The 72,089-nt window shown below is 44.8% G+C and overlaps 1 protein-coding gene across 1 annotated transcript; it reads left to right on the top strand.

Annotated features, from left to right (window-relative positions):
- Window positions 1-37,455: 37,455 nt before the first annotated feature.
- LOC143775023 (uncharacterized) lies at window positions 37,456-39,723 on the top strand. The gene is made up of 3 exons (XM_077262839.1): window positions 37,456-37,937; window positions 38,031-38,190; window positions 38,302-39,723. The coding sequence occupies exons 1-3, from the start codon at window positions 37,823-37,825 to the stop codon at window positions 39,284-39,286; spliced, it is 1,260 nt and encodes a 419-aa protein (XP_077118954.1). The 5' UTR covers window positions 37,456-37,822; the 3' UTR covers window positions 39,287-39,723.
- The last annotated feature ends 32,366 nt before the right edge of the window (window positions 39,724-72,089 follow it).

Below are 72,089 nucleotides of genomic sequence, written 5' to 3'. Positions count from 1 at the left end.
TTGGATGATATTTTGATTTTTTCCGATGATTGGGAGTCTCATGTGAAGCAGGTCAGGATGGTATTCCAGATCCTTCGTGATAATGCTTTATTTGTGAAGGGGTCTAAGTGTCTATTTGGAGTTCAGGAGGTCTCTTTTTTGGGTTTTATTTTTTCTCCCTCGTCTATAGAAATGGATCCTGTTAAGGTCCAAGCCATTCATGACTGGATTCAACCCACATCGGTGAAGAGCCTTCAGAAATTTTTGGGCTTTGCTAATTTTTATCGCCGTTTCATTGCCAACTTTTCCAGTGTGGTTAAACCCCTGACCGATTTGACGACGAAAGGCGCTGATGTGACGAATTGGTCTTCTGCGGCTGTTGAGGCCTTTCAGGAGCTTAAACGCCGATTCACTTCTGCCCCTGTGTTGCTTCAGCCGGATGTTTCTCTTCCTTTTCAGGTTGAGGTTGACGCTTCTGAGATTGGGGCAGGGGCCGTTTTGTCTCAGAGGAATTCTGATGGTTCTTTGATGAAACCGTGTGCCTTTTTTTCCAGAAAGTTTTTGCCTGAGGAGCTCAATTATGACGTTGGCAATCGGGAGTTGTTGGCTATGAAGTGGGCATTTGAGGAGTGGCGACATTGGCTTGAGGGAGCCAAGCACCGCGTTGTGGTCTTGACCGATCATAAGAATCTGATTTACCTCGAGTCGGCCAAGCGGCTGAACCCTAGACAGGCTCGATGGTCCCTGTTTTTCTCCCGTTTTGATTTTGTGGTCTCGTATCTTCCGGGATCTAAGAATGTTAAGGCTGATGCCCTCTCTAGGAGTTTTTTGCCTGATTCTGATTCTCCTGGAGTCCTTGAGCCGGTTGGCATTCTTAAGGAAGGGGTAATTCTTTCTGCCATGTCCCCTGATTTACGGCGGGTGCTTCAGGAATTTCAGGCTGATAAACCTGACCGCTGTCCAGTGGGGAAGCTGTTTGTTCCTGATAGATGGACAAGTAAGGTAATTTCTGAGGTTCATTGTTCGGTGTTGGCTGGTCATCCTGGAATTTTTGGTACCAGAGATTTGGTTGCTAGGTCCTTTTTGTGGCCTTCCTTGTCGCGGGATGTGCGTTCTTTTGTGCAGTCCTGTGGGACTTGTGCCCGGGCCAAGCCTTGCTGTTCCCGCGCTAGTGGGTTGCTTTTGCCTTTGCCGGTCCCTGAGAGGCCCTGGACGCATATTTCCATGGATTTTATTTCGGATCTTCCTGTTTCCCAGAAGATGTCTGTTATCTGGGTGGTTTGTGACCTGTTCTCTAAAATGGTCCATTTGGTACCTTTGCCTAAATTGCCTTCCTCCTCTGATTTGGTTCCATTGTTTTTTCAGCATGTGGTTCGTTTGCATGGCATTCCGGAGAATATTGTGTCTGACAGAGGTTCCCAGTTTGTTTCTAGGTTTTGGCGGGCCTTTTGTGCTAGGATGGGCATTGATTTGCCTTTTTCTTCGGCGTTTCATCCTCAGACAAATGGCCAAACTGAGCGAACTAATCAGACCTTGGAAACCTATTTGAGATGCTTTGTGTCTGCTGATCAGGATAATTGGGTGGCGTTCTTGCCGTTGGCCGAGTTTGCCCTTAATAATCGGGCTAGTTTGGCTACTTTGGTTTCGCCTTTCTTTTGTAATTTTGGTTTTCATCCTCGTTTTTCTTCGGGGCAGGTTGAGCCTTCTGATTGTCCTGGTGTGGATTCTGTGATGGACAGGTTGCAGCAGATTTGGACTCATGTGGTAGACAATTTGACGTTGTCTCAGGAAAAGGCTCAACGTTTTGCTAACCGCCGTCGGTGTGTTGGTCCCCGGCTTCGGGTGGGGGATTTAGTCTGGTTACCTTCTCGTCATGTTCCTATGAAGGTTTCTTCCCCTAAGTTCAAGCCTCGGTTTATTGGTCCTTATAAGATTTCTGAGATTATCAATCCGGTATCTTTTCATTTGGCCCTTCCAGCCTCTTTTGCCATCCATAATGTTTTTCATAGATCTTTGTTGCGGAGATATGTGGTGCCCGTTGTTCCCTCTGTTGATCCTCCTGCCCCGGTGTTGGTTGAGGGGGAGTTGGAATATGAGGTTGAGAAAATTTTGGATTCTCGTTTTTCGAGGCGGAGGCTTCAGTATCTTGTCAAGTGGAAGGGTTATGGCCAGGAGGATAATTCTTGTGTTGTTGCCTCCGATGTTCATGCCACGGATTTGGTTTGTGCTTTTCACTTGGCTCGTCCTGATCGGCCTGGGGGCCCTGGTGAGGGTTCGGTGACCCCTCCTCAAGGGGGGGTACTGTTGTGAATTCCGCTCTTGGGCTCCCTCCGGTGGTTGTAAGTGGCACTTTTGTGAGTTCTGCTCTTGGGCTCCCTCCGGTGGTTTTAATTGGAACGGCTGCTCCTTGGATTTAGCAGTCAGCAGCTGCTTCCACTGATCGTCTATTCTGGCTCGGCTATTTAAGCCTGGCTCTATCCTTCAGCCAGTGCCAGTTGTCAATGGTTCCTGGTTGGATTCACATCTCTGCTTGGATTTCCCTGAGGTTCTGACCAGTTCAGCAAAGATAAGTCCTTGCTTTGTTCTTTTGCAGTCCACATTTTGTGGACTTTATCGTTCAGCACTTTCTATGTTTTTTCTAGTCCAGCTTGTCAGTATGGATTTATTCAGTTAAGCTGGAAGCTCTGGGAAGCAGATTTACCCTCCACACCTTTAGTCAGGTGTGGAGATTTTTGTAAACTCTATGGTGGATTTTTCTAGTTTTTTAATACTGACCGCACAGTATTCTGTCCTATTCTATCTATCTAGCTAGAGTGGCCTCCTTTGCTTCATCCTGGTTTCATTCTGCGTATGTCATTTCCCTCTCCACTCACAGTCAATATTTGTGGGGGGCTGTCTATCCTTTGGGGATTTTCTCTGAGGCAACATAGCTTTCCTGTTTCTATCTTTAGGGGTAGTTAGTCCTCCGGCTGTGACGAGGTGTCTAGGGAGTGACAGGAACATCCCACGGCTACTTCTAGTGTTGTGTTAAGCTCAGGAACTGCGGTCAGTACAGGTACCACCTCTTCCAGAGCTCGTCCCATGTTGCTCCTAAACCACCAGTTCATAACAGTGGGCTGTGCAATGTGCTACATGGGCTGTGCAATGTACTGCGTGGGCTGTGCTATATACTACATGGGCTGTGCAGTATACTACGTGGCCTGTGTTATACACTACGTGGGCTGTTATACACTACGTGGGCTGTGTTATACACTCCGTGGCCTGTGTTATATACTACGTGGCCTGTGTTATACACTACGTGGGCTGTGTTATATACTGCGTGTGTGGGCTGTTATATACTACATGAGCTGTGTTATATGCTACGTGGGCTGTTATAAACTACGTGGCTGTGTTATATGGTATGTGGGCTGTTATACACGCCGTGGGCTGTGTTATATACTACGTGGCAGTGCTATATACTCCATGGGCTGTGCTATATACTCCGTGGGCTGTGATATATACTATATAAATGTAGAACCATCCTTAGGGGGGCACGCTAGTGGGGGTGCACGCGTCACAGAAGCAAAGCGTCACGGAAGATAAGCGTCGTGATACCGCAGTTATTCCATGGCAGTTAGTCAGGGCAGGAGTCAGGTAACCCACACTCTGTTTTCCCTTCTCACCATGTGCTTTATTCCTATCCTCCTATGCTCCCTTGCAATCCACATTCACCGCCCAATCCCCCCTCCACCACGACTCATACACATCAGCTCCTCACTGCTTCCCTCTCCCATGTACAGCTCCCATGCACTTCTCACCTTCCTGAAAAACCTCAGCCCATCTTACCCAAACACACTGCACAAAAAAGCTACAAACATTTCAAAAAACTACTTGCTTTTTATCTTGTTACTCCTACTGATTTCGGGGGACATATCCCCCAACCCCGGTCCCCCATCCCCCAACCTCAACTGCTACCCTATCTCATATCAAAACCATACTAACCTTATTATTATTACTTGCACTCCCTCACCTCTCCCTTTCAATTGTGCCCTTTGGAATCCACGGTCTGTATGTAACAAGCTCCCTTTCCTGCACAACTACTTTCTGAACAACTCTCTCAATCTGTTGGCCCTCACTGAAACCTGGATCCAAGACTCTGACACTGTCTCCCCTGCTGCCATTTCCCATGGTGGCTTACAATTCTCCCATTCCCCAAGACCCACTAACAGACCTGGTGGTGGAGTCGGCATACTCTTGTCCCCCCAATGCACGTTCCAGGTTATACCCCCAGTTTCTTCACTTTCATTCCCTTCTTTTGAGGTCCACACCATCAGGCTCTTCCGTCCCCTCTCCCTCAGAGTAGCGGTCATATACCGGCCCCCAGGCTCACCTACCCACTTCCTGGACGACTTCTCAGCCTGGCTGCCGCACTTCATGTCCTCAGAATTACCAACCCTTATCCTTGGAGACTTCAACATTCCCATTAACAGCCCCACGTCCACATCTGCATCCCAGCTTCTATCACTAACCACTTCTCTCGGCCTCTCACAGCTCTCAACCTCTGAAACACACAAAGACGGTAACACCCTGGACCTGGTCTTTGTCCGGCTCTGTTCAATTCCCCACCTAGATAACTCACCACTTCCCCTCTCTGACCACAACATTCTCTCCTTCACACTCACAATTCCTCGCCCACCCCAGCACTCTCCTACCTACCACACATTCAGAAATCTACATGCTATTAATCCTCACACACTTTCAGACTCCTTACACTCATCACTGTCCCCAGTCTCCTCTTGTTCCTGTCCTGATCTGGCTGTACATTACTTCAATGACACTCTTAGAACCACCCTAGACCAAGTAGCTCCCCTCACCTTCAGAACCTCCAAACACAGAGTAAAACAGCCCTGGCTCACATCGCAAACCCGATTTCTCCAGCGATGCTCCAGGTGTGCTGAACGCTTATGGAGGAAAACTCGCACCCCAGAAGACTTCTTGCACTTCAAATTTATGTTAAGGACCTATAACTCTGCCCTTCATCTTGCCAAACAGACCTACTTCACCACCCTGATCTCCTCACTATCCAACAACCCCAAGAAACTTTTTGACACGTTTCACTCCCTCCTCAGGCCAAAAGCACAAGACCCTATCACAGACATTTGTGCTGATGACCTGGCCTCCCACTTTATAGAGAAAATAGATAACATCCGTCAGGAAATCCGCTCCCAGACACCAAGTGCAATGTCTCCCATTCCTCCCTGCATCTCCCCTGGCTCACTCTCCACATTCGATCCCATCACAGAAGAAGAAGTCTCCAAGCTCCTCTCCTCTTCTCGTCCGACTACATGCACCACCGACCCCATTCCCTCACACCTCCTCCAGTCTCTCTCTCCAGTCGTCACAACTCACCTAACTGCAATCTTTAATCTCTCCCTCTCCTCTGGCATTTTCCCCTCCTCCTTCAAACACTCTATCATTACTCCATTACTAAAAAACCCCACCCTTGACCCATCATGTGCAAACAACTACAGACCGGTCTCCAATCTACCCTTCATCTCAAAACTCCTGGAGTGCCTAGTCTACTCCCGCCTTACCCTTTACCTCTCCACTCATTCCCTCCTAGACCCTTCACAGTCCAGGTTCCGCCCCCTACATTCAACAGAAACTGCACTCATCAAGGTGACCAATGACCTTCTGACAGCAAAATGTAACGGTGACCACTCTCTGCTCATTCTCCTCGATCTTTCTGCAGCTTTCGACACTGTTGACCACCCTCTCCTACTCTCTAGGCTCCAGTCACTAGGCATTAAGGACACTGCTCTCTCCTGGTTCTCTTCCTATCTTTCTGACCGCTCCTTCAGTGTTCTGTTCTCCGGCTCCACTTCATCTCCTCTTCCTCTCACTGTCGGGGTACCTCAGGGCTCAGTCCTTGGCCCCCTTCTCTTCTCCCTCTACACGGCCCCAATTGGACAGACCATCAGCAGATTTGGCTTTCAGTACCATCTTTACGCTGATGACACACAACTATACACGTCAGCCCCTGACCTTACCCCCGCTGTACTACAGAACGCCACTGACTGTCTGTCTGCAGTCTCTAACATCATGTCCGCTCTCTATCTGAAGCTCAACCTCTCCAAAACTGAACTTCTTCTGCTCCCGCCTTCTACTAACCTCCCTAAATCTGACATTTCCCTCTCCGTGGGTGGCACCATAATAACACCTAGGCAGCAGGCACGCTGTCTGGGTGTCATGTTTGACTCTGATCTCTCCTTCACCTCCCACATACAATCTCTTGCCCGCTCGTGCCGCTTACACCTAAAGAACATCTCTAGAATCCGCCCTTTTCTCACCATGGAGACAACAAAAACTCTCACTGTCGCCCTAATCCACTCGCGCCTGGACTACTGTAACTCTCTTTTAATTGGCCTCCCCCTCACGCGACTTTCCCCTCTCCAGTCTATCCTTAATGCAGCAGCCAGGGTCGTCCATCTGGCTAATCGTTACTCGGACGTGTCCGCTCTTCGCCAGTCATTACACTGGCTGCCCATTCATTACAGGATACAATTCAAAGTACTTGTTCTCACCCACAAAGCTCTCCACAGTGCGGCACCCCCTTACATCTCCTCCCTCATTTCTGTCTATCGGCCTAGCCGACCGCTGCGCTCTGCAAACGACTTTCGACTAACCTCTGCACTAATCCGTACCTCCCACTCCCGACTCCAAGACTTCTCCCGTGCTGCGCCAATCCTCTGGAATGCTCTACCCCAAGATATTAGGACCATCCACAACTTGCATAGCTTTAGGCGCTCACTCAAAACTCATTTGTTCAGAGCGGCCTATCGCGTTCCCTAATCAGTCATTTTATGTTTGTGTGTGTGTGTAGCCCATTCACTATCTCATCTACCCCCCACCCCCTGAAGATGGCTGGACCATCATTGTAAATACATCATTGTAAATACACACCTGTACTTTGTATCTCCCCACCTCATTGTAGATTGTAAGCTCTCACGAGCAGGGTCGTCTTATTTTGCTTTATTGCTGTATTGTTAACATTGTTACCTATGACTGTTGTGTTTGAAACTGTTAAACTGTAAAGCGCTGCGGAATATGTTGGCGCTATATAAATAAAGATTATTATTATTATTATTATGTGGGCTGCGCTATATACTACGTGGCTGTGCAATATACTACGTGGCTGTGCAATATACTATGTGGCTGGGCAATTAACTACGTGGGCTGTTATATACTACATGGCCGGCCGCGAACAATCAGCGACAGGCGCAGTCCGAATCCTGTGTATTCAATGTATTATTCTAAAATCTTCATAAATAAACTACATACATATTCTAGAATACCCGATGCGTTAGAATCGGGCTACCATCTAGTAGATAGATAATTATATATTATGGGTTTTTTTATGTGTCCGTAAAAATATTATTTAACTGTGATTTTTTGATAAGCTGTCCAGAAAAAATAAAAAGTCAAGTTGGCAGCTCTGCACACGAACACTATACGCACATACAATAGTCTGCGCATGTTGTAGAATTAAATGTCCACTAGAGGGCAGCAGAGACCAGCTAAATAAAAATGGCTCCCTAGTGACACAGTGTAGAGTTATTAGCTGACAGCGGCTCTGGTATGCACTTAGGCGGGGAGGCGATAGTGCCAGTGTCACACATCATACACACGTATAGCCTCCTGTCTGTCTTACCTAAAAACAATTGTTTCTGAGGATAACATACACAATATGGAGAATGTGAGGTGATTTGTCACTGACAGAAGAAATGTGGGACTAGTTTTGCCCAAACATAGTACGGACAATTTATTGAGAGGTGAGCTTCTTCACACCCCGGGATGTACACTGTGTTCCAAATTATTATGCACATAGAGTTTAGGAGTGATAAGGTTAGAATTTTTTTGTTTGTCATTTAAACTCATTGATGGTGATGTGTGTCAGGTCTCTTTATATCACTGAAAGCAATTGCAGACACCTGTGCACATTAGTTTGGCAGGTGTGTCCAAATAAAGGCAAGACTACTTAAGAAGGCTGTTCCACATTATTAAGCAGCCTACATTTTTTGCCAAAATGGGAAAGAAAAAGGATGTGTCGGCTGCTGAGAAGCAACAAATTGTGGAGTATTTAGGTCAAGGCATGACTACAATCAACATTGCCAAGATACTTCATCGTGATCACCGCACAATCAAGAAGTATGTAGCTGATTCCCAGCACACACGTGTGCGTGCTGATAAGGAAAAATTGAGGACTCTTTCCAACAGGCAATTGCGTAAGGTTAAAAGAGCAGCTGCAAAAATGCCTTGTCATAGCAGCAGACAAGTTTTTGAAGCTGCTGGTGCCTCCAACGTCCCCTGAACAACAAGATGCAGGGTCCTTCAGAGGTTTGCAGCTGTGCGTAAGCCATTCTGTCGACCACCTCTATCCACTGCACACAAGCAGAAACAGCTCCAGTTGGCCAAACGATACATGAAGACTGACTTCCAAACTGTTTTGTTCACCGATGAGTGCCGTGCAATGCTCGATGGTCCAGATGGATGGAGTGGAGGATGGCTGGTTGATGGACACCCCATGAAAACACGGCTAAGGCGCCAACAAGGAGGAGGTGGAGTAATGTTTTGGGCTGGAGTGATGGGAGAGAGATTGTCGGCCCCTTTATGATCCCTGAAGGGGTAAAGATGAACTCCATAATCTATGTGGAATTTCTAAAACAACACTTCCTGCCATGGTTCAAGAGGAAGAACCGTGCTTCCCGCAGCAAGATCATTTTCATGCATGATAATGCACCGTCTCATGCTACAAAAAACACATCTGCATCTCTGGCTGCTATGGGCATAAAAGAGGACGAACTTATCGTGTGGCCACCATCTTCCCCTGACCTCAACCCCATTGAGAACCTCTGGAGCATCATCAAAAGGAGTGTCTATGATGGCGGGAGGCAGTTCACATCTAAGCAACAGCTCTGGGAGGGTATTCTGTCCACATGCAAAACAATTGAAGCAGAAACCATCCAAAAACTGACAAATTCAATGGACGAGAGAGTTCAGAAGCTTCTTTCGAACAAGGGGTCCTATGTGCAAATGTAGCATCACCTAGAATAAAGTATTCACTTGAAAACCGTTTGATTTCATTTTGTAATAAGCTGATAATGCTTATAACTTCACAATTGACCATTTTTTTGTTCAAAATAAAAAAAAAAAGGTTGAAAACTCTGCTGTGCATAATAATTTGGAACATGCAGTTTGTTCCAAAACATTGCTATTATACTAGAATAGTAGATGACTGGAAAATAACAATGACTGCAATTCAGATAGGTAATTTAGAGAAAATATGAGGAAATATTATTTGCATAATAATTTGGAACACAGTGTAAGTAGATAAGGCTGGGCTCCATGCAGAACTGTTGAATGCCTCTCCCATATACACTCAAGTCACATTACGTAAGAATAATATTGGCAAAAATAGTTTCACCCTCTATGCAGCACACAGTTAAAGTGCCCATTTAGTGCCGCACACATTCTCAGAGTGCCCTCTTTGTGCGACACAGAGTAATTGTGCCATCACCATAATAATGTCCCTTTAATTATTTACATACACAGACTAATGTTCACTACCCACTCTCAGTATGACACCCCACACAATATGATGCCTCCTCAGCGCCCCCACATAATATAATGCTTCGTCAGCGCTCTCACATAATATGATGCCCCCTCAGCGGTTCACACAATATAATACATCCTCAGTGCCCCCCACACACACAATATGATCTCTCCTCAGCGCCTCCACACAATATAATGCTTTGCCAGCATCCCCACACAATATGATGCCCCCTTGGCGCTTCACACAATATGATACCTCCTCAGTGCCCCTACCCCACACAATATGATCCCTCCTCTGCGCCTCCACAAAATATAATGCTTTGTCAGCGCCCCACACAATATGATGCCCCCTCAGCGCTTCACACAATATGATACCTCCTCAGTGCCCCCCACACAATATGATGCCTCCTCAGTGCCTCCACACAATATAATGCTTTGTCAGCGCTCCCACACAATATGATGCCCCCTCAGCGCTTCACACAATATGATGCCCCCTCCTGTCAGTTCCGACACTTCTCCAAGGCATCAAGATGCTGATCCACCTGCAACTCCCAGCATTCAAGGTCAGTCCAATGCACAACCAGTGTCCAAACCAGAATCTCATTCACGCTCCAACATGCAGCCAAATGCTTCACTTCAGCAAACTCCATATGCCAATGTCTACATGCAACCTAACATGAAGGCAAGTCACTATACCTTTGACAACCACATGGCTCCAGCCAAGCATAAGACAGTATACACCAAACCAGTTGCTGGGTTAAATGCTTATTCCGCTCCATACATTCCCACGTTTCTGAACCAAGAAACTACAACCAAGGTGAATAGCACTACTCAGCCAGCAAGTGTGCTCCCAAAGTCAGAAAGAACAGACATGTCTGACTGTGTGAGGTACATGATTTGCGGAGAACTGACCAACATCGGTCTCACAAGGTTCGATGACCAACCCGAAAACTACAGAGGGTGGAAGTGCGCCTTTAAAACTGCAACTTGTTACCTTGGAATTACTGCTGCTGGACCTGCTGATCAGGTGGCTGGAACCACGATGCAGAGAGCAAATCAAGAGACTCAGATCCGTTTACATCAGCGATCCAGCGGCTGGTCTCACGATCACATTGGACAGACTAGAGAAAAGTTTTGTCAGTCCTGAAGCTATAGAAGATGCACTGCTCAAACAATTACAGGATTTTCCTAAAATATCCAGCAAGGACGCTTAAAAATTCCGGGAACTCAGCAACCTGCTGTTCAAACTCCAGCTGGCCAAGACAGACACACATCTACCTGGCCTCAGCTACCTGAACACCACACGTGGCGTGAAACCCATAGTCGCCAAGCTGCCATATAATGTGCAAGAAAGGAGTACTACGCTAGGGACAAGATGCAAAAGGGAACACCGGGTGTTCTTTCCTCTGTTCTCCTACATCTGCAAGTTCATCAAAGACGTTGCAGAGCGTAAGGTAGACCCAAGCTTCACCTGCGGAGAACCCAACGGCACAGCTTCATCCGCTCACAAATATGAGAGCACTCTTCAAATTGACAAAAAAAGTAGAGACCCAGTATCGGTAAAAAAGACTGATGTTCTTCCCCCACCAGCATTGGTTCCTGAGTTGAGAATCCAAACCTTCAGTGTCCCATTCACAAGAAGCCACATCTGCTGAAGAAATGTATCAGCTTCAGAAAGAAACAGCTCCAATAGCGCAAGGAGCTTCTAAAGAAGTTTGGGGTATGCTTCAGATGTTGTGCTTCTACCGAACACCTTGCTAAGAACTGTTAGATTACAATCAAGTGTAGGGAGTGTGACAGCAAGGACCACGTTCAAGCGCTCCATCCATCACAGCTTAACCCTACTCCTTCTCCCACCACATGCCATGGCGGGGAGAGTACAGGCCAAGCAGCAACTCATCTCACAGTATCTTCTTCATGCACAGATGTCTGCGGAGAAGGTCTTGGGGACAAGTCTAGCGTGAAGATTTGCCTGGTAAAGGTATATCCCAATGGTCACCCAGAGAAGGCCGTGAGGGTGTATAGCATCCTGGACAATCAGAGCAATTGATCACTAGCAAGGTCAGAACTCTTTGATCTGTTTGATTTAAAGGGAAGCGCCTGCCTCTACACCTTAGGCACCTGCAGTGGCATCTCAGAAGTCTTCGTAAGAAGGGCCAGTGGTCTCATGGTAACATCTCTTGAAAATACCATAGAAATACCTCTACCCACACTCGTCGAGTGCAATCAGATACCATCTAACAAAGAAGAGATCCCAACGCTGGAAGCCACTCTTCATCACCCTCACCTGAAGACTATAGCCAGCAAGATTCCAGCTCTCGATCACAACGCAGAAATCCTGATTCTACTTGGGAGAGACATCCTCCATTTACACAAGGTACGTCAGCAAATCAACGGTCCTCTTGACGCACCATTTGCTCAACGCTTCAAGCTAGGCTGGGTGATCATAGGGAACGTCTGCGTGGACAAAATGAAGAGACCTAACGCTATCTTCTCCTACAACACGCACATTCTGCCAAACAGTCGCAACACTCATTTCCAGCCATGCCCACATCATTACTTGAGGAAAGAGAAACTGAGCGACCCCAAGTTGCGACGGCCACCTCTTGACAGTGCAAACACGGACCGTCCCTTGAACGACGACCTCGGGTCAACAGTGTTCAATTCCACAAGTGAAGACAACAAGTTGGGACCCACAAGAAAAGATAAAGAATTTATAAGGGTTATGGACAAAGAATTCGCTCAAAACGACTCCAACAGCTGGGTGGCTCTGTTACCCTTTCGTTCTCCAAGACCAAGGTTGCCAAACAATCTGCAGCAAGTAACAGCAAGGTTCTCTTCTCTAAAGCGCAGTTTAAAAAGAAGGCCAGAGATGGAAATACATTTCATCGATTTCATGCAAAACATCTTTGACAGAGATCATGCAGAACCCTCACCACCACTGAAGGAAGGAGAATACTGGTACCTTCCGACCTTTGGGGTCTACCACCCTCGGAAACCTAACCAGATCATGGTGGTATTTGACTCCAGTGCTCAGCATGAAGGCGTCTCCCTCATCAACTTGCTTCTTACTGGACCCAACATGAACAACAGCCTCATAGGAGTGTTGATTCGCTTCAGGCAGGAACCCGTGGTGATAATTGCTGACATCCAGCAGATGTTTCATTGCTTCATCGTAGGGGAAGACAGTAGAAACTATCTCAGGTTCCTATGGCACAAGGGCAACGGCAACCACAATGAAGTTGTGGACTACCAGATGAAGGTACACGTCTTCGGCAAGAGCCCTTCACCTGCTGTAGCGATTTTATGGACTGAGAAGGGCAGCCCAGGAAGGTGAGGGAGAATATGGACACGATGCTTGTCAGTTTGTAGAGAAGAACTTCTATGTGGACGGTTGGCTCAGTCTTTATCCTCGAGTGAAGAAGCTATCGATATGCTTTCCAGGACTCAAGGAATGCTCTCTTCATCAAATCTCAGGCTCCACAAGATTATCTCCAACAGACAAGAGGTAATGGAGGCGTTTCCATCCGAAGACTATGCCACGAGCTTAAGAGACCTCGATATAGGTTCCGACGTCCCTCCCACGCAACAGCAAGGTTCTCTTCTCTAAAGCGCAGCCTCAGTCTGCTATGGGATATTAAACAGGACGCATTTACTTTTCAAGTGACACCCTGCGACAAACCATTCACCAAACGTGGAGTCCTTTCTGTCATAAACAGTATCTACGATCCTCTTGGGTTCGTCGCACCCATCACTGTTCAAGGCAAGATTCTGCTAAGACAGCTCACTGCCGAAAATACCGATTTGGAGGCTCCACTGCCATCCCAGAAACAACAAAGATGGGAGGCCTGGAAGAAGTCACTAAAGGTTTTAGAACAACTCCAAGTTCCATGTTGTTACTCTGTAAAATCTTCTTCAGTTGCCACCAGAAGAGAAGTCCACATTTTCTCCGACACATCTACAGAAGCCATAGCCACAGTAGCTTATCTGAAGACCTTGGGAGTGCATAATGAAGGGCACTGTGGTTTCATTCTGGGTAAGGCCAAATTAACCCCTAAACCAGCACACTCAGTATCAAGGCTTGAACTTTGTGCCGCAGTATTGGCGGTAGAAATCGCAGAAGTAGTGAGAGATGAAATGGACAACACAATCGATTCCTTTACATTCTACACAGATAGTAAAGTGGTACTCGGATATATATATATATAACCAATCGAAACAATTCTACATCTACGTGAGTAATAGAGTAGAGCGCATCAGATGTTTTGCTACTCCTGAGCAGTGGCATCACATCCCCTCTGATCTAAACCCAGCTGACTGAGGAACGAGAATCACAGCTGCATCCAAGCTCGGTGACAACATGTGGCTGACATCTCCAAGTATCTTATATAAGGATACCTATGATAACTACAGCAGCAATGCATATGAGCTGGTGGATCCAGAAATTAGACCAATAATCTCCACACACTATACTTCAATGATTTCAAGGCTGAAATTGAAACCTCATCGTTTTGAACGCTTCTCAAGTTGGTTATCTGCTGTATGAGCCATGGCTCGTCTTACTCACATCACTCATTGCTTTACCAACGACAAGTCATCAGGGTGCCACGGCTGGCACATGTGCAAGGATCTTATCACCAAGGTTTTTCCTAGCAATGAGGGAAATATTAAATCTACCCGGGACTCATCTTATGTGATCAAACAGAATTTAATATTTCACTGTAGTACAAAACGTTTCGATCTTGTCATCAGACCTTCATGAGTTACAGTGTATAAGAGTGCAGACTCGCTTGTGGGAGTCAGTCGATCACAAAAATTTTGCTATCTCAAAGCTGCTATTAGGAGTGGAGTAGAATGGCGAAGTAGAGTTGGCAATAGTGCAGAGAAGCGTGCTCGCATGCCGCCGTGGCGTTCATGGACGCGGTGTCCGCCGCTGGTCCAATCAGCGGCGGACACCGCGTCCATGAACGCCACGGCGGCAGATCGAAACGTTTTGTACGACAGTGAAAGATTAAATTCTGTTTGATCACATAAGATGAGTGCCGGGTTGATTTAATATACAGTATGCTTACGGTGTGGGAACCTACCCAGGCACCTTTCTATATAGTTGTGTGCACGGTATCTCTGTCTAGCAATGATGGAAAGACTCGGAAGGTAGAAGTCAAGGTGACAAATTGGGTTCAACTCGAACCTTCTTTTGCCCAGTTATTGAACTCGTGCTACTTCTACTGAAGGAGGACATCACATGAACTGAGCATTGTTGCTGGACTCCGTCACGGCGGGGAGCATACTTCCTCATACCCCAGCCATGTTAGGACATAAAACGCTCTGCGTGCAACTGGCCTTGAACACTTCTCCGTGGGTTAAACTTTACCATTGGATTGTTGGGTTGTTGAAGAGTTGGCTTGTGGTGTCTTCCCCAACCCGAAGATGGGTTTTCCTACTGAACTCATGTTCATTTTTTATTTTTTATTCAAGGACTACACGTCATCATTGAACTATGGATTTGAATTGTTGCATTATTGTTGCATATTGTTTTCTCTCTCTCTTTTCAGGTTCCATGTCAGCGTTGGACAGCAATGATTCATCACGTCACACAAAGACATTATAAAATCTGAAGATTTCAGATGGGGAGTGTTGTGTCCCATGAATGGGAACAGCTTGTTGTATATTTTTCTGTGTTATGCATTTAATTCTGCTGTTGCTATGGAGAAGCTCTGCCCTCTGAAGTTTGTCCCTTTGTCTCTCCTGTAGTTGATGATGTTAGCCCTTGCTCCTCCCTTCTTCTTCATTATCAGTTTGCTGTAGCCATCTTTGGATGCACATGTATGCTTCTCTGTTTGGGATTACTCTTTCCACCTGCTGCATTGTACATAATACAAGATTTCAGAGAATATTAACTTTTTCTCTCCCGGACTCTCATTACAAGTCAGTACAGCTGAGTTGGCACTGTCTGAGGTAGCCTGGCATGTGACTACAACAATCATACAGTTATCTAAGGGATTGATGGCTATGGATTTAGAGACTCATACTGCCTTGAAGAGTCAGAATACGTATAGTATGATGCCCCATTTAGTGCCTCCACACTACCTGAATTCTTCTATACACATGCGCAGAAATAGGCCCTAATTCAAGACATTCTTCACGCCGGTCTTGATGAGGGGGCATGGTGGAGTGAGGTGCCTGTTTCAATAAGAAGGTCTTAACTCTTAATGATGCGTCTTAAAAGTGGTGTGCGCCTCCAGGCACTTCACCATAAACCTTAAGGTACCGTCACACTAAGCAACGCTGCAGCGATACAGACAACGATGCTGATCGCTGCAGCGTCGCTGTTTGGTCGCTGGAGAGCTGTCACACAGACCGCTCTCCAGCGACCAACGATGCCGAGGTCCCTGGGTAACCAGGGTAAACATTGGGTTGCTAAGCGCAGGGCCGCGCTTAGTAACCTGATGTTTACCCTGGTTACCAGTGTAAAATGTAAAAAAACAAACACTACATACTCACCTTCGCGTCCCCCGGCGTCCGCTTCCCTGCACTGACTGAGTGCCGGCCCTAACAGCAGAGCGGTGACGTCACCGCTGTGCTGTACTTTCACTTTCACTTCAGTGCAGGAAGCGGACGGCGGGGGATGCGAATGTGAGTATGTACTGTTTGTTTTTTTTACATTTTACACTGGTAACCAGGGTAAATATCGGGTCACTAAGCGCGGCCCTGCGCTTAGTAACCCGATATTTACCCTGGTTACCATTGTAAAACATCGCTGGTATCGTTGCTTTTGCTGTCAAACACAACGATACACAGCGATCTGACGACCAAATAAAGTTCTGAACTTTAATCAACGACCAGCGATATCACAGCAGGATCCTGATCGCTGCTGCGTGTCAAACACAACGATATCGCTATCCAGGACGCTGCAACGTCACAGATCGCTAGCGATATCGTTTAGTGTGACGGTACCCTTACTCCAGAGACTAGAGTAAAGGTACCGTCACACTAAACGATATCGCTAGCGATCCGTGACGTTGCAGCGTCCTGGCTAGCGATATCGTTGAGTGTGACACGCAGCAGCGATCAGGATCCTGCTGTGATATCGCTGGTCGTTGAAGAAAGTTCAGAACTTTATTTGGTCGTCAGACCGGCGTGCATCGTCGTGTTTGACACCAAAAGCAACGATACCAGCGATGTTTTACACTGGTAACCAGGGTAAACATCGGGTTGCTAAGCGCAGGGCTGCGCTTAGTAACCCGATGTTTACCCTGGTTACCAGTGTAAAATGTAAAAAAACAAACAGTACATGCTCACCTTCGCATCCCCCGGCGTCCGCTTCCCACACTGACTGAGCGCCGGCCGTAAAGTGAAAGCACAGCACAGCGGTGACGTCACCGCTCTGCTGTTAGGGCCGGGTCAGTCAGTGCAGGGAAGCAGACGCCGGGGGACGCGAATGTAAGTATGTAGTGTTTGTTTTTTTTACATTTTACGCTGGTAACCAGGGTAAACATCGGGTTACTAAGCGCGGCCCTGCGCTTAGCAACCCGATGTTTACCCTGGTTACCCGGGGACCTCGGCATCGTTGGTCGCTGGAGAGCGGTCTGTGTGACAGCTCTCCAGCGACCAAACAGCGACGCTGCAGCGATCGGCATCGTTGTCTGTATCGCTGCAGCGTCGCTAAGTGTGACGGTACCTTAAGATCTGTGGTGTAAGGTGCGAATAATCACACATAATACAAATACACTGAATGGAGAAAAGGTAAGCAGAGAGAATATGCCCTAATAGTATCCCTACAGACCAAAACAATGGGGCAGCAGTATAGAGGTTCTGATAACATGTCCCTTGTGATATCTGTCAGGTGCAGCGTAGTCATGTAACCCTGAAGCTGTGGTCACACAAGCTTGTTAAAAATCGATTTTCATCCAGAAAAGTAGGACCTTTTTTTTTCTCACTTGTGATCCACATACAATCTGTTTTTTTAACTATTATTTTTTTACAGGACCATTTACAGTTTCTTATGTTACAGAATTGTAATGTGTCTGTACAAATCGGATTCTGTACTGTGTCTCTGTATGGCATCTGATTTTTTTATGATTTTTTCTCACACCCATCCGATCTCAGATTCTGTCAGTTAAGAAAAACGTTCATTAGCAATGCTCCATTGAATAACGTTGGTCCAAATGCTGTCCAATGAAAATCAAATAGTTTTCATCCGATATATATGGTGGTGTGAACAAGCCCTTAGGCTGCCAGCGATAAGTTTTTGATGCGCTGTGATTTTGCTGTGTCAAAAACGCAACATCGTACAGTTCCAGCAAAGTGGATGGCATTTATAGAGATCTCCTACACACTGTGCTTCTTTTTTACTCACCGTAAACTGAACTGCGGTGCGTGTTTCACATCCGCCAATGTCAATTTCGCTTTTGGATATGTTGAGTTTTATGTGAGAATTTTCCCCATAGAATTACATTAGATGCGGAAAATCCTCAAGTAAAATGCTCACGCGTTTTTAGTGTGTTTCCACAGCGGAAAAGCTTCAATAAGGGTATGTTTCCACGGTCAGGAAACGCTGCTTGTTTGACGCTGCGCAGAGCTGCAGCGTCAAACAAGCAGCGTCCAGATGTTCCAGCATAGTGGAGGGGATTTTATGAAATCCCGTCTCCACTATGCGTGGAAACCCGCACGCGGCGGCCCTGCGACTCCGGACATGCTGCGCGTCTTCTCAGATCGCAGCATGCCCGTACACCTTGCGGGGACGCAGTGTCCCCGCAAGGCATATCACAGGGCGCTATGGGAGAGAGCGATCATCCCGGATTTGAAGAGTTAACACATCCGGCATGATCGCGTCCCAGAAAGGGGGCGGGGCTTAGCGCCGAGCGCTGCAGCGATACTGCCGGCCATCCTGACAGTGGAAACATACCCTAAGATTCTCTCCCCTGTAGATAGTGAGTCCTCGCGGGCAGGGTCCTCTCTCCTTCTGTACCAGTTAGTGTCTTGTATTGCTCATGTTTATTGAATTTGTCAATGTATGCCCCCTTTTTTCACATGTAAAGCGCCATGAAATAAATGGCGCTATAAAAATGAATAATAATAAAACCACATGCAATCCACACATGGCTATAGCAATAATGTTTTGTCGAACCCAAATAGCAAACAGTGTGAAAAATAAAGCAGCTTTGTTTAAAACATGACATATCAACAAGAAACAAAAACTGTAGCATCAAAAATGCAATAAAAATGCAAAATGTAAAACACGCAATGAAAAAATAAAGTAAATTAATTTAAATAATATGTGGTGCAGAAATGCTGCAGAAAGCCTGAGGGTATGTGTACACAGCATCATTTAGACGTCGGCACAGCCACCGAGTTTTCCCAGGCAAAGCCGCTCACGCATTCAGTATTTAATCAGAATTTTACCTCAGTATTTGTAAGCCAAGACCAGGAGTGGGTGATAAATACAGAAGTGATGACGTGCTTCTATTATACTTTTCCTCTGATTGTTCCACTCCTGGTTTTGGCTTACAAATACTGAGGTAAAATACTGACCAAATACTCAATGTGTGCACGTGGCCTTAATCATCATTGTGGTCTTGCACATGAAACAGCTGTTTCCTTACAAGATTAAGCGCTTTTGCAGGGAATAGTGGACAGGCCCCAGCAGCACAGGGATGTTGTATTTTTCAGCTTCATATGAACGTAGACTTCGGTTAGATGCAGACGTGTATATTTTTTGTCACCCGAGATACTCGGGTTAATTATGTTAATTACACTCTGATCAGAGTTGGGCACAGTGTGATCCAATTCTCAAAGATGGAGAAAAAAAAATTTCCATCTTCTCCATTGTGTCAGTCCGTGGAATCAGTCAGATGTCATCCAAGTGCAGTTCGGTGATCTCCACTAACTCAGTGAATTGCATGGCCGAGTGCGATCCGAATATCTTATCAAATTCGGCCATGAAGCGATTTTTTTTCATAGCAGAGACTCAGTCAGAGGAAAAAAATCTGACATGTGCACGGTACCATAAACTAACATTGGTCTGGGTGCGATCCAGCATTTTGTCAGATCCCACTCAGATCAAAAATACGGTCATCTGCACGAGCCCCTAGGATGCAACATCTTTTAGGGCTGTCCCACACGTCCAGATAATTCCGGTACCGGAATAAATCGGTACCGGAGTTATCTGTGTCCGTGTGCCTGGGAACTCACGGAGGCCATACGTGCGGCACACGTGTGCCGCCCGTATGGCGAGTGGGTACCACACGGAGCGTGTGGTACCCACTCTGCATCATGCTGAAGCCGCGCTTCATATGTTCCCTGCAGCAGCGTTTGCTGCAGAGAAAATATGAATAATAGTGTTTAAAATAAAGATCTATGTGTCCGCCGCCCTCCCACCCCCTGTGCGCCCCCCCCCGCTGGTCAGAAAATACTTACCCGGGTCCCCCGTCGGCTGTCGCTCCTTCCTGGTCTGGCCGCGGCTTCTAGTGTATGCGGTCACGTGGGCCCGATCATTTACAGTCATGAATATGTGGCTCCACCTCCCATAGGGGCGGAGCCGACTATTCATGATTGTAAATGATCGGCCCCACGTGACCGCATACAGTGGAAGCCGCAGCCAGACCAGGAAGGAGCGACAGCCGACGGGGGACCCGGGTAAGTATTTTCTGACCAGCGGGGGGGCGCACAGGGGGTGGGGGGGCGGCGGACACATAGATCTTTATTTTAAACACTATTATTCATATTTTCTCTGCAGCAAACGCTGCTGCAGGGAACATATGAATCGCGGCTTCAGCACCATGTGGGGGGGACAGCGCTTACTGTAGCGCTGTCTCCTGCACGCACACGGACCCCAGACGGAGAATGTCCGTGTGAGGTCCGTGTTTTACACGGACCCATTGACTCTATTGGGTCCGTGTAATACGTGCGCTCCCACGAACACTGACATGTCTCCGTGTTTGGCACACGGAGACACGGTCCGCAAAAAATCAATGACATCTGCACAGATGCATTGATTTTTATGGGTCTACGTGTGTCAGTGTCTCCGGTACGTGAGGAAACTGTCACCTCACGTACCGGAGCCACTGACGTGTGAAACCGGCCTTAGATGTAGGCGAAGCCACCTAGTTTTTCAAGCAGAAGATCTTTCAGGAAACTCCAGAGATTTTTATTCCTAAAATATCTTTTATGAGGTTTTTTTCAGTCACTTCCTGAGCATTTTTACTATGATTTGGCCTCCAACATTTTTTGGACGTTTTTTCCCAAGGTTTTTGTGTCGTTTATTGTAATGTCATTTTCCAGTTGTTGTTTTTTTCTTCACATTATTGAATAATGCAGAAAATGCTAGAGGTTTTTTTTTTTTTTTAAAGGAAAAACTATGGCAAAATGTCCGAAAATGGGTCTTCTAGGCGTCTTTTGAGCTTTACAATTCTTTTGTATTGTACAAAGCGTCTTCAGAGTGGAAAATGCCAGAAGAATGGTCAGTTCACTCCCTTTAACCACTTGGCGTTATTAGAAACCCAAAGCCATTAAAAGAGGTTGAAAATCCTGAACATGTGAACAGCGAGTTGTTTTTACTTAGAAATCTATATGTTCATTCTTTTCAACGTCACCTGATGGATTTTTCTGCAGTTTCTGCAGCAGAATCCACTTTTAAAAGACGTTGTGTGCAGATACGTGCTCTAGCACTTACAAGCGCATCACATTTTTTAAATGTTTTAAACAATTTTTATTCCTCGTTTCACAGAAAAAAGCATGGTTTAGCAGGAAATGGGTGTAGTCAGTCAGGGGCACGACTTAAAATGTGACACCGCACCCCAAGATTGTGTCAAAGTTTAGCTGCATATTACTGGTGAGAATTAAGTTAAACAATAGTCGTTATAAAGTTTGACAAAAATGACACCAAAATTTATCATTTTGTAAGAGATAGGCTGGCCTCACACTAGCGAGTATTACGGACGTATGAGAGGTGCAGAAAATACGGATTGCATACGGTACAATGATTCTCTATGGCCCAGCTCCTATCTGCTGTATTTTACTGATCCGTATTATACGGTCTTCTATGGCACGTAGCATGCTGCGTTTGTCAGCGTATTTCGCAAAAAAATCGCCAATGAAAGTCTATGGGGACGAGAAAAATACGGATTCCACACGGATCAGCAGTGTGACTTGCGAGAAATACGCACCGGTGTTATAGAGAAAAGCCGGCAATTCAGTGCGGTGTACAGTAAAATCACACTCCCAGGCTCGAGTTCATATGAGGACATCCAGCAGAGGGCGCATCACCGCGACTCAAGGTAACTACAGGACATTCCCCTGCTTTACATTCATTCCCCGGGGTTTTACATCAACGAACACAACTGCATTAGCAGAGCTCCTGGGTGTAAAATGATTTAACCCCTTCAGATGGATTTACATCGTGGGATCTGCCAGAACGACGGAAGGTATGGGATATTGTTGATTTTTTTTATTTTTCCTTTGTTACAGAACGAGGGTCTTCAGGTAGATTAAGAGAATAATAAAATATTACAACACCCTGTGTCTTTATTTCATTAAAGTACTTTGTAATAATCTGTGTGTGTTTTATTAACCATTTTGTACTATTGGATTAATAATGGATAGGTGTCATAATTGACGCCTCTCCATTATTAATCTGGCTTAATGTCACCTTACAATAGCAAGGTGACATTAACCCTTCATTACCCCATATCCCACCGCTACACGGGAGTGGGAAGAGAGTGGCCAAGTGCCAGAATAGGCGCATCTTCCAGATGGGCCTTTTCTGGGGTGGCTGGGGGCAGATGTTTGTAGCCAGGGGGGCCAATAACCATGGACCCTCTCTAGGCTATTAATATCTGCCCTCAGTCACTGGCTTTACCACTCTGGCGGAGAAAATTGTGCGGGAGCCCACGCCAATTTTTTCCGCGATTTAACCCTTTAATTTAATAGCTTGATCGCCCAAATTTTGCACATACACACTACTAACATTAGAATTGGAATATACTGTATATATGTTTTAACGAACATTTGAGCCCATAAATCCATTAGATGTCGGTTTTGCACGCCTGCGAGAAAATATCGCAGTACGGATGCCATACGGATTACATACGGAGGATGCCATGCGCAAAATACGCTGCCACACCCTGCCTACGGATGACATACGGATCAATATTTTGGGAACATTTCTGCATATTACGGCCCTATAAAACGGACCGTATTTTCATACGCTGAGTGTGAGGCCGGCCATACTGTGATAAATTTGGCACTTTCAAGAATGTATAGTCTGAGGGTAAGTTCCCACAGTCAAGAACTGGCAGCGCTTTGGACGCAGCACATGTCCACTCCTTCCAAAGCGCTCCCGGCTTTTGAACGCAGGTGATTCTGCATGTGTTCATTGAACCAAGCCAAATCATAGCGCCCAATACATTGTACAGGGACATTTATCTTGTGGAGACTGAGCGTTTCCGCAAGATAAATTGACATGCTGTGGTCTGGAAAGATGCACCGCATGTCCGTCTCCACAGGGAAGCCACGGGCGCCGATGCACGCATAGTGGAGATGGGATTTCTTCAAATCCCATCCACTATGCTGTAACATCTGGACGCTATGGGTTGGATGCTGCAGATGTATGTAAGGAGGTTGCTTTCCCTGCTCCTTACCTGGAACCACTTAGTCAGACAGCTAGGTTGTCGAGGGGAAGACCTTCTGCCCTGGACAGAAAGGACCATGTGACTGCAGGGGGAGAGAGGAAGAGAGAGGGGCATGGTGATAAAAGTGCGGGAGAGCAGAGCGCGCCAGACAGAGGGGACAGCGTGTCAGAGAGAAAGCAGGCTGCAGCGCCGCGCTCCCCATGACAGAGTGCTCCCCGTGAGCGCACTAAGGCTGGAGTGAGAGTGGGGACTTGAAAGCCTCCATAATCAGAGACGACATGTCCCCTTACAGTGACCTGAGCGTGCAGCCCCGGTCACCGCACTGACAAGCCAGGACCCCTGAGTGTGACTAAGGAAACTGCTCAGTGTGTGTGTATTCTTGCTGCAGAGAGAGACTGTCAGCCTGGTGTACAGAGACTCGCAGCAAAGGGGCTGTGTGATTTCCTGCTTGCAGCTTCACTGGGAAAAAAGTCTTAACCCCGGAGTTTCCAGTTTCCAGGAAAACAGAGAAGAGACTTCGATCCCCTGGTCCCTGCAGTATCAGTACAGAGACTGTGATTCTTGGTGAGAGACTTAACAGTGCGGAGCCCCTGATTCCTGGCTGTGCTGTAAAAGCTAAAGACTTCATCTTGTGAGTACATGAAAGTGGACTCTGTTGGTGACTGTACCCACGCTGGAATTAGGACCCTCCAGTCAGGACCTCCCTGGACTGATAAGTTACAAGAACACTCGTTAACCCTTTTGTTTCCGCTTAACTGTTTACTGTTTGATTTACCTCTATTAACCCCGTTTACTCCCTGCGAGGAGAATCTTACTCCTGTTAATAAATTCCCCTCAACAGTTGGTCTGTCTGTTCTGTGGTGACATACTCAACCCTGCACCCTATTACATGTACGCAGCGTCCAACCCGCAGCATTTATAGACCCTGGTGTAGAGGTCAGCCAGGGCCGTAGTCGTGGCTGAGCTTATTAGGTTTTGTGTGCCCTGGTCTCCCTTTACATATAATCATGTTTCGCTTTCAGCTTACTTGTCTCTCCGTACACTGCTCCATCAGGGTTCTCCCTTTGTTCTCTAAGGTCACCTTTGGCCATTTGTGTAATAACAGAGGCACAGTCCAGTAGTAACTAGTGATGAGCGAGTATATTCGTTGCTCAGATTTTCCCGAGTACGCTTGGGTGATCTCCGAGTATTTGTGACTGCTTGGAGATTTAGTTTTTGTTGACTCAGCTGCATGATTTATGGCTGCTAGCCTGCCTGAGTACATGTGGGTGTTGTTGGTTGCTAGTGAATCCCCACATGTAATCAAGCTGTCTAACAGTCGTAAATCATGCTGCTGCTGCAAGGAAAACTAAATCTCTGAGCAGTCACAAATACTCAGAGATCACCCAAGCATGCTCTGGAAAACCCGAGCAACGAGTATACTTGCTCATCTGTTATGACCCCAATGGCAGAGGGTCTCAGGAATAATGCTAAGTCAGTAAATACAGAAAACCAGCTCATAGGGCAGTGGTAACTGGGCTAACCATATAACTAATCCTAGCACCACAAATACCAGCAGCCGGGGAACGTTCCTACGTTGATCCTAGACGTCTCGCGCCAGCCGGAGAGCTAACTACCCCTAGAAGGGAAAAGAAAGACCTTTCTTGCCTCCAGAGGAAATACCCCAAAAAGTTGGATAGAAGCCCCCCACAAATAATAACGGTGAGGTAAGAGGAAAAGACAAACATAAGAATGAACTAGGAATTTAGCAAAGAGAGGCCCACTAGCTAATAGCAGAATATAGAAAGATAACTTATATGGTCAGCAAAAAATCCTATCAAAAATATCCACACTGGAAATTCAAGAACCCCCGAACCGTCTAACGGCCCGGGGGGAGAACACCAGCCCCCTAGAGCTTCCAGCAAGGTCAGGAATCACATTTAGTACAAGCTGGACAAAAAAAATAGCAAACAAATAACCCAAAAAACAAAGAAGCAAGACTTAGCTTAATTTAGCACGAACCAGGACCAGCAAACAGGAGCAAACAGAATGTGTCTGATAACACCGATGCCAGGCACTGGACTAAGGTTCCAGGAGGTTTATATAGCAACACCCCTGAAGTAACGACCCAGCTGGGTGCAAACAGAGGGAAGGAAATCCCAGAGTCATATCACTAGTAACCACTAGAGGGAGCCAAAAAAGTCTAATTTACAACAGTACCCCCCCCTTAAGGAGGGGTCACCGAACCCTCACCAAGACCACCAGGGCGATCAGGATGAGCAGCGTGAAAGGCACGAACCAAATCGGCCGCATGCACATCAGAGGCAACCACCCAGGAATTATCCTCCTGACCATAACCCTTCCAATTGAACAAATACTGAAGCCTCCGCCTGGAGAGACGAGAATCCAAGATCTTCTCCACCACGTACTCCAACTCGCCCTCAACCAACACCGGAGCAGGAGGCTCAGCAGAAGGAACCACAGGCACAACGTAGCGTCGTAACAAAGACCTATGGAACACGTTGTGAATGGCAAACGAAACCGGAAGATCCAAGCGAAAGGACACAGGATTAAGGATTTCCAATATCTTGTAAGGACCGATGAAGCGAGGCTTAAATTTAGGAGAGGAGACCTTCATAGGAACAAATCGAGAAGACAGCCACACCAAATCCCCAACACGAAGTCGGGGACCCACACCGCGGCGGCGGTTGGCAAAACGCTGAGCCTTCTCCTGTGACAACTTCAAGTTGTCCACCACATGATTCCAGATCTGCTGCAACCTATCCACCACAGAATCTACTCCAGGACAGTCAGAAGGCTCCACATGTCCCGAGGAAAAATGAGGATGGAAACCAGAGTTGCAGAAAAATGGCGAAACCAAAGTAGCGGAACTAGCCCGATTATTTAGGGCAAACTCAGCCAACGGCAAGAAGGTCACCCAATCATCCTGATCTGCCGAAACAAAACACCTCAAGTAAGCTTCCAGAGTCTGATTAGTTCGCTCAGTTTGTCCATTAGTCTGAGGATGAAAGGCAGACGAGAACGATAAATCAATGCCCATCCTAGCACAAAAGGATCGCCAGAACCTGGAAACAAACTGGGATCCTCTGTCAGACACAATATTCTCAGGAATGCCGTGTAAACGAACCACATTCTGAAGGAACACAGGAACCAGATCGGAAGAGGAAGGCAGCTTAGGCAAAGGCACCAAATGGACCATTTTTGAAAAGCGATCACATACCACCCAGATGACAGACATACCCCGAGACACCGGGAGATCAGAAATGAAATCCATGGAAATATGTGTCCAAGGCCTCTTCGGGACAGGCAAGGGCAAGAGCAACCCGCTGGCACGGGAACAGCAAGGCTTAGCTCGAGCACAAGTCCCACAGGACTGCACAAATGACCGTACATCCCGTGACAAGGAAGGCCACCAAAATGACCTAGCCACCAGATCTCTGGTGCCAAAAATTCCCGGATGACCTGCCAACACCGAGGAATGAACCTCGGAAATGACTCTGCTGGTCCACTTATCAGGAACAAACAGTCTGTCAGGTGGACAAGAGTCAGGTCTACCAGCTTGAAATCTCTGCAACACACGTCGCAAATGAGGAGAAATGGCTGACAAAATAACTCCTTCTTTAAGAATACCAACAGGTTCTGTGACTCCAGGAGAGTCAGGCACAAAGCTCCTTGAAAGAGCATCAGCTTTCACATTCTTTGAACCTGGTAAATACGAGACCACAAAGTCAAAACGGGAGAAAAACAATGACCAGCGGGCCTGTCTAGGATTCAAGCGTTTAGCAGACTCGAGATACATCAAATTTTTGTGATCAGTCAAGACCACCACACGATGCTTAGCACCCTCGAGCCAATGACGCCACTCCTCAAATGCCCACTTCATGGCCAGTAATTCCCGATTGCCCACATCATAATTCCGCTCAGCAGGCGAAAACTTCCTAGAGAAGAAAGCACATGGTCTCATTACCGAGCAACCAGGGCCTCTCTGACAAAACGGCCCCTGCCCCAATCTCAGAAGCATCCACCTCGACCTGAAAGGGAAGTGAGACATCAGGCTGGCACAAAACAGGCGCCGAAGTAAACCGGCGCTTCAACTCCTGGAACGCCTCCACGGCTGCAGGAGCCCAGTTAGCAACATCAGAACCTTTCTTGGTCATATCCGTCAAAGGTTTAACAACGCTAGAAAAATTAGCGATAAAACGACGGTAGAAGTTAGCAAAACCAAAGAACTTCTGAAGACTCTTAACTGACGTGGGTTGAGTCCACTCATGAATAGCTCGGACCTTGACTGGGTCCATCTCCACAGCAGAAGGGGAAAAAATAAACCCCAAAAAGGGAACTTTCTGTACTCCAAAGAGACACTTTGAGCCTTTAACAAACAAGGCATTCTCACGCAAAACCTGAAACACCATCCTGACCTGCTCCACATGTGAGTCCCAATCTTCAGAGAAAACCAGAATATCGTCCAGATAAACAATCATAAATTTATCCAGATACTTCCGGAAAATATCATGCATAAAGGACTGAAATACTGAGGGAGCATTAGAAAGCCCAAAAGGCATCACCAAGTACTCAAAATGACCTTCGGGCGTATTAACTGCAGTCTTCCATTCATCACCTTGCTTAATGCGCACAAGGTTGTATGCACCACGAAGATCTATCTTGGTGAACCACTTGGCACCCTTAATCCGAGCAAACAAGTCCGACAAGAGAGGCAAAGGATACTGAAATTTTACAGTGATTTTATTCAGTAGCCGATAGTCAATACAAGGTCTCAAAGATCCGTCCTTCTTAGCCACAAAAAAGAATCCCGCACCAAGAGGGGAAGAGGATGGACGGATATGCCCCTTCTCCAGAGACTCCTTGATATATGAACGCATTGCGGCATGCTCAGGTACTGACAGATTAAATAATCTTCCCTTAGGAAATTTACTACCTGGAATCAAATCTATGGCGCAGTCACAGTCCCTATTAGGAGGCATAGCACTGGATCTGGACTCACTGAATACATCCTGATAATCAGACAAATACTCAGGAACTTCCGAAGGAGTAGAGGAAGCAATAGACACCGGCGGGGAATCAGCATGAATTCCCTGACAGCCCCAACTTGACACAGACATAGCCTTCCAATCCAGGACTGGATTGTGGGTCTGTAACCATGGCAGACCCAAAACGACCAAATCATGCATTTTATGCAGAACAAGAAAACGAATCACCTCCCGATGTTCAGGAGTCATGCACATGGTCACCTGCGTCCAAAACTGCGGTTTATTTTCCGCCAATGGCGTAGCATCAATACCTCTAAGAGGAATAGGATTTACTAACGGTTCAAGAACAAAACCACAGCGCTTGGCAAATGACAGATCCATAAGACTCAGGGCGGCACCTGAATCCACAAACGCCATAACCGGGTAAGAAGACAAAGAGCAAATTAAAGTCACAGACAAAATAAATTTAGGTTGCAAATTACCAATGGCGACAGGACTAACAACCCTTGTTAGGCGTTTAGAGCATGCTGATATAACATGTGTAGAATCACCACAGTAAAAACACAACCCACTCTGACGTCTATGATTTTTCCGTTCATTTCTAGTCTGAATTCTATCACATTGCATTAAATCAGGTGTTTGTTCAGACAACACCACCAGAGGATTAGCGGTTTTGCGCTCCCGCAAACGCCGGTCAATTTGAATAGCAAGCGCCATAGAATCATTCAGACTTGTAGGAATGGGGAAACCCACCATCACATTCTTAATGGCTTCAGAAAGGCCATTTCTGAAATTTGCGGCCAGAGCACACTCATTCCACTGAGTAAGCACGGACCATTTCCGAAATTTTTGGCAATACACTTCAGCTTCATCCTGACCCTGAGAAATAGCCAGCAAGGCTTTTTCTGCCTGAATTTCAAGATTGGGTTCCTCGTAAAGCAATCCGAGCGCCAGAAAAAACGCATCAATATTCGCCAATGCCGGATCTCCTGGCGCTAGCGAGAAAGCCCAATCCTGAGGGTCGCCCCGCAAAAAAGAAATAACAATTTTAACTTGCTGAGCAGAATCTCCAGATGAACGGGGTCTCAGAGAAAGAAACAATTTACAATTATTCTTGAAATTCCTAAACCTAAATCGATCTCCAGAAAACAATTCCGGAATAGGTATTTTAGGTTCAGACATAGGACTACTGGTAACAAAATCTTGTATACCCTGCACACGAGCTGCCAGCTGGTCAACACTTGTAATCAAGGTCTGCACATTCATGTCTGCAGCAAGCACACGCCACTCAAAGGTAAAGGGGAGGAAGAGAAGGAAGGAAAAAAAAAAAACCTCAATTTCCTTTCTTATTATCCCACTTCTGCAATGCTTTAAACATTCAATATTGGCCTGGCATACTGTTATGACCCCAATGGCAGAGGGTCTCAGGAATAATGCTAAGTCAGTAAATACAGAAAACCAGCTCATAGGGCAGTGGTAACTGGGCTGACCATATAACTAATCCTAGCACCACAAATACCAGCAGCCGGGGAACGTTCCTACGTAGATCCTAGACGTCTCGCGCCAGCCGGAGAGCTAACTACCCCTAGAAGGGAAAAGAAAGACCTTTCTTGCCTCCAGAGGAAATACCCCAAAAAGTTGGATAGAAGCCCCCCACAAATAATAACGGTGAGGTAAGAGGAAAAGACAAACATAAGAATGAGCTAGGAATTTAGCAAAGAGAGGCCCACTAGCTAATAGCAGAATATAGAAAGATAACTTATATGGTCAGCAAAAAATCCTATCAAAAATATCCACACTGGAAATTCAAGAACCCCCGAACCGTCTAACGGCCCGGGGGGAGAACACCAGCCCCCTAGAGCTTCCAGCAAGGTCAGGAATCACATTTAGTACAAGCTGGACAAAAAAAATAGCAAACAAATAACCCAAAAAACAAAGAAGCAAGACTTAGCTTAATTTAGCACGAACCAGGACCAGCAAACAGGAGCAAACAGAATGTGTCTGATAACACCGATGCCAGGCACTGGACTAAGGTTCCAGGAGGTTTATATAGCAACACCCCTGAAGTAACGACCCAGCTGGGTGCAAACAGAGGGAAGGAAATCCCAGAGTCATATCACTAGTAACCACTAGAGGGAGCCAAAAAAGTCTAATTCACAACACTCATCACTAATGGTAACTCATAATGCAGAACATTACTTTCATAATTTTGCAGCACATTCAAGTTCAACACAGCATTCTCAGCGGATTTCACATTACACGTCATTACAGATTTTCCCTCGCTTCTCTCCCTGTCACACAGCTCAAGATCAGGTCGTACCGCACTGTACGTTTTCTCGGCGTCCTCCCTGTCCAGACTCACTGCTACTGGGTGTTCCTTCAGTCGTTTTGCACCGGATCTGAGGGCATCAACCCAGGCTAGAACCTGCCACATGGTGAACGACCCGCCTGTCTGTCCTGCTGTGTCCACCTTTATAGCTTCCATGTTTGTAGCTCAATCTTCTGTAACTCTTGTAGCTGTGTCTGTGCTGTTCCCCATGCACTGGATGCCTGGGCACTTCCTTGGAAATAACGTTACAGGTTCTTACAGTTGCTTGTCTATATTGGCGTAGATCAATTGTCCACGAGAGCGGTGCCTGGCCATAGCGCTCTCTCCATGTTGATGCAGCTGGGCCCAAATTTCCTTTTCCCATTGTTTTTACTTGCAATGGTGTCCACTATCCATACGGACTGTCCCGAAGTTGAGGTGGGGCCCTGCTCTGCTTGGTGGACCCGAGGAGCATCCAATCCCACCTCTATGCCTCCCATGGGCCTGTTCTCCCATCCCCGATGGCTAGGGGTCAAATCTAGGGGCTCGCTCCGCAGGGCAGTGGGTCGTGGGACAGTATGGCCTGGCGGGGTGGAAGCCTGCGGCAAAGACCAATCTCCCAATAACAAGGGATGTGGTTCACTCACCGCTGGCCTCGTAGGTCCGACCATGCCTGTCCTGCAGATGTTGTATCCTTCCACGGCGGCACCCTCTGGCTATTCATGATGTAGTGCCGGCACAGTCTCCACTTCTGGTCCAGGTTCCTCCGGGGTTGTCACAGGTTCTGGTCCCCGCTGCTGTTGCACCACTAGCTCCAGGCATAGAGGTTCCACCTTATGAAGATGCTCTGGCTCCGGACGTTGTGGAATCTCCGACCTTGCGTCCCACGGCTCTGGTTCAGCATTTTCTCCAGGTGTTGGTTTCTTTGGGGCAGTCACTGACTCCAGCTCCTGGTGTTCTCACTCCTGCTTTTGTGATGACTCGGGCTCCGACAGCCGCCGGTGACTCCCTTTGGCAGGTGGCAGGTACTATTCGCCAATCTCGTCTTCATGCCGTCTGGGTCGGGTTTTTTCCTCATCCTGCCACCACTTCCACTCTATGTGGCCTTTTCTGCCACAATGATGGGTGCAGGAATGGTGCATCGCTGCCGGCGCCGCATTCCGTAATGACACCTGACAGCTGCACACGGGCTGTTCTTCTGGACCCCACCCATCCCACGGTGGGGTCACTCCCGGCCGCTCAACCCATTTTCTAGTAACCTGTTGCAAGGGGCAAGTCCTCTTTCTTCTCCAACGCAACCACAAGGGGAAGGCACCATGGTTAGGCCACGGCTTTCGCCAGACAGCTTCTTGCAACAATTCTTCATCAGGACACCCATCAAGGGTGGGGTAAGAGTTGCTGTCATGTAAGGGGCGGCTCTGGTTCAGCATTTTCTCCAGGTGTAGGTTCCTTTGGGGCAGTCACTGACTCCAGCTCCTGGTGTTCTCGCTCCTGCTTTTGTGATGACTCGGGCTTCGACAGCCGCCGGTGACTCCCTTTGGCAGGTGGCAGGTACTATTCGCCAATCACGTCTTCATGTCATCTGGGTCGGGTTTTTTCCTCCTCCTGCCACCACTTCCACTCTATGTGGCCTTTTCTGCCACAATGATGGGTGCAGGAATGGTGCATCGTTGCCGGCGCCGTGTTCCGTAATGACACCTGGCAGCTGCACACGGGCTGTTCTTCTGGACCCCACCCGTCCCAGGGTCGGGTCGCTCCCGGCTGCGCAACCCATTTTCTAGTAACCTGTTGCAAGGGGCAAGTCCTCTTTCTTCTCCAACGCACTCACCAGGGGCGGGCACCATTGTTAGGCCACAGCTTTCGCCAGACAGCTTCTCGCGACAATTCTTCATCAGGACACCCATGAAGGGTGGGGTAAGAGTTGCTGTCATGTAAGGGGGCCTTCTTTAAGGCCACCATCTTGACCATCACAATGTCAGTCTCAATCAAAGTACTAGTCAAGTCCAGCATTTCAGTCATATCGGGCATTTCAGTAACATCCACAAAGTCTTTAACTCTGTCCTCTCTGGTCACATCTGTTACACTCAAATCATCATCATCCTCATCTTCTTCTTTCTTTGTGGTTCCTCTGAAGTGCAAGGTAGTGGCATCCTGCCGACTACACCAAGTGTAGAGGCCAGCCATGGCCATAGTCGTGGCTGAGCTTATCAAGCTTTGTGTGCCCTGACCTCCCTTTACATATAAATCATGTTTCACTTTCAGTTACTTGCCTCTCCATACACTGGGCCGTCAGGGTTCTTCCTTTGTTCTCTAAGGTCACCTTTGGCCTTTTGTGTAATAACAGAGACACAGTCCAGTAGTAACTCATAACACAGAACTTTACTTTCATAACTTCGCAGCACATCCAAGTTCAACACAGCATTCTCAGTGGATTTCACATTACACGTCATTACAGATTTCCCCTCGCTTCTCTCCCTGTCACACAGCTCAAGATCAGGTCGTACCGCACTGTACGTTTTCTCGGCATCCTCCCTGTCCAGACTCACTGCCACTGGGTGTTCCTTCAGCCGTTTCACTTCGGATCTGAGGACATCAACCCAGGCTAGAACCTGCCACATTATGAACGACCCACCTGTCTGTCCTGCCGTGTCCACCTTTATAGCTCCTATGCTTGTAGCTCAATCTTCTGTAACTCTTGTAGCTGTGTCTATGCGGTTCCCCATACACTGGATGCCTGGGCACTTCCTTGGAATTAATGTTACGGGGTCTTACAGTTACCCGGGCCTATAGCCCACCCGAGCTCTATGGGCACCCCCACCCTTCTGACTCTAATCAGGAAGCTCCCTTCCACTTACTACAGTGACCCCTCCTACAGTTAACTATTTACAGTGCCATAGCTAAAACTATGCTGTACTCCATCTTGTGGCAAAACTAGGGTGCTGAAATTTCACTATAAACAATAGCAGCAATCACATATAAAACATTACAAATGGCTATAAATATGTTACGTATCACATTACATCATTACATTTACAGATCAGTAAAATGACTATTTACCCAGGATGTGCAAAGGGAATATTCTTCAACCCCCTTACAGTGGGAACATACCCTTAAGCCCCCGTCTCACTAAGCGAGATCGCTAGCGAGATCGCTGCTGAGTCACAAGTTTTGTGACGCAACAGCGACCTCAGTAGCGATCTCGCTATGTGTGACACGTAGCAGCGACCAGGCCCCTGCTGTGAGATCGCTGGTCGTGTCGGAATGGCCTGGACCGTTTTTTGATCGTTGAGGTCCCGCTGGGTAGCACACATCAATGTGTTTGACACCTTACCAACGACCTCGTTGACGACTCAGACACTGAATCGTCATAATAGCTCCCATGTGACATCGTTGTACAGGTCGCTACAGGTCGCTGGTGAGATGTCAAACAGTGAGATCGCAGCTGCGATCGTTGGAAGATCTCACTGTTTGACATCTCACCAGCGGCCACAAAGCGACGCAGCAACGATGCCTGAAGGTCGTATCGTTGTCGGGATCGCTTTAGCGTCCCTAAGTGAGACGGGGCCTTAAGGCCTTGATAAATCGAGACCAACATTCTTTAAAGGGTGTGGTGAAGTTAGAGACACCTGATTAATGGATCAAGTGCATCTTGTCACAAATCCTACTCTATTCACTACACCGCCGTCCCACCCAAGCTTTGCCTATTTTGGTAAGCTGTCTGAAACTGGCATGAAAACGCCAAAAATCGCAAAATTTGTATGCAACTTTTTCAAAGTGTTTTATACCAGAAATAGAGACAAGACTAGTACATTTTCCCCGTTGTCTTTTTTAGATCTTTATAGTCAAAGTTTCATTTTGATGATAAATTCTCTGTAAGTAAATTCTGGCTTTCTGTTCTCACTAGAGGGAGCTCAGTGCACAAATGGGTTTAGCTGTACGTCCGCGCTGGTGTGACCACAGGAGCTGAGCTCCGTTCACACTAAGGCTACTTTCACACTAGCGTTAACTGCATTACGTTTCAAAACGTCTTTTTTCAGAAAAAACGCATCCAGCAAAACTTTTTGCTGGATGCGTTTTTTTCCCATAGACTTGTATTGGCGACGTATGGCGACGGATTGGCATACGTCGTGTACGTTTTACGACGGATGCGTCGAAATTTGGCGACACGTCGTCTCAAAAAAACGTAGATTGTAACGTTTTTTGTCTCCGCCTAAAAAACGTGTCGCGATGCATCCTGCGGCATACGTCGTTGGCTGCAATGGAAGCCTATGAGCGACGGATGCGTCGGGACACGTCGTACGACGCAATACAGCGCTGCAATACGTTTTTTTTACACTGAGCATGCTCAGAAGCTGGATTTTGTTGCCAATTGGCCAGACACCCCCAAATCTATATAAACCTGGCCTGGGCCTTCAACCCCACATATGCCTGCAAGACCCAGAGAGGAGAAGACTGCCAGCAAGACCCCAGCCACAAGACCCCAGCCTGACACAGGAGCCAGCCACAGGAAGGAGCCAGCCACAGGACTCCAGCCATAAGACCTCAGCCACAAGACCACAGCCTGACACAGGAGCCAGCCACAGGAAGGAGCCAGCCACGGGACTCCAGCCACAAGACTCCAGCCACCATAGAGCCAGTGTGAGTATTGCAATTTTTGTGTGCATCTGTGTGCCTGTGCATTTGTGTGTGTATATGAGGTACTGACTACTGAAAGAGCTTAAAACCTGAAGAGAACCTGAGGCCTGCCATCGTCCTGCACCAGCCAGTGCCATGCTAGAGTCCAGATGCAGCCTGATTCCAGCCACTGTGAAGACCTGCTGCTTCAGCCAAAGGATTGTCAGCCTTTTGTATGTGTGTGTGTGTGTATGCGTCTTCTGATTGGGTTCACCTTTCTGCCTTTGTTGTACATATGTGTATTTGCCTAAAGCTATGTGCGTGCATGTGTGTATTTTTGTACGGCTGTGTGCTTTTGTATCATGTGCCTGCACCATATTATGCCTTTGCCAATTTTATGCCTGTTCATGTGGGAGGGTATGTGTCCATGTGCAGGATTGCATCAGGGTGTGGTCAGGATTTTCCATCAGTATTTGTACGCCAAAACTAGGAGTGGGTGATAAAAGCAAAAGTATGCCTTTTTTCGTGTTATACTTTACCTAATTTTTACACTCCTGGTTTTGGCTTACAAATACTGATGGAAAATCCTGACCAAATTCTGATGCGATCCTGAATGTGGACACATACCATGCATGTTTTTTGTGTGCGTCTTGTTGATTGCATGTGCATTTGTCCATGCTGTAATTGGTTATTTGCCTTTTTCTGATGTATTGACTGTATAGTGGTCTGTGCAGCATGTGGTTTTATTTTTTTTTTTTTTTAAATCTGATGTGTTTTTTAAAAAAGTCTAGCGGTCTGCAGCTTGTGGTTTGAATGTGTGTGGGTTTTTTCTATTTAATAAAAGTGTTGATTTTTTTTAAATTACAGTTATAACCATTTGCAGTTGAAGTACTTGTATTTAAAATAAAGAGCATGTCAGCTCCTAATTGTGATTTAAAAAAAAAAAAGAGTGAAAAAAAAAATTATAATAAAATGTTTATTAAAAAAATGTCCGTAGTATTATTTCATAAAGGTAAATTTAAAACTGGTGTATGTACCAATGGTTACACATGCAATACAGGGTTGGTTGAGGGCTAATTTTTTTAATAAAGGTTAACCTGTAATTTTTTTTTTTTATTTTTTTTTTGGGGGGGGGGGGGGGGGAGGTTATTTTTTTCACATAAAATGTGTCAAATATATTTTTTCTTGGTGTTAAAATTAAAAAAATTTATTTTATGGGACATGGAAATGAATGGTATAACGTGCCACTTTTTGGGGGGGTTTTGGTGTTCACCTGTATGAACATTTCTGACATCATTTTAGTAGGGTGTTTATCATTGAGCATTACCTAGTTCAGGGGGTGGTCTAACTATAGATCCATTATACATATTAACAGATAAACCAGGACCGCTGCCCACCAGGACACAGCCGCTGCCCACCAGGACACAGCTAAAGTGCTAGAAGTAAGTTTTGAAGACCCCAAATCTGCTACTTCAATGTGTAGAGCAGATTGCAAGTGTCTTTTTAACTTACAGATACACCAGGACCACAGCCGCAGCAAGCCGCCTCTAGTCCCAACCAGGACCACAGTCGCAGCAAGCCGCCTCTAGTCCCAACCAACCAGGACCACAGCCACCAATCTTTTCAAGTAAGTTTTGAAGACCCCAAATCTGCTACTTCAATGTGTAGAGCAGATTGCAAGTGTCTTTTTAACTTACAGATACACCAGGACCACAGCCGCAGCAAGCCGCCTCTAGTCCCAACCAGGACCACAGTCGCAGCAAGCCGCCTCTAGTCCCAACCAACCAGGACCACAGCCACCAATCTTTTCAAGTAAGTTTTGAAGACCCCAAATCTGCTACTTCAATGTGTAGAGCAGATTGCAAGTGTCTTTTTAACTTACAGATACACCAGGACCACAGCCGCAGCAAGCCGCCTCTAGTCCCAACCAGGACCACAGTCGCAGCAAGCCGCCTCTAGTCCCAACCAACCAGGACCACAGCCACCAATCTTTTCAAGTAAGTTTTGAAGACCCCAAATCTGCTACTTCAATGTGTAGAGCAGATTGCAAGTGTCTTTTTAACTTACAGATACACCAGGGCCGCAGCAAGCTTGAGCAACAATGTCCTCTTCTGACAGCCCTCCTCCACAGCAACAGCGTGTATCGGTAAGTTAACACAAAACTTTTTTTTTTTTTTTAAATTACATTTTTATGGATAACTACATGCATAAATTATGTTTCAACAGGAAGCTGAATCAGATGAGGAGCTGTCAGAAGGGGGCGAGACGGGTGGAGAGATGCTAGTGGAGGAGGAACCAAGTGTAAGTAGTGGGGAAACAGTTTTTTCGCACATCACACTGCACCATACACAAAACAGATTTTCATACATAACTAAACACAGAAAATATATGCCTACATTACTGAGAATTTGTTTCCTTTATTTCAGGCTGCTGCTGCTGCTGCTCCTGCTGCTGCCGCTGAAGGTTCTCCCAGACAATCCCAGAGTCGGCGGACTCGTCGCCGCGGTCGGCTATCAGTGAGTTTTTTTTTTTTGGGGAGGGGTATTCTATTGGTACTTTAGTGTTTCAGTGTACTAATTTGTTTGTTTTCCTTTTTTTTTTTTTTGGCACAGGCTTCACAGCGTGCTCCCGCAGAAGAGGATGATGATGATGACGACATTGATATCGAGAATCTCATCGAGGAGGTTCGCGAGCGGGAGCCGCTGTGGAACATGGCTGACCGCAGGCATGCTGATACCGGTGTCACCCGTCGGCTCTGGGACGAAGTGTGTCGCAACCTGTTTCCAAGGCGGGAGAGCCTTCATCCTCAGCAGCAGAGCAAACTAGGTAAGTATTCACTTTCCAGTGATGTTTTGAGCTGACTGTAATGTATTGCATTTACCAATTTTTGGTTTTTTCTTTTGATTCTTGTCTTCACAGTTGGAAAGATTAGGAAGCGGTGGCGGTCACTGAGGGATCGCTTTAAGAGGGAATTCAATGATGAGATGAAGGCCCCGAGTGGCTCTGCAGGAAGGAAGAGGAGCAAATATAAATATGGCCAGGCCCTCTCCTTCCTGAGGCGAACCATGCTAAGCAGAGTGTAAGTATTCTACAGCCCACTAATAACCATGTTAACCTGTCTACTTAGTTTGCTTTCAGTCAGGGCTTTTTCATTCCAATGTATTAATTTCATTTGTTTTTTCTTTCACAGCACCTTCTCCAGCCACCGGGCGCCTGCATCTTCCTCTGCGCCCTCTGGAGCGATCCCTCCTGAGTCCGCCACTGAGGGCCACGTCGGTAGGCCCCACACCTCTGTCCCCTCCTCTGACCCCTCCTCTGACCCCTCTGTCCCCTCCACTTCATCCGTCCCAAGCAGTGGAGCATTATTGCAGCCTTCATTGCTCGCATCTGATGCTGAACAGATAGCGTTTCCTTTACCCCACCCCTCTGATCCTGCCACCTCGACACCACCATTAGGTTCGTGGCGGCAGCGACAGAGGGGTCAGGAAAAGAGCTATGCTCCTGAGTTCTTGCACCTGAATGCATCCTTCCAAGGCTCTTTCAAAATTTTGGGAGAGCAAGTGACTGCTGGTTTCAACATGGTGCAGTCACGCATCAGTGAAACAAGCCGTGAAACCAGCAGTCGCTTGGATAGGCTGCATTCAGCTGTAAGTCCCGATCCGGCCAATATTTTTTTTAACTCCATGCTCAGGACCATGGAGAAACTATCTTTTGAGCAACAGATGCGGGTAATGAATACCTGCCATAATGCTCTACTGCAGGCCGTTAACGAGTCTACCCACACACCTCGCCACACCTCCACTCCAATTCCACACCATACCCCCCATTACCAAACCCAGCCCCAATACCCACACCAGCACCATTACCAAACCCAGCCCCAATCCCCACACCAGCACCATTACCAAACCCAGTCCCACTACCCTACCCAGTCACAATACCCAACCCAGTCCCCACAACAATCCCGGCCCCCAGACCAAATTACTTCCCCAATGTTTTCTTTACCCAGCTTTTCTCTTCCCCCTACCCCAACACCACCCCCCTCTGGTCAGCCTCTTGGTTTACCCCCCCCTTCCACTGCACCCCAAACAAGTAGGGTTTCCCCACCTATCGACGTGGTCCAACCTTCCTGCCCCTCCTCCTCTCATATCTCCACCCAACAGTTTCAAGATTTGTAAATACGATGTTTAGGTTTTTTTTGCAAAATCTTCCAAAAACAAATTTGATATTAAAAAAAAATATTTTTTGTTGGCAAAAAAAAAAAAAAAAAAAGAGTTAAAATAAAATTCTGAATATAAAATTCTACTCTGTGTGTGTGTCTGGATTTATTAAGGTAATATAATAAAAAAGGTTTTAATAAAAACAAACACCGAACATTTTAAAGGTATAACAAAACGGTTTTACTAGCAAGAAAACCATGCTTTTTGGCCCTTTTTTTTTTTTTGGGCAGAAACACATTTTTTACATAAACAAAACACATGGGAAACTGGTTACACAATCATGTCTTGCCACGGGATCCGCCCGACAGGTGAGACAAAATAATCGGCAAACTGGTCCCTCATCCTTGTAACTGAACTTGTAGAGCGAACTGAGCTGCTGCGGTAGTCCCACAAGGTGGTCTCCAATTCTTCGTCATCCAAGGAAACGGGCTCCTTTGAAAGGACAAAGTTGTGGAGCACCACACAGGCTTTAACAACCTCGTCTACAGTTGTTGTTTTCAACTTGATAGCCGTCAGCAGAACCCGCCACTTCGCCGTCAATATGCCAAAGGAACACTCCACGACTCTTCGTGCTCTAGTAAGCCGGTAATTAAAGACCCGCTTGGTATGGTTTAAGTTCCGGCTACTGTACGGTTTCAGTAGGTGCGGCGACAGTTGAAAGGCTTCATCACCTACAAAAACATATTCCAGGGCTGGGTCATTGGTTCCTGGCAGTGGTCTGGCTGGCGGTAAATCGTAGCTCTCTCCATAAAGGCAACGACCCATCGGAGAGTTTTTAAGAACTTGTGAATCGTTGGACCGTCCATATGCTCCTATGTCCACGGCAAGGAACCTGCAGTTGGCATCTGCAATAGCCATAAGGACGATGGAGAAATACTTCTTATAATTATAATACTCCGATCCTGTTCCTGCCGGTTTCGCAATCCTTATGTTTCCCGTCAACTGCACCCACACAATTAGGGAAATTGCAAATTTGCTGAAACTCTTCAGCACTTCGCAACCAGATTTCCATGGATGGTTGGGGGATATACTCTGGTTGCAAAGTGGTCCAAACAGCCCGACATGTGTCCTTCACTATTCCAGAGATAGTTGAAATGCCCAGCCTGAACTGATAATGGAGCGAAGTCATAGATTCACCCGTAGCTAGGAAACTTTAAAAAAAAAAAAAAAAAAAAAACATGTTAGAAAAAATTGCACAGACCAACAAGTTTTAATATGGCACTGTTAATTTTTTTTTAAGGACGGGACACCCAATAAAACCAGCATGAAACCGGTGTAAAAAAACAGTGGAATGTCCGCCAAGAAAACCCAAATTACATGCTGCAGAAAATAGTGCGCAATATGTCAGCGCAGTATTGTCTGCAGCATGTAATATAACATTCAAAATGACCAATGACAGAAAAAAAACAGTTGCATGTCATCAAACCCAAAAAAAACAAACAAAAAAAAAAAAAAAAATGCAGAAAATGCAACGCAATATTTCAGCGCAGTATTTTCTGCAGTCTGTTATCTAACATTCAATATCAGCAATGACATTTAAATAAAGCAGTGGACTGTCCGCAAAGAAAACCAAAATTACATGCTGCAGAAAATAGTGCGCATTATGCCAGCGCAGTATTGTCTGCAGCATGTAATATAACATTCAAAATGACCAATGACAGAAAAAAAACAGTTGCATGTCATCAAACCCAAAAACCAAAAAAAAAAAAAAAAAAACTGCAGAAAATGCAACGCAATATTTCAGCGCAGTATTTTCTGCAGTCTGTTAACATTCAATATCAGCAATGACATTTAAATAAAGCAGTGGAATGTCCGCCAAGAAAACCAAAACTACATGCTGCAGAAAATAGTGCGCAATATGCCAGCGCAGTATTTTCTGCAGCATGTAATATAACATTCAATATCAGCAATGAAATAAAAAAAAGAGGCTTACCGCAGGGTCACCATCAGCCGCTCCGCCGGTGTGATGGCAAGCCTCATCCTTGTATCCTGTCTTCGGATGACATCCTCCAGTTTTGCAAGCAAAAAATCGAAATGTTCAATCCTCATCCGCACGTAGTTGTGGAATTTGTGTGGATTGTGCCGCAACTCCAGGTACAGAGTGGACTGGACACCCCGGGTCATCCGTAGTTGATTAATCGGATGAATCCACAGTCGCCTCCGTCTCCGTTGCTGCAGAAGCATCCTACGCCTTTCCGCTGCCGCCTCCTTCTCCCGCACTATGATATCCAGGCGATTTGTCTCAAAGATAACGTCGGTAACCAAACTAGCAATCCTCCCAAGAACACCTTCCATCGCTGCCACAAAACTAAAACCCACAAAGATGGGCTGTAAATACAGTACTATATAGTTTTTCAAATTTTCCAGTAGCCAATCAAATTTTGGGAGCCTCCCCTTTTAAAAACGGATCCGTCGGAAAAACGGATGCAACGGATGGTAAAACGTATGCAACGTATATAACGCATCCAGTATTTTCGACGGAAACGTTTAGCGGATTTGCGACGGATCCGTCGAAATGCTGGATGCGTGGCATACGTTTGTCACCGTTTTTCACTTTTTTGACGCATCCGTTTTTTCGGCAAAAAAACGGATTTGCGACGTAATGCAGTTAACGCTAGTGTGAAACTAGCCTAACACACCAGATACTGGCTATATCAAATAGCAGTGATCACTGGGGTCCTGGGTTCAAATCCCACCAAGGACAACATCTGCGAGGAGTTTGTATGTTCTCCCCGTGTTTGCGTGGGTTTCCTCCCACATTCCAAAGACATACTGATAGGGAATTTAGATTGTGGACAGTGCCGATAATGTCTGCAAAATGCTGTGGAATGAATGGCGCTATATAAATGAGCAAAATAAATAAATAAACAAAATCTGTCTTTAACAGCTGCGGCCATAGCTGATAGGTTGCTGAAGACTCCCATCACCGCCATCTTTGGTACTCCTCTGAAGTTCAGCTAAATTCTGAGCATCAAAGGAGTCTGCGCTTTTCATTATATACTGCAATACTGGTAGTATAGTGTAGGCAATTTAGGGGACTAAAAAAATAATTCAAAAAGTAAAAAAAAAAATCTTAATCTTATTAAAATTTAAATCATGGCATTTTTCCTCCACAAAAAAAACAAGTGCGTAAAAGTCTGATCTCTCAAAATACAATAATAATTAACCCAATTGGTAAACACTGAGAAAAAAATTAAAACAGCAGAATTGCGGGAAGGGGGAGGGGTTCGGTCACCACACCCTTTTTAAAACATACAATGAGGGCATGTGCACACGTCAGGATTTCTTGAAGAAATTTTCCTGACAAAATCCGGACATTTCTGCCAGAAATCCGCATGCGGGTTTTTTGCGTTTTTTGCGCGTTTTTTACGCGTTTTTGTGCGGGTTTTTTTTTGCGATTTTATGCAGATTTTTTGCTTTTTTTTCCTGACACTCCAATTTCATGGGAAATCCGAAAAAAATCTGCAAAAATAATGAAAATGTTGCTTCTTTTTCCGGAATGCGTTTTTTTTTTGCGGGAAAAAAGCGCAACATTTGCACAAAAAATGCGGAATGCATTCTAAATGATAGGATGCATAATGTATGCGTTTTTTATGCAGAATTATAGCGTTTTTATTGGGGAAATCCGCAAAAAAAAAAACGCAAAAAATCCTGACCCCAAAATGGTATCAATTAAATTGTTAGTTTGCTACACAAAGAAAAAACGAGACCTCACACAAGCTCTGTTGATGGAAAAGTAAAAATGTTACAGCTCTCAGAAAATGGTGACACAAAGCAATTTTTTTGTTTTTATCTTTGCAAACTACTGATTTTATTTTCATCGCTTAAATTAAAAATTAAATATGCAAGTTTGGTATGGCCAAGTCATTTTTTTCCCTTTAGTCAGTAAATGACACAATAAAATAAATGATGTCATTCAAAAGTACAACTTGTCCCGCAAAAAAAAAAACATATAACAAAAATAAAAAATAAAAGGTTATGGTTTTTTGGGGAAAAAACCAGAAGATAAAAAAATGGAAAATTGCCGGTACCTAAAGGGGTTAATAGAGAATTTTAAATAAACTTAGAATACATTAAGTTCCCTATGGGGGTGATTGCAGACAGAATTTTATCACTTGTTTTGACATCATTGCAGGGGATTTGTTCATCTGTATCAGCGTACATGGAAAGGTGACCTGCAGGTCCTCCTGTTATTGCACAGCCATTGTACGTGATGTTATGGTTGGGCTCCATGTGATGATACTCGGTCCCCTCTCAGCGTCGTGTGAGCGTCGAGAGAGTCAGCAAACACAGGTTACCTCCTGACCCTAGAAAGTCAATATTCTCCTTGTTAAGCCTTTTGTAAGGAGGATTGGAAATATGTATATTTGTTTGTACACTTTCAGTGTGAAAGTCAATTTATCTCGGCTCGTGACCGTGAATTTGACCGGCCCCATTGAGTTCCCACTCGTTTATGGGATTGTGCAATATTACTGTTAATGTAAAGAATGAACAATTGCCTTTTCCTCTAAGTGTCACCATTATGGTATAACATATCCATCACGGTGGTTTATGAGCCCTGTACATCTACGTGACACTGAGTCAATAAAAGAATTGTGCTGAACCTCTTCAGCGTCCATTCAGGGAGATGACAATCTGTGGAGGGTCCAACGTTTCTAGTAATGGGGCGGAAGGTCAGCGCAGGTCAACACGACAGGATTTATTAGGGAGCGGCATCAATAGCACTTACCTAATATAATGGGATTGACGTTTGGAGAGGGGTAGATTGTCCTATTGCTGCACTCATTTTTTGCGTGCTTGTCCCGCAGCGATCTTTCCCATGCAGCCTTTACAGGGAAAATGAGACATTAAGGCTACGTTCCCACAATGAGTTTTTGGAGTGTTTTTGTTGCTTTGTATTTCTTTTTTTCAAAAATGCAGCATCTTACAGTTCCAGCAGAGTGGATGGGATTTATAGAGAACCCATGACCGCTGTACTTCTTTTTATCTCCCATCCAGCAGAGTGGATGGGATTTATAGAGAACCCATGACCGCTGTACTTCTTTTTATCTCAGTGTAATCTGACCTGCGGTGCGGGTTTCATGTCTGCAACATGTCCATCTCTCTTGGGGCTAAAAAACAGTTTCGCAATTGGGTTTCACTAAAAATGATGCACAGTTTGGAGTCTACAGCCAGCTTGTATCTCTGAACATTCAACTTTGATGTGGTCTGTGGTCGTAAATCAGGTGAGAGGAGTTCAGAAAAAGACAGATAAAAGAGATGCAAACTCTGAATCAGGCCGCCATGGAGAGCTGAATAACGGATTCTCAGGCAACTCATTTTTCAGCTAGCAATAGACACTACAACACAGAGGCTATAGAAGGGGAGGAGTGTAAATTTGTAATGAAATCTAATTGCAAATTTTTTTTCCCCCCAATTAAAGGCATATTATGTAAGAAACAATATTACCTCCGAAAGGTGGAAAACCCTTTATAGGATGCCATTTGAAATCAGTATGTCAAGTCCTCCAGGGGAAGAGAGATACTCTTCATAGGTCATCTCCACAAACCTGGGACATTTGTTGGTCTAAGACATGAGTTACCAGCAGACGTTTTTGGCAATGGGTTACTCCTCTCTCCCCATTCGGAAAACGTGTGTTCTCAGCTGGGGGAGTTCATTAGGAATAGTCAGTGGCCGGAAAGTTACTGAATGTGTCTGATCAGCTTTGGAAATCATTATTACAGAGTTCATATTTGTTTTTGTCTTTCCTGCTGTGAAACGGGGGTTTGTTTGGAGAAGTAGTTCATAATTTGATGGCATAGTACAAAAATTTAATATAAAATAAAGCACTGGGTTCAACTCCCACCAAGGACGACATCTGCAAGGAGTCTGCATGTTCTTCCCATATTTGCGGGGGTTTCCTTCCACACTCTAAAGACACACTGATAAGGAATGTAGATTGTGAGTCCCAATGGGGACAGTGATGATGATATATTTAAAATGGTGCTGTATAAAAGAAGAAAATAAATAAGTAAATAACTTCTCAGTTATTTTGTGACCTAAAGTTACTTAGTAATTTAGAAGAAAAATGTATTTATTAAAAATATATTTATTTATCATTTTACAAATTGCATTTTTATAGAAAAATAAATATAGAAATAAAATAATGAAAAAATAAAGATATATATATATATATATATATATATATAAAGCTTTATTTTATTCATTCTTTATTACTTTTATTTCTGTATTTATTTTTCTTTCAGTAATATTGCTTAGTAAGAAATACATAAACGAAGGAGTTGTCTTGTAGAAGGTATATACTTTGTTATATCTCTGTAAGGTTTATTAAGGATTATGACTAATCTGTTTGTCTTTTATATGAATGTCAATGGACATCGAATTGGGTGACTGCAGCAGTATTTTTTTGCTTTGCCACTAAGTTAAGGGTAAAATTTACTTTGGGCAGGGGAGATATTTATAGCAGATAAAAGAAATCAAATGGATGCATATTCTGTTATTTAATCCATTTGGATCTGTTGATTTTTTATCCCAACTTTATATTTTTTTTAAATTTTTTATCCCAACTGATTAAATAGTTAGTTTGCATTTTAAACCTATAAGCGACACATGGGACCCTGCATGGTGTCTCCAAAAGGCACAAATTTCTCCCCTAAAACCAATGCTTCCAGATAAAATGACCTCTTTAATCCGGTGTCTCATAGGATATTTATTTATGTATTTATGTATTTGTTTTTTAATTATTCAATTTAATTGAATATAAAAGTAATATTATATTATTACCTGTTAGGACCTTTTAAGTAAATTTCTCATTAAATACAAAAATATAATACAGAAAAATGTAGGTACATTCTAAAGTAATTTTTATGAACTGAGCAGGAACTTCAATTTTATCTAAGGCGTTTAAAAAAAAATATATATATATATACATATTATATATACTGTATATATATATATATATATATATATATATATATATATATATATAGCAACAATAATGTTTTATATCAGTATTTTATATATATATATATATATATATATATATATATATATATATATATATATATATATATATATATATATATAATTAATGAATACTGATATAAAACATTATTGTTGCTATTGTTATTATTGTCACTGTCACCATAACGGTTATTTTACTTTATTTTTCTGCTTTTTTTGTATTTATGTCCAATATTTTAATCTGTTGTTCTATTTCAATTGTAAACTTTGGACAGCATGGACTCATTGGTCATTAAATTAAAAGAAAATCATAGAAGCATAAAACATTATTATTATTACTGTTATCATAACTATTATTTTATTTTCATTTCCCTGATATTTTTCTATGTTTATGTCTAATATTGTAATATGTGATTCTATTTACTTCTCTCGTCTCATTGTTCATTTGCTTTGATGAATCAGAATTGCACTTGTTTTTTAGCTATCCAAAGGTAAAGTGCTCTAGAATATGTTGGGGGGGACAAAAAATAGTTATTAACCTCCATTTAGTACCCTTACACATAATGTTCAAAATTATTCGTATTTTATGAAAGATGCATTACATATATCACTAATATTAAAAAAAAAAATAAGACTATCAATAACAATGATTATAATAAGTGCAATAAAATAGGATAACAAAATAGATTTGGGAGTAATGAAAATCCTTAAAGTATAAAAAATCAATCTCTACATCAAAAATATTAATTTTATCTAGTTTAAAAATAATAATACAATAACAATAATAACTGCGTGATTTAAAAATCTAGAAATTCTAAAAAAACAAATGCAAAGAAATATATATTTTAAATTAATTTAAAAAGAATGTAATAAGACAATGTTAATTATGCATGTATATATGCATATATGTGTGTTCTGTGTGTATATATATATATGTATACATTTGTATAATTTTTATACTAGATAAGAAAAAGTATATTTTCAATGTAGTTTGACTTTTGCTTTTTTAACTTTGTGTGTATATATGTATATATCTATATCTATCTATATATATATATACACACACACACACAAATCTAAAAGAGCAAAGTCAGGCTCTAAATTAAAAATATTTATGTAAAAAAAAAGAAGTATATATATATATATATATATATATATATATATATATATAGTAAAAAAATCTGCGAAAATGCAGAGGGCAGAAATAAACCTGAACCCCTAGATGATGGAGCACGGGTGAGGCCGGCGGCAGGGTGCCGTCCTATGTGTCCCGCAGTGCAGCCCCCGCAGGGTGACGGTCGGGATGCAGCAGAGCTGAGAGGTGTCGGTGCGGACACGTCCCGGCCTCTGTCCTCTTATCTCCGGCCGCTGATAAGACTCATTAGCGGAGGATAATGTCGCATCTCCCCTTCCTGCTGCTCACAATCCCCGACGAGTGCCTGTCCCTGGTGGCGCCATCTCCCCATCAGCTGCTGCGGGTGTAAGGTTTCCTCTGTTTGGGCTGCGGACACGGCCGGCAATGTGCGCACTGGGAATCCCCCGCCACTGGGACCATCACTCCCATCAGATTCAGTAGAAGTGGATGATGAGAGGAGGGAATATTGTGATTGACTCTGATGATTTATATATAGAGGATATAGCATGTATTTAAGCAGCTAGTGTATGTGTTTGCATAGGACTGCAGCCAAACTTTCTATATTATCTGAGTTTGTAAACTCAGATGACAGATAACCTAATATACAGTATAAGAAAGAGAAAGATGGAGAGATAATAGATGGATAATAGATGGAGGAATGGATAGTTCATTTGCTTCATATATCTACTGTATCAATGTGTACCTTGTTCACATATATCAATAAATCCATAATTCTTATTATCTATAATCTATCTATCTATCATCTATCAATCATCTATCTATTATATATCTATCTATCTATCTATCTATCTATCTATCTATCTATCTATCTATCTATCTTCTATCTATCTATCTATCTTCTATCATCTATCTATCTATTAACTATCTATCTATCTATCTATCTATCTATCTATCTCATCCCTTGGCATCACAGACTTGGCCCTATCCTGGATCTCGTCATACCTAACAGACCGGACATTCAGCGTCTCCCACTCACACACCACCTCCTCACCCCCTATCTGTCGGAGTCAGTCCTAGGGCCCCTGCTCTTCTCCATTTACACTTTTGGCCTGGGACAGCTCATAGAATATCATGGCTTTCAGTATCACCTCTATGCTGATGACACACAGATCTACATCTCTGGACCAGATATCACCTCCCTACTAACCAGAATCCCTCAATGTCTATCCGCTATTTCATCCTTCTTCTCCGCTAGATTTCTGAAACTTAACATGGACAAAACAGAACTCATCATCTTTCCCCCATCTCACGCGACCCCCCCAACGAACCTAACCATTACAGTAAATGGCTGCCCACTCTCCCCAGTCCCACAAGCTCGCTGCCTCGGTGTAATCCTTGACGCTGATCTCTCCTTCAAACCACATATCCAAGCCCTTTCCACTTCCTGCCGACTTCAACTCAAAAATATTTCACGAATCCGTTCATTCCTCAACCAAGAATCTGCAAAAACCCTAGTCCATGCCCTCATCATCTCTCGCCTTGACTACTGCAACCTCCTGCTTTGTGGCCTCCCCTCGAACACTCTCGCACCCCTCCAATCTATTCTAAACTCTGCTGCCCGACTAATCCACCTGTCCCCCCGCTATTCCCCGGCCTCTCCCCTCTGTCAATCCCTTCTCTGGCTCCCCATTACCCAGAGACTCCAGTACAAAACCCTAACCATGACGTACAAAGCCATCCACAACCTGTCTCCTCCTTACATCTGTGACCTCGTCCCCCGGTACTTACCTACACGCAACCTCCGATCCTCACAAGATCTCCTTCTCTACTCCCCTCTTATCTCCTCTTCCCACAATCGTATACAAGATTTCTCTCGCGTATCACCCCTACTCTGGAACTCTCTACCCCAACACATCAGACTCTCGCCCACCATCGAAACCTTCAAAGAGAACCTGAAGACCCACCTCTTCCGACAAGCCTACAACCTGCAGTAACCACCGATCGACCAAACCGCTGCACGACCAGCTCTACCCTCACCTACTGTATCCTCACCCATCCCTTGTAGATTGTGAGCCCTCGCAGACAGGGTCCTCTCTCCTCCTGTACCAGTTATGACTTGTATTGTTTAAGATTATTGTTCTTGTTTTTATTATGTATACCCCTCCTCACATGTAAAGCGCCATGGAATAAATGGCGCTATAATAATAAAAAATAATAATAATAATAATAATAATTAACTATCATCTATCCATTCTCTATCTATTATCTATCTATCTATTATCTATCATCTATCAGTCATCTATCTATCTATTAACTATCATCTATTATCTATCTATCATCTATCTATTATCTATTATCTATCTATTATCTATCTAGCATCTATCTATTATCTATCTATTATCCATCATCTATCTCTATTATCTATCATCTATCAATCATCTATTATCTATCATCTATCTATCATCTATCTATCTTTTATCATCTATCAATCATTTATCTATCTATCTATCTATCTATCTATTAACTATCATCTATCCATTCTCTATCTATTATCTATCTATTATCTATCATCTATCTATCATCTATTTCTTATCTATCTGCCTTTATGTATGTTTTTATATTTCTAATCCATAACTAATTATATAATCTATATATATGTTGTTATATATATACACTCACCGGCCACTTTATTAGGTACACCTGTCCAACTTCTTGTTAACACTTAATTTCTAATCAGCCAATCACATGGCGGCAACTCAGTGCATTTAGGCATGTAGACATGGTCAAGACAATCTCCTGCAGTTCAAACCGAGCATCAGTATGGGGAAGAAAGGTGATTTGAGTGCCTTTGAACGTGGCATGGTTGTTGGTGCCAGAAGGGCTGGTCTGAGTATTTCAGAAACTGCTGATCTACTGGGATTTTCACGCACAACCATCTCTAGGGTTTACAGAGAATGGTCCGAAAAAGAAAAAAAATCCAGTGAGCGGCAGTTCTGTGGGCGGAAATGCCTTGTTGATGCCAGAGGTCAGAGGAGAATGGGCAGACTGGTTCGAGCTGATAGAAAGGCAACAGTGACTCAAATCGCCACCCGTTACAACCAAGGTAGGCCTAAGAGCATCTCTGAACGCACAGTGCGTCGAACTTTGAGGCAGATGGGCTACAGCAGCAGAAGACCACACCGGGTACCACTCCTTTCAGCTAAGAACAGGAAACTGAGGCTACAATTTGTACAAGCTCATCGAAATTGGACAGTAGAAGATTGGAAAAACGTTGCTTGGTCTGATGAGTCTCGATTTCTGCTGCGACATTCGGATGGTAGGGTCAGAATTTGGCGTAAACAACATGAAAGCATGGATCCATCCTGCCTTGTATGGAGCATCTTTGGGATGTGCAGCCGACAAATCTGCGGCAACTGTGTGATGCCATCATGTCAATATGGACCAAAATCTCTGAGGAATGCTTCCAGCACCTTGTTGAATCTATGCCACGAAGAATTGAGGCAGTTCTGAAGGCAAAAGGGGGTCCAACCCGTTACTTGCATGGTGTACCTAATAAAGTGGCCGGTGAGTGTATATCATCTTTCTATCTATCTATCTATCTATCTATCTATCTATCTATCTATCTATCTATCTATCTATCTATCTATCTATCTATCTGTCTATCTATCTATCTATCTACCTATCTATCTATTACCTATCTATCATCTATTATCTATCTACCTATTTCTTATCTATCTGCCTTATGAATGTTCTTGTATTTCTAGTCCATAACTAATTATATATATACATATACACAGTATATATATATATATATATATATATATATATATATATATATATAGTTCTCTCTTTCTTAATACAGAGTTAGATAAATAACATTCTGTATCTATTGATATGATACTGACCGCAATCCCCAGGTCCCCCATAAGGCGCCCCTCCATAGCCCCTCTCATATGTGACTGTCAGGGGAGGGGAGGCTGATCCTCTTAATGTGAAGTGTTGGTATAAGAGATTAATAGTGACAAGCCCAGGTAACCGCTCCTAAGCCCCAGTGCTAAAAGCCCCACCATTCCTGTGGAAGGCCTGCGCCTCTTCCCCCTGCTGTGCACACATCTGGGGGCTGTAACCTGAGCTGTGGCCCTGCTGGCAGTGTGTACAGTGCTGCTCTGCAATACTCAGCTTCATGGAGACGCACACAGATACAAAGCGCTCATCTGACCTCCACGGCGGCTACAAGATTACACATGTCTGCCAGCCCTAACAGGAGGAAATGTACCTCAGCAGGAAGGATCACACCGCCATAACGCTTTCTGAACTTTTCTGTTATGGGATCCTTTTTCTTTCTCAGGATTCAGATCCCACCAAGGACAACATCCGCAAGGAGTCTGTACGTTCTCCTCGTGTTTGGTGGGTTTCCTCCAGTTTCCTTCCACATTCCAAAGACAGTGCCGATAATGTCTGTAATGCGCTGTGGAATTAATGTCGCTATATAAATTAGTAAAATAAGTATTATTGTTCTCGGCAGCACGTGACCTTTTAACACAGGACCATGTGCTGCCGAGAACAATAATTTGGCAAGTTTAAAATTGGGAGATAGAAGGATCCAGCTTGTTCTTCCTAGAGATAAGCTGCCGCCAGAGGAGTCTGACAGCGGCTTTCTCATACAGAAGAGCATGGCCAACATTAGCAGTCAATTATCGCCTTCAAAGGTTCAATATACCATAATGTCTATCAACCTGTGGAACAGCCAGGGCACGGTGCCCACATCAGGCTCTATAGCTCCCACTGGACTTTGCTGTCTCGATACATATTCTCTTTGATCAGTTGTTCAATCCATATTCCATTGACATTCATATATAAAAGGGTTGTGCTTCCAGTTCCAAAGGAATGGAGATGTGTTTGGTTTCCTACAAGTGGATACACTGTGGTAGGACCCCATTCAAGGGAATCTGTCACCAGCTTTTTGCTACCTCATGTGAAAGCAGCATAACGTAGGAAGAGACCCTGATTCCAATGATGTATCACTTAGTTTACTTGGTGCAGCAGTTGCGATACAATCAGAGTTTTTAGGTGTAGCATGCAGCAGATCTCAGAAAGCTGCCCCCACCCACATAAGGCTCTGTATGTACATTGTCTATTGTCAGTGAGCTGATTATCACAGGAGGAGGCGGGGTAAGATCAGGGCTCACAGGAGCTGTAGTTCAGGCAGTGATAATCTGGTGATAAAACACTTACTGTAACAGCAAACAGCTTAATAATTGACACATCCATGAAATCTGTGTCTCAGCTCCTACCTCATGCTGTCCTCAGATTACATAGTAGAAACCTGCTGACATATCCCATTTCATGAGGAATTTATAGAATATGTCTCAAATAGGGAAAAAATACAGTATGTGCCTCAGGCAGGGATATAAAGCAGGTGATATAAGTATTGAAAACATCACTAATTTGAAAGAAAAATTATTGAAACAGAAAACGTCACCAGATTTCTAAGTAATTATATTTCTAAAGTTGCTATTGACATGAAATTCTCACCAGATGTCGGTAACAACCCATCCAATCCACAGAAGCAAAGAAATCAAACCATAGCTGTCTATAAAGTAAGCTATGTGTAATAATGAGAAATGACACAAGGAAAAAAGTATTGAATACGCTTATAGACATTTATTTAACCCCTTAGTGACAGAGCCAATTTGGTGCTTAATGACCGAGCCAATTTTTACACTTCTGACCACTGTCACTTTATGAGGTTATAACTCTGGAACGCTTTATCGGATCCCGCTGATTCACAGATTGTTTTTTCGTGACATATTGCACTTCATGTTAGTGGTAACATTTCTTCGATATTACTTGCGATTATTTATTAAAAAAATGGAAATATGGCAAAAAGAATTAAAATTTAGCAATTTTCAAACTTTGTATTTTTATGCCTTTAAATCAGAGAGATATGTCACAAAAAATAGTTAATAAATAACATTTCCCACATGTCTACTTTACATCAGAACAATTTTGGAAACAATTTTTTTTTTTTGTTAGGGAGTTATAAGGGTTAAAAGTTGACCAGCAATTTCTCATTTTTACAACACCATTTTTTTTTAGGGACCACATCACAATTGAAGTCATTTTGAGGGGTCTATATGATAGAAAATAACCAAGAGTGACACCATTCTAAAAACTGCACCCCTCAAGCTGCTCAAAACCACATTCAAGAAGTTTATTAACCCTTTACATGCTTCACAGGAACTGAAAGAATGTGGAATGGAAAAATGAACATTTAACTTTTTTTTGCAAACATTTTATTTCAGAACCATTTTTTTTTATTTTCACAAGTGTAAAAACAGAAATTTAACCATAAATGTTGTTGTGCAATTTCTCGTGAATACGCCAATACTCCATATGTGGGGGTAAACCACTGTTTGGGCGCATCGCAGAGCTTGGAAGTGAAGGAGCGCCATTTGACATTTTCAATGCAGAATTGGTTGGAGTTGAGACCGGATGCCATGTCACGTTTAGAGAGCCCCTGATGTGCCTAAACAGTGGAAACCCCCCACAAGTGACACCATTTTCGAAACTAGACCCCTTAAGGAACTTATCTAGATGTGTGGTGAGCACTTTGAACCCCCAAGTGCTTCACAGAAGTTTATAACGTAGAGCCGTGAAAATAAAAAATCACATTTTTTTAACACAAAAATGATCTTTTTGCCCAGAAATTCTTATTTTTACAAGGGTAACAGGAGACATTAGACCACAAAAGTTGTTTTGCAATTTCTCCTGAGTACATCGATACCCCATATGTGTGGCTAAGCCACTGTTTGGGCGCACCGCAGAGCTTGGAAGAGAAGGAGTGCCGTTTGACTTTTTCAATGTAGAATTGGCTGGAATTGAGATCGGACGCCATGTCGCAATTAGAGAGCCCCTGATGTGCCTAAACAGTAGAAACCCCCCACAAGTGACACCATTTTGGAAACTAGACCCCTTAAGGAACTTATCTAGATGTGTGGTGAGCACTTTAAACCCCCAGGTGCTTCACAGAAGTTTATAACGTAGAGCCATGAAAATAAAAAATCAAATTTTTTCTACAAAAATGATCTTTTTGCCCCAAAATTTTTATTTTCACAAGGGTAACAGGAGAAATTAGACCACAAAAGTTGTTGTGCAATTTGTAGTGAGTACGTCGATACCCCATATGTGGGGGTAAACCACTGTTTGGGCGCACAGCAGAGCTTGGAAGAGAAGGAGTGTCGTTTGACTTTTTCAATGCAGAATTGACTGGAATTGAGATCGGACGCCATGTCGCGTTTGGAGAGCCCCTGATGTGCCCAAACAGTGGAAACCCCCCACAAGTGACACCATTTTGGAAACTAGACCCATTAAGGAACTTATCTAGATGTGTGTTGAGTACTTTGAACCCCCGAGTGCTTCACAGAAATTTATAAAGTAGAGCCATGAAAATAAAAAATCCTTTTTTTTTCACCTCAAAAATGGTTTTTTAGCCTGCAATTTTTTATTTTCTCAAGGGTAACAGGAGACATTGGACCCCAAAATCTGTTGACCAGTTTGTCCTGAGTATGCTGATACCCCATATGTGGGGGGGGGGGCACTGTTTGGGCACACATCGGGGCTCGGAAGGGAAGGAGCGCCGCCTGGAATGCAGACTTTGATGGGATGGTCTGCAGGCGTCATGTTGCATTTGCAGAGCTCCTGATGTACCTAAACAGTAGAAACCCCCCACAAGTGACCCCATTTTGCAAACTAGACCCCTCAAAGAGCTTATATAAATGTGTGGTGAGCACTATGAACCCCCAACTGCTTCCCAGAAGTTTATAATGTAGAGCCATGAAAATAAAAAAAAATATTTTTTCCACAAAAATTATCTTTTCACCCCCAAATTTTTATTTTCACAAGGGTAACAAGAGAAATTGGACCCCAAAAGTTGTTGGCCAATTTGTCCTGAGTACACTGATACTCCATGTGTGGGGGGACCACTGTTTAGGCGCACGGCAGAGCTTGGAAGGGAAGGAGCGCCGTTTTGGAATGCAGACTTTGATAGAATGGTCTGCGGGCGTTATGTTGCGTTTGCAGAGCCCCTGATGTACCTAAACAGTAGAAACCCCCCACCAGTGACCCCATTTTGGAAACTAGACCCCCAAGGAACTTATCTAGATGTGTGGTGAGAACTTTGAATGCCCAAGTGCTTCATAGAAGTTTATAATGCAGAGTCGTGAAAATAAAAAATATATATTTTTTCCACAAAAAAAGATTTTTTAGCCCCAAAGTTTTTATTTTTACAAGGGTGACAGGAGAAATTGGACCCCAAAAGTTGTTGTCCAATTTATCCCAAGTATGCTGATGCCCCATATGTGGGGTAAACCACTGTTTGGGCGCACGGCAGAGCTCAGAAGAGAGGGAGCACCATTTGACTGTTTGAGTGCAAAATTGGCTGTGGCCTTTGGAGACCCCCTGATGTACCTAAACAGTGGAACCCCCGAACTCTAACTCCAACCCTAACCCCAACACACCCGAACCCTAATGCCAACCCGATCCATAATCCTAATCACAACCCTAATGATAATCACAACCCTAACCCCAAAACAACCCTACTCCCAACCGTAACCATAACCCTAATCAAAACCCTAAATCCAACACACCCCTAATCCTAATCTCAACCCTAACCTCAAACCTAACCCTAATCCCAATACACCCCTAACCCTAATCCCAAACATAACCCTAATGCCAACCCTGACCCTAATACCAACCCTACTCCAAACCCTAACCCTAATCTCAACTCTAACCCTAACTTTAGCCCCAACCCTAGCCCTAACCCTAGCCCTAACCCCTAACCCTAGCCCTAACCCTAGCCCTAACTTTAGCCCCAACCCTAACCCTAACCCTAGCCCTAACTTTAGCCCCAATCCTAACCCTAGCCCTAACCCTCACTTTAGCCCCAACCCTAACCCTAGCCCTAACCCTAACTTTAGCCCCAATCCTAACCCTAGCCTTAACACTAGCCCTAACCCTAGCCCTAACCCTAACTTTAGCCCCAACCTTAACCCTAGCCCTAACCCTAACCCTAACCTTAGCCCTAACCCTAACCCTAACCTTAGCCCCAACCCTAACCCTAGCTTTAGCCCAACTCCTCTAGCTGCCGGCCAGCAGATCATGGTGGGCGCACTGCGCATGCGCCCACCATTTTCTTACCGGATGAAGAAGCCGGCAGCCAGGAGGGGACACAGGAGGACCCAGGGACATCGGTAAGTATAACAGGGTCCCCGAATCCCCCTATTTCTCTGTCCTCTGATGTGCGATCACATCAGAGGACAGAGAATGACACCGCTTTTTTTTTTGCGGCCGCCGGTAAACAGTTAATTACTGGCGATCGCAAAACAGGGGTCGGTAAAAACCGACCCCGATCATGTTCTTTGGGGTCTTGGCTACCCCCGGCAGCCGAGACCCCAAAGATCTTCTGGGTGCTGGCCGGCGGGTGCACTGCGCATGCGCCCGCCATTTTTTGGCCGGAACAAGATGGCGGCACCCATCGGGAGCCACGAGGAGCACTGGGGGAGACAGGTGAGTATCGGGGGGTGATCGTGGACCCCATTTCTCTGCCCTCTGATGTGCGATCACATCGGAGGACAGAGAAATTAAATGGGAAATCGCGGTTGGGTTTTTTTGCGACCGCCGGTAAACGGTTAATTACCGGCGATTGCAACATAGGGATCGGTAAAACCCCCCCAAATCATGTTCTCTGGGGTCTCGGCTACCCCCAGCAACCGAGACCCCGAGAAAATCCGACTCTGGGAGGCGCTATTCACTTTTTCTTGTTAATTAACAGCGCTGTGGTTTAAGTACCCATAACTGCTGCCGTTAAAAGGCGTATCGGAGGTTGTTAAGGGGTTAATACTTCGCACAGACGCCTTTGTTAGTGATGACAGCTTCAAGACGCCTCCTGTATGGAGTAACTAGTCGCATGCATTGCTCAGGTGTGATTTTGGTCTGTTCTTCCACACAAACATTCTTCAAATCCTGAAGGTTTCATGGGCTCCTTCTATGAACTCTGAGTTGTAGCTTCTTTCATTTTAATTTTTCTATTGAATTCAGGTCAGGTGATTGGCTGGGCCATTCTAGCAGCTTTAGTTTCTTTCTCTGAAACCAACTGAGAATTTCCTTAACTGTGTGTTTGGGATCACTTTTGAACTGTCCTCCCTCGTTTCATCTTCCTCACCCTGGTAGATAGCAGCAGATTGTTATTAAGAATGTCTCGGCACACTTATCCATTCAATCTTTTCTTCAATTATATGAAGTTTGCAAGTGCCGTATGTTGAAAAATAGCACCACACCATGTTGTTCCCACCTACATACTTCACTGTATGGTGTTTTAGGGTGATATGCAGTGTCTTTTGGATTCCAAACATGGTCTGTATTATGGCATCCAAACAGATAAAATTTGGTCTCATCTGACCAGACTATATTCTCCCAGTATTTCACAGGCTTGACTAAATGTTGTTGAGCAAACTGTAAACACGCTTGAACATGCTTTTTGTTCAGCAATGAAGTCTTGTGTGGTGAGCATGCATACAGGCCATGGAGGTTGAGGTTGAGTGCACTGCTTATAGTTTTATTTGAAACAATTGTACCTACTGATTACAAGTGCTTCTTTAGCTTTCCACAAGTGGTTCTTGGCTCTTGGACAACTCTTCTGATAGTTCTTTTCACTTTGTCTGAAATCTTAAGGGGATAACCTGGTCATGGATAGTTTATGGTGAAATAGTGTTCTTTCCTCTTCTGGATTATGACCCCAACAGTGCTCACTGAAACCTTCTGTAGTTTATACATTCTTCTGTAACCAATGCTATAAGTATGTTTTGCAACAATAAGGTTGTGAAGGTCTTGAGACAGCTGACTTGTTTTACCCATCATTAGATGTTTCTTTTGTGGCACCTTGGTAATGAGACATCTTTTTATAAACCGTCGTTTGAAGCAGCTGATATTATTTTTCACTAAGTGGCAGGGTTGCTTTCGAATTACTGATATATTTCAGCTGGTGTCATGACTTTCCATGGCTTTTGCACATCTTTTATCATGTGTTCAATACTTTTTCCCTGTGTCATTTTTCATTATAACTTAATTTATAGACATCTATGGTTTGATTTCTTGTGTGGATTGGATGGATCGATACCCGCATCTGGTGAGGATTTTATGGCAATAACACCTTTAGAAATATATTTACTTAACAAATTGGTGATATGTTCAATACCTATTTCACACGCTGAAATTGTGGCTAATCTGTTTTTGTGGATGCAGAGTTTCCCCACTCCTTTAAGCAATCTCATATAATTCTCATATTGCGGCATTTATTGTGTTATAATACACAGTTATAAAATCTCTTTATGCTTCCACACATTTATTTGACAGTTAATATTTGCAAAACTGCATTAACATTACTTATATCACATGTCAAAGGAAAGAAAATGACAGACGTGCAGATCTTGATTATGAATTGATTGTACAGCCATGCTGATGGATTTCAAAAGTAAGTACACTAGCTTTCATCATGTCTAAAAAAAAATGTTTTACAAAAAAGATGCAGTTTATATAACTTTTTAAATGTCCATAAGATCAGCATCCATCTATATTCAATAAAATCAAATATACAAGGGCATAATCATGAAATGGCACTAGTAATCTAGAGATCGCGTAGACTCCATTAACATCTGGGTTGAAGACATATAAGATGGCTTTGGGGACCCAATCAATTTTGTCATAGAGCCTGATAATTACACATTATGTTACAGTTGAAAAAAGAAGTTCACATACAGTATATAAAAAGACACATATGCATGTTTTTCTCAATATCTGACCTGAAATCAGAATAAACCTTTCCCGTTTTAGGTCAATTAGGATTACCATAATTATTAATATTTGCCAAATGCCAGAATAATGAGAGAGAGAGTATATGTTTTCAGGCATTTTTATTACTTACTGCAAAGTCAAACGTTTACATACACCGATTACTATGCCTTTAAACAATTTTGGACAGCCCATATGATTATGTCATGTGTTTGGAAGCTTCGTAGGTTTTCTAACAACATCCGAGTTAATTAGAGACACACCTGTGGGTGTATTTTAATGCACACCTGAAACACACTGCTTCTTTGTGTAGAATCATGGGAAAGTCTAAAGAAATCAGCCAAGATATCAGGAAGATAAATGTGGACTTGCACAAGCCTGGCTCATCCTTTGGTACAGTTTCAAGATACCTGAAGGTGCCTCATTCATCTATACAAACAATTATACGCTAGTACAAACAAGATGGGAATGTCCAGCCATCATACCGCTCAGGAAGGAGATTGGTTCTGTGTCCCAGAGACAAATGTGCTTTGGTTCGACATGTGCATATCAACCCAAAGACAAAAGCAAAAGAACTTGTGAAGATGATGGCGGAGGCTGGTAAGATTGTGTCAATATCCACAGTGAAATGAGTACTGTATCAACATGGGCTGAAAGGCCACTGTGCCAGGAAGAAGCCATTACTCCAATTCAAGCATAAAAATGACAGATTAATGTTTGCAAATGCACACAGGAACAAAGACCCTAAGTTTTGGAGACATATCCTGTGGTCTGATTAAACTAAAATTGAGCTTTTTGGGCATAGTGACCATCGTTACGTTTGGAAAAAAAAGGGAGAAGCTTGGAAGTCTAAGAACACCATCCCAACTGTGAAACACGGGGGTGGCAGCATCATGTTGTGCAGTTGTTTTGCTGCAGTAGGGACTGGTGCACTTCACGAAATAGATGCCATCATGAGAAAAGGAAGATTATGTGGCAATACTGAAACAATATCTCAAAACATCAGCCAGGAAGTTAAAGCTTGGGCGGAAATGGGTCTTCCAAAAGGACAATGACCCGAAGCATACTGCCAAAATGGTAACAAAGTGGCTTAAGGATGACAAAGTCAATGTTTTGGAGCGGCCATCACAAAGCCCTGATCTCAATCCTATTGAAAATATATAGGAAAAGCTGAAAAGTCAGGTGCGAGCAAGGCGACCTACAAACCTGGATGAGTTACACCAGTTTTGTCAGGACGAATGGGCCCAAATTCTGACCAACTATTGTTCGAAGCTTGTGGAAGGATATTTCAAATGTTTGACCCAAGTCATTCAGTTTAAGGGCAATGGTACCAAAAACTAATGAAATGTACCGTATGTAAACTATTGACTTTGCAGTAAGTAATAAAAATGCCTTAAAACATTCTCTCTCTCACTATTTTGACATTTGGCAAATATTAATAATTATGGTAATCCTAACTGACCTAAAACGGGAAAGGTTTATTCTAATTTCATGTTAGATATTGAAAAAAACATGCCTATATAGTGTTTTATATAGTGGATGTAAACTTCTGGTTTCAATTGTAAATATATTTTTTTAACAAAAATGCTGAGACATTTTGTAAATACGTATCATGTATTAATCCTATATTAGGATTTAAAAAAATATGCCAATATTGATCCGCTGTCTCTGCCAATTCACCCACCGACAGGAGCGCCCCGGTGTTCTCTATGACAGAGCCACTCCAGACACAGGTGACATCTTATCTCAGGGAGAACAAAAGGGATTGGTAGTCTGAAATCGGACATGCTGGATTCTTCTCTCCCCAACATCATCTGTAATGTACCATAGCTGTAGAGAAACACATGGACCACATCTCCAAAAATAATACAAAATTCAACATGAGGTTCTTAGTTTAACATTCTGATCAGATTGTATGAAGCTCACTACCACGTCACGGCAAACCTCTCAGTGGGTCCCCAATCCAAACGGTTCAGCGCCATGTGCCAACCACTGCTGAAATGAAAGCACACCAGCTGGTGGAGCGACCTGGTGCCCCACAGCAGCCATGGTGTAAGGCAAAGCCTCCATGGCTCCAGGTCACCCCACCCTACAGGCGCAGCATCACACCAGCAACGGCCGCCACACAGGACCAACACGAAGTGCTTGGACCAGCACTCCTCCTATATGACACGTTAGTTTTTAAATTAACAGGAGACTGCAAGAGGGGATCCGCCAATTTTTGCTCTAAATTCACAGTCTGAGAACATGGTGAGTTTTAGATGTATTCACTTGGTGTTGATGCTGTGTTGCGGCCATTGTTCCTGTGGTTTTGTGCATGTGGTGTGGTGTGGCCTGGAGCCATGGGGCTTTGTCTTGCATCATGGGTGTACTGGGGCACCAGGTTGCTCCCTCTGGTAGTGTACCGTCGCCTCATGGTGGCGCATGGTGCCATACATTTTAGATTGGGGACCCACAGAGAGGTTTACCTTGATCTGGCACTGGGCTTCATACTGTCTGATCAGAATGTTAAAATAAGTACCTCATGTCTAGTTTTAGAATTTGTTGCCAAGCGGCATTAGCTCAATGTATGATTTTTCGGGGATGTGAGGTCCTTTTCTTTTTCTACAGATATGGTATCATCTGTATAGTGTATGGGAGCATTTTTGATGGCCACAAACAATAGCTATTGGCTAGGTGTTCGTACAACAAACAGCAATCTCTCCCAACTCTCCAATACACTAGTGCCAAGCTCGGCAGAGCGTTCATGTATATTCAACAGGGAGAAACAAGAAAACAAAAGGATGACTGAAAACTAAATGATTGACTTTTGCATTTCCAACTGCTCAATTCTTCTCTCTCCCAACAGAACAGTCCTATGGAAATCATCAAGTTTGGACCACTTTCATGTAATGTGTTTGAGCTCCTTTTTGCCCAGGAGCTGCATTATCCATTTTGCTAGTTGCTTATTAAAACAGTCAACAATGTTCTTGGTGGACCCATCCCAAAATGTTAAGGCAATCATACACATTAAATGAAAGTGGTTTGATGTGAACAACCATTGAACCACTGATGGCCTGGACAACGATCAAGTTGGCCATCACAGTCGTTCTCCTGGCAGTACGTTTTCCATATCACCGGGAGGCAAACCAGTAATCTTTCTGGGAATATTTTTTAAGAAAAATATTGTTCATGGATTAGAAATCTTTTATTCAACTTTCATCTGGAAAACTCAAACTTCATTTCAGACGATGATGGTCTGTTTTACCTGACAATCGATTGCTTTGATTGATGTTCATTTCCATCTACTAAAGTCTAATGTGTATGGCCACCCTTACTTCAGCTCCTATAATACAGTGGGACTAGATTATAGTCAGTCAAATTTTCCAACTTTATCAGGAACCTTTCACCCAACTAATATGTAAGGGGGCCTTCCTAGTCTCCCCTGATTTAAATTGTGGGGGAAACATGGATCGGACATGTTGAATATCAATGCTTAATCCTTTGGTTCCATTGAAGATAAACCACCACTGGCAGTGTCTGGTAGAGGTTTGTTACCCTCTCCTGGCTGAAAACACCTGTATGCTTGGCCCAGGATGCAAAGTTGTGACGCTGGCAGTCTCATTTAGGGATTTAATATGGGTTGTTATTAATTTAGAGATGTTATCTGGGGTATGAGAGCCAAGAGTTCTAGGTACATTTTGCAGTTATCCAGTTTGCTGCATTCATTCAATATAAGTAATATCTAGAAGCAATGCTAAGGAAATCCTGAAAACATGATCTGTTGGGGGACGTGAGGACTGCAGTTTAGGAAATACTGAGGCTCTACTATGTCTCCATTTAAAGGTTGCACTTCTTCAGATATCTGTGAGATACTCCAGGTTTGCACACTGTTTATTTTATTTCCTGATTGTGAAGTTCAAAATCCTTCCCATCTCTCGCCATGTCTTTGTTCAGAGATTGGCCCCATGAGAAGGGGCTGAATACATATCTGTGGCTGGCTCCATGGTGTCATATTCATCAAGAGACAGCAAGACGAGCACAGGAGATGTAGGAAAGTCCGGTCAGATACAGGGTCGGATGGAGATCATATTGACACTCATGGTAATCAGAGCAGAAAAGCCTGTGCTGGTGGATAATGTTCTGTAATCAGCAATAACTTTACTCTAATTCATATATATCTACGTTATTGGAACTATTTCCCTGCACAACCCTCAGAAATCTGACTGTCCATAAAGAAACGAGAAACAGCCACCAATGGAACCAAATGATCAAGTAACGTTAGCCAGATGTGTGTATGGTTTCCTTACATTTCTTCTTTACAAGTTGAAGAATCCCTCCATAGAGCTTCAATATAGCCCCAGGCATGAGGTGTCACTTTCACATTAATTGCCACCAAAATTGTCCTGTCCACACACCTTCTGGAATGGTCAGCCAAATAATATGGAGGCAAAATTTATCTCTCCCATCCTCCTCACACAAAGGTGTGCTCTTCTCAGCTGAGTGTGCTTGTGTTTTCAATGAAAGGAGGGTTGAAACCCACTGCCAGACACATCTTTTAGCAGCTTCTCTCCCTGGAGAAGAAAAGGATCTAGTATAATGCTTCAATTGATCCACAAGGAGCTTAACTGGATAAAAGGGCATTTGCCTAAATTTACCAGGACTCTCGTTCACTCTTGCACTTATACATATGGCATATGGACTAATAGACTCTGTAAGCGAATGTTCCGATCTATGTACTGTGGTAGATCGGCTCACTTGGTGGTACATGGAGGTAGACACGGGGACACTGTCTGTTTAAGAACTTCCTTTGGTTTATTATAGGCAGCAAAGAAACAAGGTGTTGTAAAACAAATACAGCCCTCTGGGCAAAACAGGAAAACAAAATGGTAGCACAAACCAAAGTCCTTCTGAGAGTGGAGTTCCTCCCACTCACCGGTAGCAGAACACACATCATTTAGGCTGTGGATACTGAACAACTCCTGCTTCTGGAGGCCTGCTTCTTAAGCTCCAGACCACACCCTGGGGTGGAGATAAGGTTTACAGTACATCCTCCCACCCGCTCTATAGATATTCACATAAAACTCAGCCCATTAACAAATTAGCTGTTAATCCATCACCACACTTTGTGTGCTGGAGGAAAATCTCTGGGTTTTATATCACTGACGCCATTAAGCGCAGTGAAACATATCTCCCCTCCAGCACTTTACCAGTGACTTTGACACTGTACCATATATATGAAATGTTGGATCTAAAGGTGAATGTTCATGTAAACTATTCGTAAGATGCAAACAAATCATAATTTCATGTAAATATTGAGGGTCGTAGTAAAAGAAAACAATACTTTGTGTTGATGAGTGTCATTCTAGAAGATCATTTTATTTGATTTACCCTTTAAAGGTAATCTGTCAGTAGGATTGACTCTCTTAAGCCATCTACAGTGGTGTGAAAAAGTGTTTGCCCCTGTCCTAATTTTCTATTCTTTTGCACGTTTGTCACATTTGAATGTTTCAGATTACCAAAAAATTAAAAAATTAGACAAAGATGACACAAGTAAACACACAATGTAGTTTTTAAATGAAGGTATTTATTAGTAAGGGAAAAATAAATCCAAACCTACAGGGCCATGAGTGAAAAAAGTGATTCCCTCCTCCCCAAAACATAAACTAATTGTGGTTTATGACATATTTGGGAAGCTGAGTTCAATTTCCCTACCTACTCCCATGCCTGATTACTGCCACACCTGTTCTCAATCAAGAAATCACTTAAATAGGACCTGTGTTATGGTTCTCAATGGCAAGAGAACATAGCCCAGCATACATAGGAACTAGCTCTTGGAAGGATGGAAACTTAAACTGACCATGAACTAAACCTGCCGCACAACTAACAGTAGCCGGGTAGCGTAGCCTGCGTTTTATCCCTAGACGCCCAGCGCCGGCCGGAGGACTAACTAATCCTGGCAGAGGAAAATATAGTCCTGGCTCACCTCTAGAGAAATTTCCCCGAAAGGCAGACAGAGGCCCCCACATATATTGGCGGTGATTTAAGATGAAAATGACAAACGTAGTATGAAAATAGGTTTAGCAAAATCGAGGTCCGCTTACTAGATAGCTGGAAGACAGAAAGGGTACTTTCATGGTCAGCTGAAAACCCTATCAATACACCATCCTGAAATTACTTTAAGACTCTAGTATTAACTCATAACATCAGAGTGGCAATTTCAGATCACAAGAGCTTTCCAGACACAGAAACGAAACTGCAGCTGTGAACTGCAACAAAATGCAAAAAAACAAACAAGGACAAAAGTCCGACTTAGCTGGAAGTTGTCTGGTAGCAGGAACATGCACAGAAAGGCTTCTGATTACAATGGTGACCGGCATGGAAGTGACAGAGGAGCAAGGTTAAATAGCGACTCCCACATCCTGATGGGAACAGGTGAACAGAGGGGATGATGCACACAAGTTCAATTCCACCAGTGGCCACCGGGGGAGCCCAAAATCCAATTTCACAACAGTACCCCCCCCCTCAAGGAGGGGCCACCGAACCCTCACCAGAACCACCAGGGCGATCAGGATGAGCCCTATGAAAGGCACGGACCAGATCGGAGGCATGAACATCAGAGGCAGTCACCCAAGAATTATCCTCCTGACCGTATCCCTTCCATTTGACCAGATACTGGAGTTTCCGTCTGGAAACACGGGAGTCCAAGATTTTTTCCACAACGTACTCCAACTCGCCCTCAACCAACACCGGAGCAGGAGGCTCAACGGAAGGCACAACCGGTACCTCATACCTGCGCAACAATGACCGATGAAAAACATTATGAATAGAAAAAGATGCAGGGAGGTCCAAACGGAAGGACACAGGGTTAAGAATCTCCAATATCTTGTACGGGCCGATGAACCGAGGCTTAAACTTAGGAGAAGAAACCCTCATAGGGACAAAACGAGAAGACAACCACACCAAGTCCCCGACACAAAGCCGAGGACCAACCCGACGCCGGCGGTTGGCAAAAAGCTGAGTCTTCTCCTGGGACAACTTCAAATTGTCCACCACCTGCCCCCAAATCTGATGCAACCTCTCCACCACAGCATCCACTCCAGGACAATCCGAAGATTCCACCTGACCGGAGGAAAATCGAGGATGAAACCCCGAATTACAGAAAAAAGGAGACACCAAGGTGGCAGAGCTGGCCCGATTATTGAGGGCAAACTCCGCTAAAGGCAAAAAAGCAACCCAATCATCCTGATCTGCAGACACAAAACACCTCAAATATGTCTCCAAAGTCTGATTCGTCCGCTCGGTCTGGCCATTAGTCTGAGGATGGAAAGCAGACGAGAAAGACAAATCTATGCCCATCCTAGCACAGAATGCCCGCCAAAATCTAGACACGAATTGGGTTCCTCTGTCAGAAACAATATTCTCCGGAATACCATGCAAACGAACCACATTTTGAAAAAACAGAGGAACCAACTCGGAAGAAGAAGGCAACTTAGGCAGGGGAACCAAATGGACCATCTTAGAGAAACGGTCACACACCACCCAGATGACAGACATCTTCTGAGAAACAGGAAGATCCGAAATAAAATCCATCGAGATGTGCGTCCAAGGCCTCTTCGGGATAGGCAAGGGCAACAACAATCCACTAGCCCGAGAACAACAAGGCTTGGCCCGAGCACAAACGTCACAAGACTGCACAAAGCCTCGTACATCTCGTGACAGGGAAGGCCACCAGAAGGACCTTGCCACCAAATCCCTGGTACCAAAGATTCCAGGATGACCTGCCAACGCAGAAGAATGAACCTCAGAAATGACTTTACTGGTCCAATCATCAGGAACAAACAGTCTACCAGGTGGGCAACGATCAGGTCTATCCGCCTGAAAATCCTGCAAGGCCCGCCGCAGGTCTGGAGAAACGGCAGACAATATCACTCCATCCTTAAGGATACCTGTAGGTTCAGAATTACCAGGGGAGTCAGGCTCAAAACTCCTAGAAAGGGCATCCGCCTTAACATTCTTAGAACCCGGTAGGTATGACACCACAAAATTAAACCGAGAGAAAAACAACGACCAGCGCGCCTGTCTAGGATTCAGGCGTCTGGCGGACTCAAGATAAATCAAATTCTTGTGGTCGGTCAATACCACCACCTGATGTCTAGCCCCCTCAAGCCAATGACGCCACTCCTCAAAAGCCCACTTCATGGCCAAAAGCTCCCGATTCCCAATATCATAATTCCGCTCGGCGGGCGAAAATTTACGAGAAAAAAAAGCACAAGGTTTCATCACGGAGCAGTCGGAACTTCTTTGCGACAAAACCGCCCCAGCTCCGATTTCAGAAGCGTCGACCTCAACCTGAAAAGGAAGAGCAACATCAGGCTGACGCAACACAGGGGCGGAAGAAAAGCGGCGCTTAAGCTCCCGAAAGGCCTCCACAGCAGCAGGGGACCAATCAGCAACATCAGCACCCTTCTTAGTCAAATCAGTCAATGGTTTAACAACATCAGAAAAACCAGCAATAAATCGACGATAAAAGTTAGCAAAGCCCATTTTTTCGTCTAAAATTCTGCCGTTCGCTTCTGGACAGAATTCTATCACATTGCATATTCTCTGGCGTCTTCTCAGTAGACACCGCCAAATGGTGCACAGGTTTGCGCTCCCGCAGACGTCTATCGATCTGGATAGCCATTGTCATGGACTCATTCAGACCCGCAGGCACAGGGAACCCCACCATAACATCCTTAACGGCATCAGAGAGACCCTCTCTGAAATTCGCCGCCAGGGCGCACTCATTCCACTGAGTAAGCACAGACCATTTACGGAATTTTTGGCAGTATATTTCAACTTCATCTTGCCCCTGAGATAGGGACATCAAGGCTTTTTCCGCCTGAAGCTCTAAATGAGGTTCCTCATAAAGCAACCCCAAGGCCAGAAAAAACGCATCCACATTGAGCAACGCAGGATCCCCTGGAGCCAATGCAAAAGCCCAATCTTGAGGGTCGCCCCGGAGCAAGGAAATCACAATCCTGACCTGCTGAGCAGGATCTCCAGCAGAGCGAGATTTCAGGGACAAAAACAACTTGCAATTATTTTTGAAATTTTGAAAGCAAGATCTATTCCCCGAGAAAAATTCAGGCAAAGGAATTCTAGGTTCAGATATAGGAACATGAACAACAAAATCTTGTAAATTTTGAACTTTCGTGGTGAGATTATTCAAACCTGCAGCTAAACTCTGAATATCCATTTTAAACAGGTGAACACAGAGCCATTCCAGGATTAGAAGGAGAGAGAGAGAGGAAGGCTGCAATATAGGCAGACTTGCAAGTGATTCAATTGAAAGCACACTCAGAACTGAAGGAAAAAAAAAAAAAAAAAAAAATTTTTAGCAGACTTCTTTTTTCTCTCCTTTCTCTGCCAATTAATTTAACCCTTTGTGGCCGGTCAAACTGTTATGGTTCTCAATGGCAAGAGAACATAGCCCAGCATACATAGGAACTAGCTCTTGGAAGGATGGAAACTTAAACTGACCATGAACTAAACCTGCCGCACAACTAACAGTAGCCGGGTAGCGTAGCCTGCGTTTTATCCCTAGACGCCCAGCGCCGGCCGGAGGACTAACTAATCCTGGCAGAGGAAAATATAGTCCTGGCTCACCTCTAGAGAAATTTCCCCGAAAGGCAGGCAGAGGCCCCCACATATATTGGCGGTGATTTAAGATGAAAATGACAAACGTAGTATGAAAATAGGTTTAGCAAAATCGAGGTCCGCTTACTAGATAGCTGGAAGACAGAAAGGGTACTTTCATGGTCAGCTGAAAACCCTATCAATACACCATCCTGAAATTACTTTAAGACTCTAGTATTAACTCATAACATCAGAGTGGCAATTTCAGATCACAAGAGCTTTCCAGACACAGAAACGAAACTGCAGCTGTGAACTGGAACAAAATGCAAAAAACAAACAAGGACAAAAGTCCGACTTAGCTGGAAGTTGTCTGGTAGCAGGAACATGCACAGAAAGGCTTCTGATTACAATGGTGACCGGCATGGAAGTGACAGAGGAGCAAGGTTAAATAGCGACTCCCACATCCTGATGGGAACAGGTGAACAGAGGGGATGATGCACACAAGTTCAATTCCACCAGTGGCCACCGGGGGAGCCCAAAATCCAATTTCACAACAGACCTGCCTGACAAAGTGAAGTAGACCAAAAGATCCTCAAAACCTGCACAGCATGTCGCAATCCAAAGAAATTCCGGAACAAATAAGACACAAAGTAATTGAGATCTATCAGTCTGGAAAAGGTTATAAATTCATTTCTAAAACTTTGGGACTCTGACGAACCACAGTGAGAACCAATATCCACAAATGGAAAAAACTTGGAACAGTGGTGAACCTTCCCATGAGTGGATGGCCAACTAAAATTACCTCAAGAGTGCAGCGACTACTCATCCAAGAGGACACAATACACCCCACAACATACAAAGAACTGCAGGCCTCACTTGCCTCAGTTAAGGTTAGTGTTCATGACTCCACTATAAAAAAAAAAGAGACTGGGCGAAAATGGCCTGCATGGCAAAGTTCCAAGATAAAACATCTTGATGTTCCCCAAGACTTTTGGGAGAATACTTTGTGGACTGACGAGACAAAAGTTGAACTTTCTGGAAGGTATATGTCCCATTACATCTGGCTTAGAAGTAACACAGCATTTCAGAAAACATTATACCCAGTGGTGGGATTCAGCCGGTACGACCCGGTACGGGGCAGCCGTTTACTAAAATTTCTATCTGCCAGCGTTCCGGTAATTGAAAATGCCATTTTCAATTACCGGAACGCTGGCAGATAGAAATTTTCAAAATGGTTACCACTGGCAGTGGCGTAGGAAGCGGGGGGGGGGGGGGCGCGATGCGGGGGGCGGCACAATACGGGGGGCGGGTCGCCGGCGGCGCAGAATTTACCTGTTCGCATCTCGGCTTAAGAAAAATGGCCGCCGCGATCTCCATCTGCGCATGCGCGGCATCCCGCGGCCATTTTCCTGAAGCCCCGGTCAGCAGAGCACTGCACCTGCGCACGCGTGGCCTCAGGAAGATGGCCGCCCCCACCGATAACCAGAGAGAGCAGGATCGCGGTCAGGTAAGCAGAACTTTTTTTTTTTTCTTTTTTTTATTGAGAGCGGCGATCGGGGGGGCCCAGGGCAGAAAGCTGGACACAGGGGGGCAGAAAGCTGGAAACAGGGGGTCAGAAAGCTGGACACAGGGGGTCAGAAAGCTGGACGCTGGGGCAGAACGATGGACGCCGGGGCAGAACGCTGGACGCTGGGGCTGAAAGCTGGACGCTGGGGCAGAAAGCTGGACGCTGGGGCAGAAAGCTGGACACTGGGGCAGAAAGCTGGACACAGGGGGGCAGAAAGCTGGACACAGGGGCAGAAAGCTGGACACTGGGGTCAGAAAGCTGGACGCTGGGGCAGAACGATGGACGCTGGGGCAGGACGCTGGGGCAGAACGCTGGACGCTGGGGCTGAAAGCTGGACGCTGGGGCAGAAAGCTGGACACGGGGGCAGAAAGCTGGACACTGGGGCAGAAAGCTGGACACAGGGGGGCAGAAAGCTGGAAACAGGGGGTCAGAAAGCTGGACACAGGGGGTCAGAAAGCTGGACGCTGGGGCAGAACGATGGACGCTGGGGCAGAACGCTGGACGCTGGGGCTGAAAGCTGGACGCTGGGGCAGAAAGCTGGACACGGGGGCAGAAAGCTGGACACTGGGGCAGAAAGCTGGACACAGGGGCAGAAAGCTGGACACTGGGGTCAGAAAGCTGGAAGCTGGGGCAGAACGCTGGACGCTGGGGCAGAACGCTGGACGCTGGGGCAGAACGCTGGACGCTGGGGCTGAAAGCTGGACGCTGGGGCAGAAAGCTGGACACGGGGGCAGAAAGCTGGATACTGGGGCAGAAAGCTGGACACGGGGGCAGAAAGCTGGAAACAGGGGGTCAGAAAGCTGGACACAGGGGGTCAGAAAGCTGGACGCTGGGGCAGAACGATGGACGCTGGGGCAGAACGCTGGACGCTGGGGCTGAAAGCTGGACGCTGGGGCAGAAAGCTGGACACGGGGGCAGAAAGCTGGACACTGGGGCAGAAAGCTGGACACAGGGGGCAGAAAGCTGGACACAGGGGCAGAAAGCTGGACACTGGGGTCAGAAAGCTGGACGCTGGGGCAGAACGATGGACGCTGGGGCAGAACGCTGGACGCTGGGGCAGAACGCTGGACGCTGGGGCTGAAAGCTGGACGCTGGGGCAGAAAGCTGGACACGGGGGCAGAAAGCTGGACACTGGGGCAGAAAGCTGGACACAGGGGGGCAGAAAGCTGGAAACAGGGGGTCAGAAAGCTGGACACAGGGGGTCAGAAAGCTGGACGCTGGGGCAGAACGATGGACGCTGGGGCTGAAAGCTGGACGCTGGGGCTGAAAGCTGGACGCTGGGGCAGAAAGCTGGACACGGGGGCAGAAAGCTGGACACTGGGGCAGAAAACTGGACACAGGGGGGCAGAAAGCTGGACACAGGGGGTCAGAAAGCTGGACGCTGGGGCAGAACGATGGACGCTGGGGCAGAACGATGGACGCTGGGGCAGAACGCTGGACACTGGGGCAGAAAGCTGGACACAGGGGGGCAGAAAGCTGGACACAGGGGCAGAAAGCTGGACACAGGGGCAGATTGCTGGACACAGGGGCAGAATGGAGAAACGGGGCATGATTGGAGACACAGGGGGCAGGATGACAGACATGGCGGCATGACTGGAGACACTGGAGGCAGGATTGGAGACAGATGGGGCAGGATCATGGGGCAGGATGGATACGATGGAGACAGATGGGGCAGGATGGGAAGATCA

Source organism: Ranitomeya variabilis, chromosome 5 (genome assembly GCF_051348905.1).
Source record: "Ranitomeya variabilis isolate aRanVar5 chromosome 5, aRanVar5.hap1, whole genome shotgun sequence".
In the NCBI taxonomy this organism is placed as follows: Eukaryota; Metazoa; Chordata; class Amphibia; order Anura; family Dendrobatidae; genus Ranitomeya; species Ranitomeya variabilis.
This window is presented reverse-complemented; position numbering and strand designations above follow the sequence as displayed.

What these genes read in the sequence shown, in the direction of transcription:
- LOC143775023 (XM_077262839.1), top strand. Translation starts at nt 37,823, where the DNA reads ATGGCTGACCGCAGGCATGCTGATACCGGTGTCACCCGTCGGCTCTGG. An exon ending in TCAGCAGCAGAGCAAACTAG is followed by an intron (nt 37,938 to 38,030) that starts GTAAGTATTCAC and finishes TTGTCTTCACAG; the next exon opens with TTGGAAAGATTAGGAAGCGG. An exon ending in CGAACCATGCTAAGCAGAGT is followed by an intron (nt 38,191 to 38,301) that starts GTAAGTATTCTA and finishes TTTCTTTCACAG; the next exon opens with CACCTTCTCCAGCCACCGGG.